Below are 72,089 nucleotides of genomic sequence, written 5' to 3'. Positions count from 1 at the left end.
TAGAAATTTTTATTCTACAATACAACTTTTTTCACATATCATGAGGTATATTGTGAAGTATATAAACAAATTTTTTCGGAATTTTTTGATGACATCTGTCGGAGAAATGGCTGGGTGAATGAGATGCGTTTTTTCACTGGCGGTCGCGATTTCTCATGTTTGGATCATCTGAAACTCAAAAACCCAATTTATTCTTAAAAAAATGGCTATCGTCTCTACTAGAATCATAAAAAAATGTTGATAAATAAAAAAGTAATTAACGTTTTTTTTTTAATTTTTCCCCATGTTTTTTTTTTTTTTAATTTTGTCATAACATTGTCAATAAACTACCAAAAATACTGGGACGGCAGCCAGGCGTTTTATGAACATTTAACAAAAAAATTAAGCAAATCGATTCAGTAGTTCGACCGTAATCATGTCCGCCAGTTTAAAAAAGGGTGTTTTAGCAAACGCGTTTAAAGTTTGAGGTGTGCACTCCGAGCGCTCCGAACGTCGAGCGGTATTATTATTTTTGGGCCTTTTTTGAAACCTTCCAATGGTAAAGTGAGTTTCTACATTAATTCTAAGGGTATACGGGAACAGAAAATGCGCAAAAAAAATAATTTTTGAAAAAAGATTACCCTACTGAGCCCTTAAATAAAGCTAATACTAGAATTCTAAAAAGTAGCATATGGATAACTGTAATAAAGTATTTAAAAAAGTATTTAAAAAAAGTGAAAATCTCACATTTTTTAAGAAGAATTGTTCATCTCCACCGCAAATATTTTTCTCTCTGTTTAAGATCACATTTTGAAAGTACTTCTAAGCAAGCTGAAAGTTAAAACATCTTATTTCTCCAAATTTTTTAAGGCAAACATTTGTTTCCAGGAAAAAATGTAAACAATTTTATAACTAATTTTTCCTATATAAAATTTTCCCGAATTTTCCAGCATTATCTCTCGCCATTATTATGAAAAAGACAAAATCAGAGTCGATTGAGATCAATGGTTAGAAGGACGAGTTTAGTAAGTACCCATCTCTTTTAACAGAGTAATTTATAAATATTTTTACAATATTATCATTAAATAAACTTCTAATAATTTAAATCAAATCGCAGATATTTAATTGGTCATTTCGCAGTTCGTTGCCACAATATATACACATTTTTTGTTGAAACTTCAAACCACATTGAATCTCTGATATGATTGTCTTGTTTGCCAATTTTTTATTATTCCTTGTGAATGAAAAAACAGCACACAATCAAGCCGTTCGAGGATAATCGCGGATAAGCTGAGCTCTCATTAAATAAATTCCACATACTCAGCATGTCCTTATCACTTTAATATCCTTGCGCTGCGCTCGAAAAATAAGACATTGGCATAAAAGTAACGAAAATACGAAGTAATCAATCGGTTTCACTATCGAGCGCTCAGTAGTTCTTCTTCTGCTTCTTCTTGCTCTTGGATTTCAACTGTTTTAGTTTTATCTAAATATGTACAATTTATTCCTCGAAATTCCTTTCCATTTGTTCTCCTCGTGCGTGTCCCTTTGCCGCCAAAATGTATTGCAAGCGCCTGCGAGCTCTGCTGCTGCCAGCAGATGCTTGTGGTGGATGAGTCGCGGACTCAAGATAGATTCGAGTAGTTAGTGGCAAGGCTGCACGGCGGTGGGGTGCCGCTACATGCTCGTTTAAAGGATAAGAATACACAAAATCGATTTACTTATCGGCAGTAATGAAGCTGGTAAATGTATAAAATTGTTTAGATTGCCTTACGGCTGAATGATTGCGGTTGGGCTGTGGTCTCCATGCCTGACTGTTGGTATGTGTGCTGAATGTTATGTGCAACTCGTATACTTGTATACATAAGTGTGTTTGTTTCGTTCGACAAGGCGAGTGCCTAAAGGATTTATTTGCGGCTGACGCCATCGATAGCACACACTTGCATCTTTTATTTTTATTATTGTCGATCCAAGAGTCGATATGTGACTATGTGTACACATGTGTGTGGTTGGCAATATATTTAAATGTTGCTGGCATTAGAACACCATGCGTGTCGGTTCGTTGTTGTTACGATAACGGCAAATGTGCTGGCTTAACTTTATGGTGCCTGATTTCTTGTGCAATTTTGCTTTATAAGTAATTTTTCTATCCTTCAAGGCGTAATGAAGTAATCGAAAGCAACAACAACTACAGCAGCAACTAAATGTAAGAATAAACAACTGACACTAACCAGCGCCGGGCATCTGCGTTTCTGTGTATGTAGACATGCTAGTGAGCCATGGTATATTGGTTTATACTGGGTTCTAAATCAAAGTGTATTGAGTCTTTGTTACACATCTTCAGTTAAGAACAGTCCAAGACTGGAACATTGAGATTAACCAATCTTTACTTTGGGGGCAAAATTGTTGTTTACTATTTTGCTTTATACTATGTACCGAAAAACCTATAATGATTCTGATAAATAGAGGTTCTACTAAGTCATCATAGTACTTCTGAATACCTCGATTTTAGTAATTTAAAATGTTTTCAAGTTCGTAACTCAGTCGGTGGAGTGTAACAGAGCTTAATATTGAGTAGTTCAATAAGTCTTTTCGTATTCTGTCAATACATGTCGTTGCAGTCGTATATCTCCAGTGCTACCAATCACATTGTGTCGTATCATATAGCATTTGAAGGGTGAGATTTTAAGCTTCATTTAATTAAAAAAAGTTAAATTCGGGGAAGTTACAGCTGTTCAAAAATGAGTGAAAATAATGAAGAAATTCGCTATATTTTGAAATTTTTGTATTAAAAAGGGAAGAATGCCACGCAAGCCACCAATGAAATTTGTGAAGTTTACGGAGACGATGCTGTATCAGGTCGGGTCAATGAAATTATGGAAAAGATTGACCAGGACCGTCGGATAAGCAGCCATGATATCGCTAAGGAACTTAACATTCATCACCAAACGGTTTTAAACCATTTAAAAAAGGCTGGCTACAAGATACAGCTCGATTTTTGGTTATCTCATGAATTATCTATGAAAAATTTAATGGACTGAATTAACGTCTGCGATTCTTTGCTGAAACGAAATGAAATCGAAACATTTCTGAATCGAATGGTAACAAGAGACGAAAAGTGGATCAAATACGACAAAAATGTGCGAAAAAGGTCATGGTCCAAGCGTGGTGAAGCTCAACAAATAGTCGCAAAGCCAGGATTGACGCCTTGAAAGGTTATGCTGAGTGTTTGGTGGGATTGAAAAGGAATCATCCACTATGAGCTGCTCCAGTCAACGATTGGTCAAACGATTGATTGTACATTTTACAGTCAGCAAGCAATGAAATTGAAGCAAGCAATCGAAAAAAACGACCACAACTCATCAACAGAAAGGGCTTCCGTCTTCCATCAGGACAACGCTAGACCACGCACATCTTTGATGACTCGACAAAAAGTGGGAGAGCTTGGCTGGAAAGTTTTGATGCATCCACCATATAGCCATGACCTTGCATCATCGGACTACAATTTGTTTCGGTCAATGCAGAACTACCTAAATGGCGTAAAGTTGGCGTCAAGAGAAGTATACGAAAATTACTTATCGCAGTTTTTCACCGAGAAACCAGAAAAAATGGCAAAAGTGGTCGACCAAAATGGTACCTATTTGTTTCAGCAAAGTTCATTATAAATATAAACAACAAGTAAGGAAGGGCTAAGTTCGGGTGTCACCGAACATTTTATACTCTCGCATGGTAAAGTGATAATCGAGATTTCATTATCCGTCATTTACATATTTTTCAAATACCATGTTTGTGTAAAGTTTTATTCCGCTATCATCATTGGTTCCTAATGTATATACGAGTATTATACAGAGAAGGCATCAGATGGAATTCAAAATAGCGTTATATTGGAAGAAGGCGTGGTTGTGAACCGATTTCACCCATATTTTGTACATGTCATCAAGGTGTTAAGAAAATATTATATACCGAATTTCATTGAAATCGGTCTAATAGTTTCTGAGATATGGTTTTTGGTCCATAAGTGGACGACGCCACGCCCATTTTCAATTTTGCAAAAAAGCCTGGGTGCAGCTTCCTTCTGCAATTTCTTCCGTAAAATTTAGTGCTTCTGACGTTTTTTGTTAGTCGGTTAACGCACTTTTAGTGATTTTCAACATAACCTTTGTATGGGAGGTGGGCATGGTTATTATCCGATTTCTTCCATTTTTGAACTGTATATGGAAATGCCTGAAGGAAACAACTCGGTAAAGTTCGGTTGACATAGCTATAGTAGTTTCCGAGATATGTACAAACAACTTAGTAGGGGGCGGGGCCACGCCCACTTTTCCAAAAAAATTGCGTCCAAATATGCCCTCCCTAATGCGATCCTTTGTGCCAAATTTAACTTTAATATCTTTATTTATGGCTTAGTTATGACACTTTATAGGTTTTCGGTTTCCGCCATTTTGTGGGCGTGGCAGTAGGCCGATTTTTCCCATCTTCGAACATAACCTTCTTATGGAGCCAAGGAATACGTATACCAGTTTCATCATGATATCTCAATTTTTACTCAAGTTAAAGCTTGCACGGACGGACGGACGGACAGACGGACGGGCGGACAGACGGACGGACGGACAGACAGACATCCGGATTTCGACTCTACTCGTCGCCCTGATCACTTTGGTATATATAACCCTATATCTGACTCTTTTAGTTTTAGGACTTACAAACAACCGTTATGTGAACAAAACTATAATACTCTCGTTAGCAACATTGTTGCGAGAGTATAAAAATAAGTTGAAGTTTGATTCGAAATACGACAAGACTACCCAACATAACTGTATCTGTGGATTTTGGAACTAAGCTATTAACTCTTACTTATTTTGAACTAGAGATATTATGCTTTTAAGTACGCTCTTGCGTTCAAACCTCGAAGATGGCAGTATAATTCGTCTTGGTAACTACTGCACTCTTCAAAATTTTTATAGGCGGTAATAAAATCTGCCTTACAAACATTGATTTTTTAAGACTTTCTACATCAGGAACTTTGCATAAATCAAATAAAGTCAGCAATGATAACAAGAAAGGAAACTCCGGCCGGATCTTGTATGGCAAATACTCTTTTATGCAAGTATCTAAGACTCTTATACTCATAAGTATATACATATGTGTATATATGTATATTTATTATTTATATATCTTACAGCTGGGCTTCTTGCCTGTTGGCTGATAATTTACTTTTAAGCGCTTTGCTGCTCTAGTTTGGCTCTCACCATTTTTGTGGCTTATCGAAAACTCATTAGGCAGGCATTTAATAGAGCCAACACACAACGGCAAACGAAAGTTGCTGTGTTATTTAATGACAGTAAATTGAAATTCCAACACACACGCACTGGTGAGTCATCAAATATTCATATTACAGTTATTGTGCTCATGTGTCTGCGTAATTACTTCGAAATTTCAATGAATATTTGCGCTTGTTGTTGTTGTTGGTTTATATGACTTAATGATTTCGGAATATCGGCCTAGCTGCTGCACAGCCGATGTCTATTTACGCCCGCTTATTGTTGGACCAAGTTCAACAAGTCCACCGCTATTAACAATCGAAGCTTAATAACGAAGCTATCAATATGAAAATCGCCTACTAATTTTGGGTGCGTCAGCTGTAAAGTGATAATTTAAGGTAAAAAAAAAATATTCAAAATGTTAGTAAAATAAAAAATTTTAATTCGATTAAAAGTTTGCAAGGTAAATGAAATATACACAGTACTGTATGCTTATCAATACCTCTTCTGAAAGAAAGATATTTTTTATTAGTTGAGAAATTTGAGAAAAATATAGAGCTTAAAAGTTTTATTTTCCAACATCACCAAGATTTTAATAAATTTCTCGAAACTATTTGTACGTAGCTAACTTAAGATACAAAGGGCCCAAAATTGAATTAATTTAACTTCTAGATAAAATTTCAAAACTCACACACGATTTTCAACCTATTACGACGTATTCCCTCTCAGTTCAATTTTAAAATAACGCTCAGTACAAGTCGATATGAAGCCATTTTGAATCGAACCAACTTAGGTTTTTTAAGAATAAACAAACATCTGAAAAGTTATCGGAAACAATAGATATTGCAATTCTCTTCTCCTGGGGTCTCTACATAACGGGTGATCCAAGTAGATGTACCTTTATCAATAGCCTTTTTTTGATCATGTCATGTCATGTTATTTTTGTTCAGTACCATATTGCTTGGCATTTCATTGTGGAAAGACTTTTGTCTGAACAACGGTTACAAATCGTTCAACTGTGCTACGAAAATTCACGTTCTGTAAAGAATGTTTTTCGAGGGCTTCGCTTATCTTATAGCCAACATAATCGGCCCATTAGGCGTACTATTGAGAAAAAACAACGGTTTGGCATGGCTTGTGGGCCGGTGAAATCATCGATTCATTTTTTTTCAGAAATGATGCCGGTAAGAATGTAACCTTCAATAGCGATCGTTATCGTGCCATGATAACCAACTATTTTAAACCTGAAATTGAAGCTGGTGATCTCGGAGCCATTTGGTTTCAGCACGATCGCCCCTCTCCCTATCGCATCAATCAATGGATTTAATGGATTTGGGCAGAAAACTTTATGTTTTGGGCTGGTCTATTGACCACCAAGATCGTGTGATATCCCACATTTAGACTTTTTCCTGTAAAGATATGTAAAGTCTAAAGAGCATGCGAACCATTCCGCTTCTATTAAGGCCTGGGAGCAAAACATCACGCTTATAATTCGCCACTTACCAGTCGAGATGCTGGAACAAGTCATCGAAAATTGGACTGCTGAATTAAACGTGGTAGTACAAGCCTTGAAGACGATCCACGTGAAGGACGTCCAAAAAGCACATCAACACCTGAAATCATAGCCAAAATTAAGGATATGGTTTTTGAAGATCGTCGATTGATTGAAAGAGATTTACCAGAGGCTCTACACATCTCATTAGTCAGTGTGAGTCATATTTTATGTGAAATTTGGGTTTTAGAAAGCTGTGTTCACAATGTGTGCCGCATTCGCTAACAATGGAACAAAAACACATTCGAATGCGACTTTCTCAGCAATATTTGGAGCATTTTAAAAATAATAAAGTGGATTTTGTGCATCGATTCATCACTGTGGATGAGACTTGGGTCTATCACCATGTTCCTGAATGAAAACATGAGGCTAAAGAGTGGTGTGGACTTGGTCGTTCGGCTTCAAAACGATTCGTGTCCGGAAATCGGCCAAAAAGGTTATGGTAACAGTTTTTTTGGGATGCGAGAGGAATTTTGTTTGTGGATTACTTGCAAACTTGTAAAACAATTAATTCTGAATATTATTGCAACCTTTTGGACCAGTTGAAAAGACCCGATTTGCACAAGAGCATTTTGACCATGGCTAAAATCCTTGAATTAAAGAGCGAATTGTTGGAGCATCCACCGTATTCAGCAGATTTGGCCCCCAGCGACTTCCATTTGTTTCCAGAACTCAAAACATTTATGCATGACAAGCGGTTTTATCAAATAAAGAGGTCACAACGGCTGTTGAAGCGTATTTTGCAGATCTTCCGGATTCTCACTTCAGGGATGGGATCCACAGATTGGAGGATCGTTGGAGCAAGTGTTTTAATGTTCAGGGAGATTATAATGAATATTGTGTTTATAATGAAAATTGTGTATTTCTTATTAAACGACAAAACTTATTGAACAACCTATATAGCTAAAAAATGTCCTCCAAGTATGTAGATACGAACAGAGAGCAACCAGTCCACAGGTCTGGGGTAGCACTACTGTAATACAATTCCTTTCATATTGCCCAAAGCTGGCCGTTTTTGGCAACGGCTTTCCTCAGACAGTGAAATTGTTGATAGTTTAGGTCCGAATCAAGAGTTTGTTGGTAAAAATGATTCCTGCCACTCCAATTTTTTGTCCTTCCAGAGCGTTGTGCATCGTTGACACTCGTCTGTTTGAGAAGTTTCTAACGCAGTGTAACCCGATTGCACTTATATAAGGAGAGATAAAGTCTATTAAAGCCTTATATAATAATGGTGTTGGACTTATTTTTAAATTATTCTCAATAGATCTATTCCCACTTTCTCTGCCAACTCACACCAGCTCTTAGAGACTTTCATTCACAGGGTACCCAAGGACATAAAACAACCAAAAACTCTATAGTTTTACCATTGCTGCGTTTAAACTCCTCAACTGTAGGGTTTAAACCGCTTATAGCAACAATGTTGTTATCGTCACAAATGTGCGTCACCCTAATGCGCATTTATAATGCATTTCCATTTGCAAGTGTAATCTCATCGAAATCGAACTTCCATAGAAAGTGTTGTGTGAATGGAATTCAATTGAATTATTATGATTAGCCGCATGGCATTGAATGGCGCACAGAGGCATACCAAAGCACATGCCACACATTTACATGCCGATAATTCATAACAGTAATTTGCAGCGCATGTGAGCTTACACACACACACACACCAACATATAGCAAGAGCATAATGCTGATGAGGGCCACTCAGACTTAAATGTGTTAATTAAAATGTCATTTCGACAATTTAGAAAACTTGCTGATACCATGCAAGTAGCATAAATCACCGATACACACCCACGCACACACTCATACGCACCCAAATGGTCTATTGAAATTGATAAGCTTTCGGTTATTATTTAAGTATTAGTAGAAATTGAATTCATTACTTAATTGCATTTTGATTACAGATATTTGCGGCATTGCACGCGTGTGTGCATTCAGCTGTCTGCCAACCAACCAACCATGTGACCACATATGAACATCTGATAGTGATATTATGGCTTTATGTGGGTGTAGAGTGCTCAATTATAGTCGGCTGAAGATTAGACAAAATGAAGTCAGAGTGAAAACAATTAGCTTTGCGAGAGTCAGCAAGCATTGACCTACAGTATCTCATTAGATGTAGTAATTCACGAGTGTAGTTTGGAAGTCAATTCATACGTAAAGTCATAACTTTATGAAGAAAGAGTTCGAAGTTTACTTATTTAGTATTCAAGGCTTTTTAAGACTTCTAATTGATTTTGTACAGCTTAATATGAGTCATTCATATGAAATGTCACACGTTTCTATAATATCTCACTTTCGACTTTATATAATCAAGAGTCCGAAAAGTTTAAGTTTTAAGATTATTTGATATATAATACATCCTGTGAGTAAGAATATAGCTTTCAATCCACAAATGACACCACGTGATGCGTAGGGTATATTTGCTTTTCAGATTACGAATTTATTTATTCTAATCTAGTTTGCTTTGTTTGGAATCTTCGCACCATTACGACACACCAAACACTCGTGAGGAATCACGCGCAATACAATGCACCCCCAGCGTAGCGTTGCCTCTTCCTCCAACCAGCTCATCAGCACAATCGAAAGCTAACAAACCACGAAAAGTCAGGAAATCGCCAAGTGCTTTGTTAACCAACTGTTTAATATGCAGATTTCGTCTGTTGTATTTTAAAACAATTTCGAAGCAGACAGCTCTCAATGACAGAGCGGCGCCAAAGACGCCCAATCCACTTGCCGCTGAGTCAGCGACACCCATTTTGGCATAAACCAGAAAACACGCTCTCATTTGAGCGCCGCATAATTCAATTTATTTGCGCTAACAACAGTGCGATTTTGACTGCGTGGAAAAAGTAAGGCGGAGGAGAGTAGGAATTTGGGGAAACGGAAAAAAATATCAAATGTGTGGCATGCGAATTAAAAAAAAAATGTAAAAACTTTTATGCCTCATTCAGTGCGTTAACTATATAAAGTATACATTAGATGTTGTAGTAGACCGTCAAGTTATGGACAGAGTACCGCGTGACTGATATAACAGAACTACACAAATCATACAATCGTCAGGTGGCTTTAAGATAATGTTCCCTTGATTCACTATACTTGCGAAATGGACCACAGCCACACCTTCCTCCCATATAATGCCACTTTGTACCTTATGAGCTTTTGGACTCTACAATTCACAGTCTAGGTATCAGCGAAGGTATTGAAGAAATATTCAGCATGTGTGCGGAAATATTACGGAAGCCCTTTTTTTTTGAATGCAAGAAATTTTAAGAGGCTCTCCACGATTGTTTTTTACACGAAAAACTTCTAATTTTTATAATTTTTGCGTCACAAAAAAGGAACCTTCTATTGATTTTGTTAATTCAAAGAAAATAATTTTATGAACTAATAGTTTTCGAAAATTATTTGATCGACATATACTCGTATATTCACGAATCAACTAGGAACATAAACGATATCCGAAAATCGAACCGAGTTTCTAACTCCTTACTCAAACTATTTCTCTAATGTGTAGACATTCTATTTTATTGCCAAAAAGAAATAAAAGTAAGGAAGAGCTAAGTTCAAGTATAACCGAACGTTTAATAATCTTGCAACTTGTAAGTACCAAAGCCGTCTAAATACCTACCGGTGTTGAAAAAACTTGGAATTGAACTTGAAAGTATTACCGAGAATTGATCTCTTTCTACATTTCATTAAGATTTCTTATACATATATTGACAGACAGGTGCGTATACAGAGAACTGAAAGTTCGAAAATATTTTTGTTACATATTTGGGGGCTAACAGAGGATTGACCCGATTGTACTCATTTTTGGCACAAGTTATATTCCGATTTCGACAATTTTTGGGCGTTATATTAGACGCCTTGAGGATACTTCTTGTGTTCTACTCCGGAAAGTAATAGGACTGATTTTCTTCGGCCGCGACTGTACCCCGGAGCGTACGCGCACCGGCGGGATTCGGTAGAGGGCGTTCATAGCTAACGAACGAGAACGAACTGGTCAGTTGTCTCTGAGCATCTGGCGAGTCAGGACAAACACTTTTTCGCTCGACGTGTTTCTGTGAGTGGTTCAAGCCGAAAATGGAGCGTTCGTTATAGCAGAGATACGCGATTAAATTCTGTGTGAAGCCCGGTAAATCGAGGCAGAGACGTTTGATATGAGCAAGCAGGTTTACGCAGATATTGCTTTAGCAAGAAGTGGTGTGTTTCCGTGGCACCAGACCTTTTGGAGTGCCGGGAAGAGGGCGCTAATGAAGACCGGAATAATGAGCAAATCCAAAGTGAAAACGATGCTCATTATTTTCTTTGACACCAAAGTCATCATCAACCATGAATTTATTCCTCCTGGACAAACCGTCAACGCCAAGTTTTTCGTGGAAATCCTCAAAAGACTCAAACGAAGGGTCAATCGGGTCCGACAAGACATCGCAGCTGAATGGAAGTTGCACCACGACAACGTCTCGCCTCACACCGTCTTTCTCGTGAACAGCTACCTAACCAATGCCGGCATCTCAACGCTTCCGCAGATGTGGCCGCCGGACTTTTTTTGTTTCTTGCCTGAAAAGGCCGATAAAAGGCAAGTATTTTGAGACGACAGAGGGGATTCAAGCAGCATGCATCTCGGCTCTCAAGACTATTCCGGAGAATGTCTTCCGTGAAGCTTTCAATGCCTGGGAATCGCGCTGGCAGCTGTGCATAGACTCAGAAGTAGCCTATTTTGAAAGTTTTTATAGAATTTTAACGATTGGTCCATTAACTTTTTTAAATCGACTCAGTCCTATTACCTTCCGGACAATCTCTGTATGCTGTACAGTGAAAGAATCAGATGAATTGTTGTTGTGGTAAACGATTTCGCCAATTTTCATAGCGCGCAATAGTAATAATTGGTTTACTTCATACATCAAATTTAGTTGAAATTGGTCAAATAGTTCCTGGGGTATAGAATTTTACCTAAAAATGGGCGGTGCCACGTCCGATGACTAATGATTATTCCGGCTGCCAGTTCTCTGCAATCCTGGTTGTAAAATTTATTGCAATGAATCATCGCACCTTTAGTAGTTTTCGACATAACTAACGGGCTTTTCAATAAGAGCGCTTCAAAAATAAAAACGGTTTGGGACATCAATGAAACGGACACGCTTGGACGCCGCTCCAGAAGTTGAACCCAATTTTCGACGGTTTTCAAGCATAAATCGGCCGATACTGTTCAATTTCACGTTCGATATTCGTGCGCGGCCAATTGACTGGGCCATTTGTGAGATAACATGTTCATCAAACTTGGTTTTCAATAAATCCATTGTGATCTGTTGGAACCACATATAATCCAATTCGGACCAAAAATATTCGGAAAATATCATTGAGCGGTAGCGATTCCCATTCACAGTAACGTGCCGGTCTTGATCATCACGGAAGGAGTACGGTCCAATGACGCCGCCGGTCCATAAACCGCACCAAACTGTAATTTTTTCGGGATGCAATGGTGATTCCTGGAGTATGTGTGTATTGCTGCCTGACCAATAATGCATATTTTGCTTATTGACGAAGCCATTTAGCCAGAAATAAGCCTCAACACTGAAGATGATTTATCGATGAAAATCCGGTTTATTTTCAAGTTGTTGCTCAACCCAATTCACGAACATACGACGTTTCTGTTGGTCAAAAGGCTTCGATTCTTGCGTGAATTTGATATTGCAAGGGTATAGGCCAAGATACATATTTTCGCAAAATTCGCCACAACGACGTCACAGACAACGCTTGAGAACGACGTGTGAGAGACTGATTTGCGTCTTCCTCAAGTGATGCGCTAGCATTGTTGGATCGTATATCTTTCCATGATGGAATGGCTGACTTAGCTCGTCACGCTGGTCATTTATGCATATACTTTTTTGACTTTCAAACGTTTCCTTCTGGGTAATATATACTTCGTGGCAAACTTAGGGGTATAATTATTTTATATACATACCTATATGTACAATAATAAATATTTATATATTATAAATATTGCCCACGTCTCTAATGAATTGCTTATTCGAAAACAGTCTTTGCGATTTCTCTTCATTTTTACTTCCATTAATATTTTAATCTCAACGCCTAACTAATCTGAAGCTTACAAACTTCGTCTTAATTTAGCAAACCGTTCGCTGAGGCAAAGTAAAAATACGCACACTCATCACTTGCCAGTTGGTTAATACTTTGACACTTGGCCATTTATAGCAACATGTCAGAAAGTTAATCCAACTGCCAAGCAAATGAGGAAATCCTCCGTGTGCGCTCGAGTACGCGGCCTCCACCACACACACACAAATGTATGTATGTAAACGCAGTCACCGACACAAACTAGGAACTTGATTACAGCCGCGACAGTCAGTCAGTTAGCACTCACTCTTAGCTTTTGTGTCCTTCACATACACAGGCACACACACACACTCGCTTGTCCGACGTCACTCAAATCGTAAGCTAATCCGCCCAGCCACTTGTGTAGCTTTTGCCAGCCAGAGCGTTCAGTTAGCGCGCAGCTTAGTTGCTAGTTACTTTGGTTGGTCAGTGGAAGTTTTTATGTTACTTCAACTCTTTGTTGTTGTTTTCATTATGCTAGCACGTAGCGGCAGTTGGATTTGACTGATTCGGACTTTGATTGAATAGTATGTTGAGACGCAAGCAAAGAGAGCCAGAAAGCCAAGAGAGAGGAAGAAAAAAAGGAAAAAAAATATTCGCCTTCCGAGTATGCCGTTGCGTGGGTGTATATATGTATATACCATAATATGTAGGAAATGTACGAATCACATATGTGAGATCCACATTACAGCTCTTTAAGGCTAATTTAAAACGAGCAAAAAATCTGAGAATCTGCTAAAATTTCAAGTTTACATCATATTTTGAGCACATCCACTTTGGTGGCTTCAAAAAGTTATATTCCTTGCAATGTGTTTAATACGGCAAGCTTAAAGGCTAACTTAACAAAATGCTGTTAGTTGCATCACAATTGAACTGCAAGTAGTTCGGAACGAGTGAGTTTTCTTACTGGGTTTTTCATATACTCGCGCTATATGTATATAGCTCAGAGTAAATTAACATGACCGCACATTTATATTACTCATAGCCTGCTTACTGGTCAGTGCTGAGCTAATTCGCTATTCATGAAACGCTTAAGCCAGATGTGACATGGCTGATAAACGGCTGACATTAGTGTAGCATATAAGCAGGCGCTTACAACGTCAAGGACAACGACATGGTTACAGCTGCGGCTAAATATATATGCTGCACTTATTATGGACCATTTTTAAGCACATTTGAAACAAATTTATTAGAATTAAATGTTCGTGGGCATTTCAAGACCTTTTGCTATTCATCAATGTTAACGGAATAATAAACAGTTGGATTTTTCAGGCCTCTTCCTTGCAACACGGACTCTAAAACTTTTTCTTGTTAAATCCAAGTTAAAAGTATTTATAACTGTATAAGATTAAATACCATACTTCCCTATCCCCTCTTCCACAATATATTTTGTAGTCGAAAAAGTCATTTCGCTTTTCTAATCAAATTTAAATAATTTTTTTTTTATATTTACAATGAACTTTAATAAACCAAATAGGTACCATTTCGGTCGACCATTTTTTGCCATTTTTCCGTTAGAGACATTATTCCATCAGTGTAAAACTTTTCTGGTTTCTAGGCGAAAAACTGCGACAAGAAATTTTCAAAGGCTTCTCCTGAACCCAACTTCACTCCATTAAGAGAGTTCTGCATTGACCGAGACAAATGGCAGTTCTATGGTACAAGGTCAGAGCTATATGGGCGATACATCAAAACTTCCCAACCAAGCTTTCCCAGTGTTTGCCGAGTCATCAAAGATGTGTGTGGTCTAGCGTTGTCCTTATCGAAGACGAAGCCCTTCCTGTTGATCAGTTCTGGCCGTTTTTTTCGATTACTTGCTTCAATCTCATCAGTTGTTGACAGTAAAATGTAGAATCAATCGTTCGATTAGGCTGGAGTAGCTTATAGTGGATGATTCCTTTCCAATCCCCTCAAACACTCTGCATAACCTTTCGAGGCGCCAATCCTGGTTTGGGACCAATTGTTGAGCTTCACTACGCTTGCACCATGATCTTTTTCGCACATTATTGTCGTATTTGATCCAGTTTTCGTCTCCTGTTACCATTCGCCTCAGAAATAGTTCGATTTCATTTCGTTTCAGCCCAGAATCGCAGATGTTAATTCGGTCCATTAAATTTTTCACAGACAATTCATGTGGCACCCAAACATTGAGCTTCTTTTTGTAGCCAGCCTTTTTTGAATGGTTCAAAACCGTTTGATGATGAATGTTACGTTCCCTAGCGATGTCATGGCTGCTTATGTGACGGACCTGGTCAATCTTTTCCATAATTTCATCGACTATTTTACTTTCACTTCGAAATTTCCAGAACGGAAGCGAGCGAACCATTGTTGTGCTACACGAACTAATACAGCATCGTCTCCGTAAACTTCACAAATTTCATTGGTGACGTGGCATTCTTCCCTTTTTTATACAAAGATATAAATATATAGGGAATTTCTTCATCATTTCCACTCATTTTTGAACAACTTTTTTTAATTTCCCCGAATTTAAATTTTTTTTTGGTTAAATAAAGCTTAACATCTCACATTTCCACTACTTTATGATATGACACAATGTGATTGGTAGCACTGGAGATATACCACTGCAACAACCTCTATTGACAAAATACGAAAAGACTTTTTCGACTACCCAAAATATGGAATTATTTACATATTTTATGGAGCTCTCATCTCCTATTCCTCTAGAACTAAGAAACTAAGAGCCAGCGAAAAATCATAATCCAATATTTCTAGCTTTAAATACTCTTACTTCACCAAATCGTTGATCCTTTGAACAAATCAATTAATTGAATATAATCACCACATTAATTGCACACACACATGCATAGTTGCGCAGTCCAGTCGTGAACCTGCCACAGATTTACAACTCTGTCAGCATGTGCGTACGCGCCGAGCAAGACTATCAAGCGGAAAGAGCCTGCACTGCTGACGAGCACAGGATATGCGTAGCTTGAGAATTTATGCCTATTTAAGGATTACGTTATTATTTATAAACAAGTAGTTAAGTTCATGCCTCGGCTCGGTCGGACATTAGCACGCTTTCCAGTGCACACTACATACCGTTACATATGCGCACACACACACATACACACTGTGGATGCCACCTTTGTAGTTTTGGCTGGTGGTAACCGAGTCGGGCTCAACATGGCGCACAGTTGGTTAGCCGGTCACTCACACACACACACACACGCACGCAGTTACTCACATGTGTAGTTAAGCCGGTGGCCATGTGGCTTCAGCGTCATCATCAACATCGTCATCACCGTAGCCAAAGTCCGCTGCGGGGTGCCAGTACCGGTCTAAGACATAACGCCCTGAGGTCATTGCGTAATTAATGTTAATGTGGCAATGTGGAACGAATTAATTTCACGCCTGATTAACATGTCAGTGTGCGCCAGTGTATGTGTGCCTGCTCAACTCTATATCTGGTATATGCAGGCGTGTGTGTGTGTGTGTGAATGTGGCTGCCTGTGTGACATAGTTGACTAGCTTAACGGCACAATTACATACGCACTCGCATGCTCACACATACATACATAAATCTGAGCGCAACTACTTATGCCTGCGTGTGTTTGTGTTTCTCATTGAACTTAGTTGCTCTGCCTCCGCCGTTTGCTCATTAAACTTCCCCTCTTGTAGTTCTTAATGTTTATGCGAACTCGTAATCCCTCTGACGACTGTCTTGCACCCGCAGCCACTTTCGTTCGCACGCCGCTTTGCAACCTTGTCTGTTCATTTCCTTTCATTGTGCCGTTATTAATGCCGTTATTTTTTATTGCATCATTATTTGTGCTGTTGTAATTAATGAGTTAATCTCAATAAAACAAAATCCATCCTAGCCAATCTCCTTTATGAAGTGGGTGCGGCGCATTTCCACTGTTGTTCCACGATTCGCATTCGTGTGTGTGTTCGCCAAGGCGTGTTTGCTCCTTCTTAACTAAGTTCCAAGGCTTTTGTTTTTGTATTTACTCGTTCATTCATTAATTTGCTTTTCGATTGATAGAAGTCGTTAAGTTTTATTTGTTTATTCGATGTGACTTTTCGCTTTTTGCTCGTGATTGATTTCTTAAAGAAATAAAGGGGCTACTGTAAGAGAGGAATGAGTAAATAGGGTTGACAAAGCTGTTATATACAACAATACTCGTATGGGAAATTCTGATACATAAGAATTATACTAGATTCAAGAAGTTGCTGCAAGTCACTTCTTTTCTAAAACTGCCTCTCACTGAATACTCTTATTGGCACAATGCTATGAGAACCAACAAAGTCATTATTTTATTTTTAATACTCAAGCGACATTGCTTCGCTCTATGGGCTCCTGAAAAGTTCCAAGAAGATCCGATGTTTTCGAGCCTAATTTTGTTCAGCGATGAGGCCAACAAGTATTTCTAGTCCAATGGGTATGTAACAAGTAAAATTGCCGCATTTAGAACGAAGAGATTCAAAAACTGCCATTGCACCCAGAAAAAAAACAACGGTTTGGTATGGTTTGTGGGCCGGGGAAATCAACGGTTCGTGTTTCTTCAAAAATGATGCCGGTGACCTTTATCGCGTTATGATAACTGACTATTTGATGTCTGAAATTGAGGTTGACATTTGGTTTCAACAAGACGGCGTCATTTCCCACACATCGCATCAATCAATGGTTTTATTAACTGAACACTTCGGTGAGCAGTTAATTTCACGTTTTGGCCGGACGATTGGCCACCAAGATCGTGTGATATCACATCGTTAGACTTTTGTGATATCACTTTGAGTATATGCAAAAGTCTAAAGTCAATAAGGTCAATCCAGCTTCGATTAAGACCTTAAAGCAAAGCATGACGCGTGTCATTCGCCAGTTACCAATCGAAATGCTCGAACGAGTCATCGAAAATTGGACTCAAAGGATGGCTCATCTGAGACGCAGCCTCGGCCAATATTTGGAAGAGATAATCTTTCAAAAGTGAGTGCCAAAGAATGCTCTTCCCAATAATAAGAAACATTCCCCATTAAATTTTAAGTTTCTCTGTTTTTCTTCAGAAAAGTAGGCAACCTTGAAATGGAATGTACGAAACAAAAACAAAAAAGTTAAACTTATACTTTTGACAAACATTTTCAGAATATTTTTTTTTATTTACAGTTAAATTTTTAGTTAAATTTACTCGATGTTTTCCATTTTTTAAATAGTTATAATGAGCGAAAAACCTTCGCTTAAGACCTTGTGTATAAATTGATCACATTCAAAGGCGCTGGCGGGGCCAAGCTTTTAATTTATATATAATGTTTATGGTGTAATGGTGTCTGCAACACTAACTTCAAGTAAAGTGCCTCCCTCACCACTAATTTTAGCGGCTTTCAACAACCCACTTTCAGCCAATGCATTGTCTTTACAAAGAGGGAGGGAGGCGTTGTTGATGCCACAACTGTTGGCACATGACTAATCTGTATTGCAATAATATTTCATAAGCACACACGCACACATAAACACATTTGTAAATGTAATAACATGGCCGTTCGAACCTTGAAAACAGTTTAGACCAAACTCCTCTACACTCCATGCGGAGTTGGTGCCGCCAAATAAATTTTGCATATTTCCTGAAACTCGTTGCAAGGCAAAAAGCATACACACGCATTTATTTGTCCGTGGAAAGATGAACCGTTATTAAATTATTATCTTTTTCATTTATTTACGTTAATGTGTCTCTGCCCCCAACTATAAGCTGCCGAAATTTCACAATCCGCTCGAAAATGTTGAAAATTTCATTAAGTAACGTGCAATGTACAACTTGCAGCATGCAACACGAGCTACCATTGCCCGCAACATTGTTTTTGTTCATATTTTCATTACAATCGGTTTGTTGTTGTTTTTGTAGGCGTGTATACACTGTCCAAGCGTCGGAGGTCGCACACAAATTTGAACTATTGTTTTTATTGTTTTGCTTTATGCTGCATCCGGGGCCCTTTAGCGGCTGCATGCCGCTGATCGTTATTGCTGTTCTTGTTGTTGGCTTTTGTGTCGTTATGGTTGCAAATTGTAAATTAAAATTTAATTTCGCACAGTTAGTTACTCGTGCAACGTGCGGGAATTCCCATTAGTTCACACCCACAGAGTGTCCGCAGAGTGAAGGTCACTTTTTGGTGTGAAAATTCCCGTTATTTCACCAAATGCGCCACACCAGGCACTGCCGAGGCGCAAGGAGGGGCAATAAGGAAGTGTTGTGGCATTGTAAATTGTTTTAAACGAGTTTGTGGTTAACTCGAAATACTAGCGTATTTGTGGTGATTCTGAAGTTCCAAAAAAAAGTTATTATTTTATTTTATTCTTTGTTATCGAATTCGAATAGAATCGTAAATAAATTTCAATATTTACAAAACATTGAATTTTCATCGGCAACGGAACAGACCGGGAAGGTTTAAACTTCAGTATAATTTTAATTACGACGGCATTAGAGCGCCAGTGAAACTAACGACTCTGCTGCAGAATAAACGAGATCCACAGGACGGTTGATATTAGGCATGATTCCGTAAAAAATGCCATAAAACTCGTTGCCAATTGACAAATTCATTAATAAGTCAGACCATTAAGGTGAAGAACCACAAAGCCCAACTTAGATGCTACGATTCAGCAGTGCATCTTGTTATAGGTAAGCAAGTAAAATGGTTGCTCGCGACGCATCTAGGCCTTTGGGAGGCCCATTGTAATACCACCGGGACTAAAATCTTCTCACTTTTCTGCCGCCTCTCTGAGCCTATCGTGCTTCTGATGAAGTCCATCTGCTTGAAAAGTTGTATCTGAGTAACCTCCGAGACGTTGCCAAGAAACCCTCAACCAATAGTTACAATTCTTTTCCTATATAGAGCTTAGAACATGTTTAATAGTCGCATCCTCTTCTTCCACCTGAAAGCTTCTACAATACTCGTAATAACGCGTTGCTAAGCTACTGACATGTCTGCTTAATAGTCAGTGATCCGTTAGTACTCCCAGCAGAATTCTTATGTCATTCCTTTTAACTTTTAATAGTCGGCTCATATTCCATTCAACCACTTTGTGTCATACCAAATAGTGTTGGAAAGGTGAGATTTTAAACTTCATTTAACCAAAAATAAATAAATTCGGGGAAGTTGAAAAAAGTTACAGCTGTAAAGTTTACGGAGACGATGCTCTATCAGTTCGTGTAGCACAACAATGGTTCGCTCGCTTCCGTTCTGGAAATTTCAATGTGAAAGATGCACCTCGCTCTGGTCGACCTATCGTTGTAAAAGTCGATGAAATTATGGAAAGGATTGACCAGAACCGTTACATAAACAGCCATGTCATCGCTAAGGAACTTAACATTCGTCATCAAACGGTTTTGAACCATTTAAAAAAGGCCGCTACAAAAAGAAGCTCCATGTTTGGGTACCACATGAATTGTCTGCGAAAATTTTAATGAACCGAATTAACATCTGCGATTCTGTGCTGAAACGAAATGAAATCGAACCATTTCCGGAGCGAATGGTAACAGGAGACGAAAAGTGGATAAAATACGACGTGGTGAAGCTCGACAAATGGTCGCAAAGCCAGGATTGACGCCTCAAAAGGTTATGTTGAGTGTTTGATTGGATTGGAAAAGAATCATCCACTACCAACTGCTCCAGCCTCCTTGAACGATTGATTCTAAATTTTACTGTCAACAACTGATGATTGAAGCAAGCAATTGAAAAAAATGGCCAGTACTGATCAACAGAAAGGGCATCGTCTTCCATCAGGACAACGATAGACCACGCACATCTTTGATGACTCGGCAAACACTGGGAGAGCTTAAATGGGAAGTTTTGATACATCCACCATTTGACCCGACCTTGCACCATCGGACTTCCGGTTGTTTCGGTCAATGCAGAAATCCCTTAATGGAGTAAAGTTGGCTTCAAGAGAAGCCTGTGAAAAATACTTATCGAAGTTTTTCGTCGAGAAACTAAAAGAGTTTTACACTGATGGAATAATGTTTCTAGAGGCAAAATGTTAAAAAGTGGTCTACCAAAATGATATATATTTGGTTCATTAAAGTTCAATATAAAAAAAAATAAGTTGATATTTGATTATAATACGAAAATACTTTTTCGACTACCCAATATTTATAAAGTAAAGTCAAGACAATCACCGAAAAGACACGAAATTCTCAACACCTGCTTTAAATTGCATTTCGATAAAAAGCATTCAGCTTATAAATCTCATTACGAAAAAGAAAGCAAAGTTCTCCATTTTTTAGTCGGCACACTCTTATTTTCCTCTGTAAACAATCAACAAGGCCACTCGAGGTTACCCTACTCAAGAGAAAGCGTAAACAAGCAGATAAATAACAACAAAGTGACAACACACTGGGGAAGTAATTCTGCAGCGAAAGGAGGAAGGACAAAAATGACAGCGACACGCCGGTAAAGTAAACAAATCTGTGTGGCAGCAACCGCAGCCGCTACAGACAGACACCCCAGAGACACGTCGAACATGAGCTGTGTGCGCCGCAGCGGGCGACAGCAGAGACGAAGGCGACACAGGTAAAGGCACTCACTTTGCCATCGCATTAATCTAATCCGACCAATTGAAATTCTTACGCAATCACTTGACAACGGCGAAAAGTGATTTCTAGCAAACGGAGAACGAAAGAAGTAAAACAAGTTGACACGAGGTGACGAAGAGCGTTGATTTAAAGTGGGCTAACGATCGGCGATAAGGGAAAGTGAGTGTTTGTGTAGAAAAATTTTGAAAAGTAGGGAATTTTCAAAGCTTAGTTAGTCGCAAATAAGAGCGTATAATTTGTTACGCAGTAAAATCCAAGTCCAGTGAAAATAAACTCCTTAAGTCAATGGTCCAATTAGCTCAGCGCTGCGGGGACACGCGTCGCCCTTAATTGCCGTCATTATTTATCATTTATAGCCAATTAAAGCGAAAGCGTTCGAAGCGCTCCCCTCAAATGTGTTTTAAATATTTTATTATATCCCAGCACTTGTGAAAACTCAGCCGTTTCAATGCCAACTTGTTGTTGGTCCACTTGTTGGAAGTGTCGCAGCTTGGTGCTGGCCCAAATTCTGCTGTAAATTGCATTGTGGCAAAACTTCATCCTCGCCGGCTGGCAGCTGCACACAGCGACACACTCCATCACGCCGTTAGAAAGTGACAGACACACACACTGCCGGCTGCTCGTAAACTTAGAGGCATTTAAACGCTTTCAACAGCCATAATCGCCTTTGCAAATTGGTCTTTATTTGCATCTTAAATAGTGCCGAAAACTTTCTTGGCAACATCTTGCAACAACTTGTTTTAAATGAGTGTGCGTATGTGTGTATGGTATGGTATATGGTGTCTATGTGTATTTAAAATTTGTCGCAAAAGTACTCTGAGAAGGTCTACGGGATAGCCGAGAGTGGGGGGATAAAACAATGAATTTGTATGGAAGTAAATATGAATTAAACTTGAATGTTACCATTCACGAAAATCCCAGGCGACAAGCGACTGCGGTCGGTAGCTTTTATTGACTTTACGCCTCTCACATTGAACAAAAAGTTGCATTTTCCCGAACCAAGTCAGAATCAACATTTTTCTTGTGGAAACCCCCCAGCTATGTGAGCAAAAGTTCCCTCGATGCTTAAGAAGTACATAACGCAATCTTCGCCGCGTTATTCTTTGATTAGCATTCTTTGAAAAGAGCTGAAAGGAGTGGATCTGGCATCAAGTTTTCTCCCGAAAAAGGTATTTCTCAAAAGTTGGTGTTTTTCGTCTTAATCTACGTCCGCCAATACTTCGAATAGGAAGGAAGAACGGATAACAGGAGGTATTTCGTTTTGCCCTCGTTCATTGCCAGACCCATTTGCTTCGCTTCCTTATCTAGCCTGGAGAAAACATAATTAACGGCGTGGTTGTTGAGGCCACTGATATCAATATCATCAGCATACGCCAGTAGCTGTACACTCTTATAGAATATTGTACCAACTCGATTAAGTTCTGCAGCTCGAATTATTTTATCTAGCAGCAGATTAAAGAAGTCATACGAAAGAGAGTCGCTTTGTCTGAAACCTCGTTTGGTATCGAACTGCTCGGTGAGGTTCTTCCCGATCCTGACGGAGCTTTTTATGTTGCTTAACGTCAGTTTACACAGCCGTATTAGTTTTGTGGAGATACCAAATTCAGACATCGCGGCATAAAGGCAACTCCTTTTCGTGCTGTCGAAAGCAGCTTTGAAATCGACGGAGAGGTGATGCGAGTCGATCCTCTTTTCACGGGTCTTTTCCCAGATTTGGCGCATGGTGAATATCTGGTCAGTTGTTGATTTTCCAGGTCTACAGCCACACTGTTAACGGTTCAATCAGTTTATTGACGGTGGGCTTTAATCTTTCACACAATACGCTCAATAGAACCTTATATGCGATGTTGAGGAGGCTTATTCCACGGTAGTCAGGGCAGATTGTGGTGTCTACCTTTTTGTGGATTGGGCAGAACACACTTAAATTCTAATCGTCTGCAGCTTATTATCAGTTCTTCGCCGCCGGGAGGATGGACTCATGAGTGTCCATAAACATTTCTTTTACATGTGGCGCAGGCAGCTCACGACTTCCGGTCTTAGACCAAGTATAATCTGGGTCGCCAAAGAACATTCTTTCGAAGGAGAGATAAAGTAAGAAGGCGAGCCACCCCTACTTAGGGTTGTGCGTTGGTTTTGGAACCCTAACGTCCCTAATGAAAACTAAACAACAACCTCGGACGAGAGACCCCCTCTGGCAGTGCATATATGTATGTTCTTGAAGTAATGGCAAGTAGGAGAGCAATGAAGATGCACTCATCAACAAATTCGTCTGAAGCCAAAGTCTTTTTGGGTGGGATAAGCTAGAATAGAGTAATTCTTAAAACACCATTAATTATTATCACATTCACTTCTTATCAAATCAGTCTTGTTATCCTACAACTTATTGCATAAGAAGGGGATTGCTGGACCAAATTTGGAACATTATTCGCCAAAATGACTCTGGTTAAAGAGTTATAGTTTGCATAAATAGTGAATAGTGAAGCCAAGTATACATTTTTTCAAACATTTATGCATATAAACATTGTTTACTCCACCAAAATGGCATTAGTGATTATAAACATAATTATAATAGCAACAAAGAAGTTGTAAGCCGGTGTAAATGAGAAAAAAGTCACTTCATGTGGCGCTCTAAGCCGCCAAAAGCTTACTTGCTACTTTTATGCTTTTAACTTTTGCCACCTGCCAGCCGCTAAAACACATTCACACCAAACACACACATCCGCATCAAATGAGTAAACATATTTGGAGCGACATGGCGTATACGCAACCACATTAAGCGTGCGTGTTTTGCCGTTGTTTCTGTATTACGCCTTCATTGTGCCAACTGCCAAACTGTAATGTGTTAATCCGATGTTTTAACAACTGTAACAACAAATGCGAAGAAGAAGAGCGCGAGAAACCGCATTAGACGCACATTAGCGGTGCTCGCAGGCTTTTATGAGCTTTTTCATGCGACATGAAATAACCGCCGCATTGTTATATTTTCGTGTGCCGCGACTAATGCCGTCATATTTGTGTTTCAGGCAAAGCCGACAGCTTCACCTGTCAAAATGTGAAAAACGTACGAAGTGTGAAGGTGAAACTGACGTATTAATTTGGGCATAATTAAATATTTCCTTAAATGGACTGCCATTTATGCTGCGCTTTTATGAAGCTTGAATGAATTTAACACCGTTGTTAAATGGCTAATTAATAATATCGCTCATAATTTAATTATGCAGCCCACATGTGTATAGAAAATGTGCTATAGAGACTAAATCTTGTTTATAATACTCATTTTTTGCTTTTGAGCATTAATAAACGACAGCGAACATTTCAACTTATAAATTTTCCGTAAGCTTACTTAATTAACAATGTATACGAAAATTCATATAATAATAAGGCATGATTTTAATTATCTAGTGAAAGCAAGTGAGATCGTTAGCTAAAGAGATGCCAGCCTTGAAACCGCCTTTTTATTTTGTTATGACTGTTATAAGTGCTGAAACAAAATCACTTAAATGACGCATCTAATGCAAGCAGTCTTAAAAGACGATTTTTGTGTGAAAAACTGTGATATCAGTTGTATTTAATTTCGAAGATATACATATTTACATGTGTTTGATGAATATATAAGAAGAATTTTTCAAGAAAAACATTAAATATTTTTCGAGTAACATGCGATCTCCGACGTCGATGTTATTCAAGTTCATAAACCATGGTTAACACATGTACAGTCAAAAAAAATATCCAAAATATACAAAATGCCGGCGTTTGTTTTTCAAGTTGAATTTCACCCAAAATGTCAGTCGTTTTCGGTAATGGAAGCGTAATGACTACTTTAGGTTAGGTTAGGTTAGGTTAGATGGCTGATCGACGATCGCACATGGACTGGTGTAATAAGTCCTTTGTGAAGCCATAGAACAGAAGCACGCCTGTATTTGGACTTATAAATTAGCAAAACGCTTAGCAGCCAATACAAATTTGCAAAGGCGTTTAATTTCAACGCCGGTCAACTCACTGGAAAGTTAGAAGTGCTTAATTCTTGACATCCCAAATGCGAGTCAGTCAAGAAGGAAGTGTTTCTATCTCATCATGCAAAGGGCATCTGGTAAGATTCCCAACTATACAGCATGGAGGCCAATATGGCAATAGCCTGTTAAAAGCCCAACAACTAGGGAGAGGCTAGCCTTACTGAGGGCAAAGAGATCACTAGATCTCTCGCGATCAATCTTGAGCTGAAAGGCTTTTGCGACAGCGCAAATAGAGGTGAAGCCCGGCGCTGGCCAAACTATCTAGTAGTAGAGCACAAGAGGAGACGGGAGCATCCACTCCCATTCTACCGATAGCGGCTCTAGGGTGCCTTTCCTTGCTAGCTCATCAGTATGACAATATCCTGCGATTCCGCTATGACCTGGCATCTAAACCAGTCTTATCACAAAGACACTTGATGCTATTAATAGTTAGGTTAGGCACTCCACGAACAACGATGGCTAAGAAGTACATACCATAATATTCTACGCGTTATTCTTTTATTATCATTCTTTGAAGAAAGTCGGAAGAAGTGGATCTGGTTTTCTCCCTTGAACGCACTGCAAATGAAGGCTAGTATCGCCGCTCTGCTAGCTGAGTGAATGGTCACTTCTCTGAAGGAGGCAGCACTCCGGAGCAGCAGATCAACAGCTACCTTAATAGCTGCAACCACGGCTTGGAAGACACGGCAATAGTCAGGAAGGCTGAAATGAAATTGATAGAGAGCTTGACAGTAAACTCCTCCACCAACTTTCCCTCCAGGCTTTGACCCATACGTGAGAAGTCCTCTCCTCCAGCGACTTCTTCCCATTCATGATTCTCTAGTCGGTATATGGGCAGGGAAGGAGTCGCCAGAGTTCGGTTTGGCGACTCCATGATTAGACCATCTTAGTCTAATGAATTGAGAGCTTTGGCATAAATTCAAAGATCGTGAGTTCTTTACTATTAAGAAGAAGACGTCATCTTTTCAAGATCATCCGTTTGTTGTCTAATATCAACAATACGCATTATTGGGAAAGCTTAGGTAGAACTAAAAAAGGACTGCGTGTTTTGATAGCGTAATATTAGACAAGCAAACTCCGTCCCATTTTCAATTTGTTTGTAGGCAAAGGGGATTTCTTTTTCTACACTTCAAAAAACCCAGGGTTTCCCTACTATCATTGTAAAACTTTGTATCTCTTAAAATTAGTAGTTGCATTATTACTCCCGGCCATTCCCACCATTTGGAACACACACCACTCTGCTGAACAGGAGAATAATCCTAAGAGCTAACACGCTATTTTGTCAAAATATACCACCTTGTTGTTAAGAGGGCTCTATCAGGAGGCAGACTATAGCTGCCTAATTTAGGATTTAACTCGATCTCAAACCATGCTTGAGCCTTTAGACTTTGTATTGGCCCCAAAATCAGAATTGTTCAGCAAACTAAAAGATATATGGAAATTTCATCGTAAATCCATGTATATGTGCTGATATTCAACGCTTAACGCTTACTAGCAAACGCTCGCTCATATTCACTTTTAACATTTCCATGGAGTAGGTCAACCGTAAATTACCATTCTGCTACATCGAAAAACAATAATACGCTACAATGGCTGCAATTGTAATGAAATTAAATGAAAATTTAATAGAAAGCACAATTTTCACCGACAACTGAAGGCAAACAAAAAACAAAAGTGGAAAAAGCAGAAGCCAACCACTGACACGGCTTGGTGTCCTTGCAACACAAAAGTGAAACCGGCGAGGAAGCTAGGCGAAACGACTGGAAATCAAGACGAAAGAAAGATCATAAGCTGTGGCAAGCTCATGCTTCAACGTCCTTCCCGTCTGACTCCGCCGCTTGCGTGGCTGCCGTTACGCTGCACTCTGCCAATGCGGCCACTTTCGCACGCAACAGTCTTTAGCGTTGCTCCACAGCACTCTGTGCACCGTTGCAATTAAATTAATTTGTTTATCACCAATTTTACACCCGCGCTGCCCGCTCGCTTTGCCCGCCGTTGGCGCCATAATTGTGAAATTATTACACCAACTTTTTCAATGTTGCCCAATACTGGTTAGTTGTTTGAGTAAACAAGCAAACAACTGCCGTTGGTTGTTTATGTTGTAGTTAGTGTTGCCTTAAGCAATTCATGTTCCGCTTGCTGTTTTATTTGCTTGTCCTTACCCGTTACTCGTTCCCCTTCTTCTTCTTCGTTTTGTGGCAACAACGCTTTTAGCCATTTTTCGTATCCTTTCGTACTTTTGTTGACTTTTGGCCTTTTGCACTCTTGGCAGCTGCTTGTGGTTGTTGCATTTACAAATACAATCATTGTGGCGCCGACCCTGGTACATGTGCGCCGAACTGTACATAAGTCAGCAAAGCCAGCGGCACAAACGTTTTTTCATAAAGCTGTTATGGGAAACGTTTTAAAATTTCGGAACTTAACATTCATCATCAAATGGTTTTGAACAATTTAAAATATGCTGACTACAAAAAGAAGCTCCATGTTTGGTTACCACATGAATTGTCTGTGAAAAATTTAATGAACCGAATTGACACCTGAGATTCTTTGCTGAAACGAAATGAAATTGAAACCTTTCTGAAGCGAATGATAACAGGAGACGAAAAGTGGATAAAATACGACAATAATGTGCGAAAAAGGTCTACGTGGTGAAGCTCAACAAATGATCGCAAAGCCAGGATTGACGCCTCAAAAGGTTATGTTGAGTGTTTGGTGGGATTGGAAAGGGATCATCCACTATGAGCTGCTCCAGCATGGTCAAACGATTGATTCTACATCTAACTGTCAGCAACCAATGAGATTGAAGCAAGCAATCGAAAAAAACGACCACAACTAATCAACAGAAAGGGCTTCGTCTTCCATCAGGACAACGCTAGACCACGCACATCTTTGATGACTCGGCAAAAAGTGGGAGAGCTTGGCTGGAAAGTTCTGATGCATCCACCACATAGCCCTGACCTTGCATCATCGGACTACCATTTGTTTCGGTCAATGCAGAACTCCCTAAATGGCGTAAAGTTGGCTGCAAGAGAAGCCTGTGAGAAGTTCTTGTAGCAGTTTTTCGCCGAGAAACCAGAAAAGTTTTACACTGATGGAATAATGTCTTTAACGGAAAAATAGCAAAAGGTGGTCGCCTAAAATGGTACATATTTGGTTCATTAAAGTTCATTACGGATATAATGTAAAACAGTAAGTTGAAGTTCGATTAGAAATACGAAAAGAATTTTTCGACTACCCAATACATTGAGTCTACAGATCCAAGATCCTTTATATATATTTTCATATTGTCTCCGTTTATCTTATCCAAGATTTTTTCTTTCATTTATTAAATAAGTTTCTTTGCTTCTACGTGCAAATCGATTGAAGTCTTGCGGTTTTCCTTTCTTACTTATGTAGTAAAAGACACTTTCACTTTAGTTCACACCGTTTATTAAACAATTTAAAGTATACAAGTATATATATATAGGTGCTTAGACACTAAATAGCTGCGGCGCAATAGTTTGACGACTTCTTGTGGCGCACGCCTTGGTGGATCTTACTCGACTGTGCTATACCTTTCCGTCTTTTCTACTTCGTCCTCTGTCTGTTCGTTTCACGTTCTGTCGTTCCTCCGTTCGCCTGCGTAGAGTTGCCACCTACCCCGATATCCCATTCCCACACTTATATTTCAAATTATGCTTCTGAGAAGCTCAGTATTACTTGAGAAGATAAAATTTTAGTTAAAGTAAATCTTAGTTATTGGAAAGATAAATCTAAAGCTATATCCTACCATCAAAGAGCCTTGAAATGTTAAAGAACCATTTTCTCTTAAATAATGGATCATCTTAATTAACTACTAGCACCTTGAATCACACTCCGAAAATCCCTTAGCTCTTTTTTTTACTTTGTTCGTATAAATTCTAATTTTCTCACACGGATTTATTGGTATCATATTCCATTTGCCATCGCACATCTTCACACTTGTAGCTCATGCCAAACGCCATTTAAATGGATCCAATTATGCGCTTAGCAAGCCCATAAAACCCAGTTGATGATCTAAATCACGTTCACTTTGTACGCAACAAATCACCGGCCAAAAGCAACAACAACTACAATCCGCAGCAAACAACGATAGCTAGTGTGGCAAGCCAGGAAAATCATGCAACACACGCCAACGCGCCACGAAGCAGGCAGCCGGCAGCCGGCAGCAAAGAGCCACAAGCCTCAGGGAGGACACACCTTGAAGTATCAATCAATGTGAAATAATCTGCTAACACTCCAACGACGGCATTATGACCTATCCATTTCACCTGCCTTTATTCAACAATAGCACCAACAACAAAGACATAATAATAATAACAACAAGAAAAAATAAAACAAAAACTAAGTGACTACGGTGAAGATATTTAGCAACAAAAGGCAAAGCAGTCACTAAGCCGGTGGCCGGACAGTGGCTGAAATATGTGCGACACCCGCACGCGTGCGTGTGTGTATGTGTGAGCGTGTTGTTGTGGCACAGCATAATAATAAAGGACAGCGAAGAACTTCCGCCTCAATACATAAGCTGCTATCAGTCATCCTTAAGTACACATAAAGAGCACCTTGCTGACTTTTAGCAGCACTTCAGCACACGCTTCCTGCAGCTGCCTGCACCACTTCACCGCTCCACTCACCTGTCGGCTGTTTGTCATGGCTGGCAAAAGTCAAGAAGAAGTTTATAACTGCACAAAACGCGCTCGAGTGTGGAATGTGTGGGTGTGGATGGGTGGCACCAGGAGCTGGGGCAGAGCTATGAGTGTGGAACTGCCGTTGGACACACGAAGTAATAAAGGAAGCCGACAATGGGAAAGCAAAATAAAATAACTCGAATAAAATATAAACAAGCGCAGGACAAAAGCCAGTCTGCATTGAGCACCTGCGGAGGAGGAGTGTGGGGGAGAAAAAAGGCTGCGAAGTGGCTAAAATTCCTCAGCTGGCACGCTTTTGGGTCGATAAAGCAGTTAAGCGGAACAGCAAACAATGCCCGACGGAATCCCAAGCATATTTGCGGGTAAGGGGCTGCCGGCTTTGTGGGTCGATGCTTTGTTGGTGTCCGGTCGACTTGAGCAGCTGACAAAAGGTGTGATAATGTGGCAGCAAATCTGGGCTTTAATGTGAGAACCACATCGACAAGGTACCCTGAAATAGGCGTTGCTGTTATGTGATAGGCTATTGTTAATGTTGTTGTGTGCCCATGCTGAAGGGAAGACAAATTAGTTAATGATTTACTAGCGATAGTGGTTTCATCCGATTAAGATAATAAGGTGATAATTTGAACGCAGCCGTTTGATTAACATTTGTCATGAACATATTTTGCCTGAGAAATAACGGTTGATACATGTAGATGTACTTCTTTTAATAACCTTCATTTGACAGATCTGCGTGAGTCGTGTCAAGCTGTCAAGTTATTTTTGTTCAGTATGGCACTTCATCATGGAAGACTTACGCCTAAACAATGTTTACAAATCGTTCAACTTTATTAAGAAAATCAACATTCTGTAAAGAAAGTGTTTTGGGCGCTGCGCTCAACTCGTGGTCAAGATAAAGCGTACTTTAGCATGTGCAAAAACTGAAGCCGCTCGACTTTCCCAAGCGACATCGCTTCGCTCTACGTGCTCTTGAAAAGTTCCAAAGAGATCCGACGTTTCCGAGCCGAAATTTGTTCAGCAATGAGGCTCATTCTGGCTCAATAAGTATGTAAACAAGCAAAATTACCGCATTTGGGACGAAGAGCAACCTGAAGAGATTCAATTTCATATTTTGGGCCGATCGAATGGACATCAAGATCACGTGCTATCACACCATTAGGCATTTTCCTGTGGGGATATGTAAAGTCTAAAGTGTATGCGAGCAATGCCGCTTCGATTCAGGCCTTGGAGCAAAACATCACGTGTGTCATCCGCCAGCTACCAGTCAAAATGTTCGAATGAGTCATCGAAAATAGGATTCAGAGGATGGACCATCTGAGGGGTGGCCGCGGCCAACATTTAAAAGATATAATCTTTAAAAAAGAAATGTTAAAAAATATTCTTTTGAATGGTAATAAACATACCCCATTAGAATTGAGATTTCCATGGTTTTTCTTTGAAAAAACAGGGAACCTGGAAATGGATAACCCTTTACTGTTTTTAACTGAAGCAACTTTTGTTATTTTGAAGAAATGAAGAACCTTTGAAGAGTAAAAATATTGAAGCAAAAACTTGGATTGGTTACGAGTTTCCCAAGGAAAAGGAACCATCAAGGATTGATATGCTAGGTTTAGACGTGGTGGTATGAGCCCCAAAACAGGTTATTACCGACGAAAACATCAAACAAGTTCACAAAATAATTTTAGACGACCGTAAAAGGCAGTTGTTCGACATAGCAGGTACTCTAAAGACATCAACTGAATGTGTACACCATATCCTTCACTAATATTTTTGTATAAAAAAGCTTTGTGTAAAGTGGGTGCCGAACGAGCTCATTTTTTACCAAAAAAACGACGAGTTGATGATGCGAAGCAGTGTTTGGAGATGTTCAAGCGTAATAAACCCGAGTTTTTACGTCCATACGTGACAATGGATGAAACATGACTCCATCATTTCACTCCAAAGTCCAATCGGCAGTCAGCCCGCTCCCAAGTGTGAAAAAACGCATCAGTCACCTCGAAAGGTTATGGCGTCTTTATTTTGTAATGCGCATTGAATAATTTTTACTACCTTAAGAAAGGAAAGACCATCTACAGAGACTGATACATAGGATTATTGGACCGTTTAAAGGACGAAATCGCCGAAAAATGGCCATATTTGTATAAAAAGAACGTGCTGTTTCACGAAGACAATGCACCGTGCCAAAAGTCAATGAAAATAATGACAAAAATCCATGAATTGGGCTTTGGATTGCTTCCACATATGCCATAATCTCCATTTCTGGCACCCAGCGACTATTCCTGTTCTAAGATCTCAAAAGAATGCATAAAAAAACGAATTTCCAGAAAAAATGTTTTTTACAATAACAAGCCGGAGACCTTTCAATTGACCTGTTGAAAGATAACGTTCCACAAAGCTTTCTGACAACAGAAAATGTATATAAATTAAGTAAGAAAATATTGGGTTGTATAAAGTTTACTGATTTTTTTTAGCATATGTGCGTGTCGCGTACTAGGTAAGGCTTTCGTAAATCTTCCATTTATGTAATATATGAAAGCGTTCTTTATATAATTTATTTTCATTTTTCAACTTCAATCATCTTCTGCGTATCAACTAAGTAAATAGCTGTATCTATAAAGAACCAAAAGAAGAATTATTTCAATATCTTACTGCTGTTATGCGAACGTTAATGGATTACGTTAAAATACAAAGTAGTTTATGTAAAATATATGGGCTTCTCAAATTCACCTATTAAATATTCCGACATTTCTTTCCGAGGTTCTTATCTCCAATATTCATAAATTGTGAAAAACCTGAAGATATGCAAATGTTTTACAAATTACGTCGGTCTCTGCGCCTTAAGCTATGCTACACTCTTTAATAACTTGCCACCAAGTGTTTATATCTGTAATATCTTACAACATAGTAACCGCGGTGGCGCTCTAGGGTTTTCTAAGTAATTGTTGGTCTTTAGAGATATTTTTATTGATATTTTTAAAAAAGTCATCTCGTTGTTCATTTTTGTTGTCATTGCTTTATGATTGTTTGTATTTTTAGGCTTTTGACCGCATTGTTTGCTTAGTACTACCACCTCAGTTGGATAGACGAGTAGGCAGCAAAGCAGTTGAACCGCACACATAAAATATAGGTTATGTTTGCTTCACTTATTTATTTATACCTTTTATAAATATCCATTGTCTTCTAATACATATCTTGTTCTTTTTATTGCCTTTTCTTGACTGCGCTCAGTGGGGCAGACAGCTTAGCCAATATCGCCATGAAAGTATTTTTTATGAAAGTTCATGTTAATAAAAGCAACGGAACATATGTGCAACCATATTATGGCTCGAACCTGTTCAATTTTTGTACATGCTCTTTTGATAAACCAAAATTTTGCAACTTCATCTTTGTTTTGTATGAAATTTCTTTACTTCCTTCAATGTTTATCACTTCTTCTTTTCATCCTGCTACGATTTTCTTCGTATTTGTTTAGTAGTTCAGGCTCAGACCATTCCTTCAATGGTTTTTTTTAGACTTTTTCGCTGTTTTACCTCTTCACTTTTTGGTCGCTGGCTTACGTTCGACCCACATACACCCCTTTTTGCCAGCGACTTCTGAACTTTAAAAGCCGCTTGAGGTTAATAGCATTTAGGCGAAGCTCTTTCACACTCACACCTGCGCAGGTGTCGGTGGCAAAGTCCAAAAGTCGCCATCAGTTGAGGATAAAGTGGACTTTCGGAAGTAGGATTGTGGTAATTGAGTAAGCGGAAGTGGCAGTTGCCAAGTTTCTGTTATTATACAAAATGATACAGCCAAAGGAAAGGGCAAAATGCAAAAAACCAAACAAGCGTCCTTGCTTTCCTTGCTTACTTTGTGGTTGCGTCATGAAAAAGCGGCTTTATCGATTTTGTTTTGTTGCACTCGATTGCAGCGGCAAAACTTCGAAAGTGCGCTACTATTTAAATAAAATAATATGTAAATTTATAAATAAAGTTGTACAATTTTATGTTTGTTTACTGTTATGCATGGTCGCAATATTTGTTAGAGAATGCGATTCTACTTCAACATTATTAGTTTGGGTCACTCTGTATTTAAAACCCAAGCTACTTAAAAGGAAATCCGTGCAAGCTGGAACTTGAGTAAAACTAAAGATATCTGGATGAAACTCGCTATACATGTTCCTAGAAACATAAAAAGTTCGATATTGTAAACTGGCGTAATCACTGCCAGAAGTACAAAACTTCAACAATCGAACCCCTATAATTTACCACAACTAAGCCGAAAATTAAGATATACTGGTAATCAAAACTGTAATTTGGTACAACAAATGCCAATAATGAGAGGTATATCTGCGATAAAATTCCCTAAAAAATGAGGTGTACATATCCTGATCATATAAGCTATATCAATCAAATATGCACAGGACAAACGCTTTTAACACCTTTAACGACTAAGTGAAAAGAAGTCAAATCGGGTAATAACCCCAATTTTACGCCTAAAATGGTACAAAACGCATAATAGAAGCCGATATCAAAATTGAACAAGGGGCATAGCACCACTCAAAATTAGATGAAAACCCATGTCTTCGGACCTACTCACCCAATTTCATCCAAACTCGTTGGCCATATTTTCCTGACATTCTTATGTCACTCTGTATAAATGGGCGAAATCGAACAAATATCACGCCAACTTTCTATAAAACACAACTTTAAAATCCATCTGATTCATTAATTCCCCGTATACAAACCAAGCACCCGAGAATATATCACAAAATGTCGGCAAAGGGGTAATTTACCTCGGAATAATGTAAACAAAGAAGTCCTTGACCCCACAAATTGTTAACAAAAGAGCTAGTGACCTGAAATGTAAACAAGGGTTGTTGACTTTACTAAATGTAAACAATTGTTGTGGACTCAGCTTAAAGTAAACACAGGTGTCATTGGCCTCGGAAAAATGCATACAATAAGGTCATTGACCTCATAATGTTTGATCCTACAAAATATAAACAGAAGGGCTGTCGACCCAAAATATAAATAAAGGTTGTCGGCTTGGCTAAATGTAAGCAAAGGTCGTGGACTCGGCTGAATGTTAACAAATGGGTCATTGACCGCATAATAGGTAAACAATGGGTGACTGACCTCAAATATAAGCAAAAGTAGATGATTTGGCTAAATGTAAACAAATATATGGTTGTAGACTCGACTAAAAAGTCATTGACCCCATTAAATGTAAACAAACGGGTTGATTCCTTCAAACATAAATAATTGTTGTTGACTTTGCTAACAGTGAACAATGGCTTTGGACCCAAATGTCGCAGAGATCACTAAATTCAATTTCAGGCATCAAATAGTCGGTTATCATGGCGCGAAACCGTTCTCACAGTCATAATTTTTGCATTTTTGAAGAAATATGGACCGATGATTCCACCGGCCCTCAAACCACACCAAACCGTTGTTTTTCTGGATGACATGGCGGTTCCTTAATCTTTTCAGGTTGCTATTCGTCCCAAATGCGCCAATTTTGCTTTCTTACATACCCAATAAGCCAGAAATGGGCCTCGTCGCTAAACAAAGTTTGACTCAAAAACGTCGGATCTTCTTGGAACTTTTTACGAGACCATAAAGTGAATCGATATCGCTTGTGGAGGTCGGGAGGCTCCAGTTCTTGTACTAACTATATTTTTTACGCTTTTAATTTAAGATCTCGACGTAAAATGCGACAAGTCGTTCCACACGTCAGCCCGAGTTGCTGCGAACGGCGCCAAATCGACTCTCCACGGTCTTCGTGTACAATCTCAGCTACGGCGGCTATATTTTCTTCACTGCGTGCTGGACGTGATCTATTCGGTCTAATATCATCCAATAATGAATGCTGGGTCTAAAGAGGACTGAATTTATAGCGAATAGAATGCTCATTAGGCCGATTATGTTGACCATACTACCTCATGGATCGGATGGTCTGTTGGCCAATCGAATTCTCAAATTTTAAACTTCCTAAAAAGCTTCAACAGCATCACGACAATAAACGTTAGCTCTCACACCGGAAAGTGTTTTAAGTACCAGTTAAAGCTACAAAAAGACTTCGAGGCAAAAGCTCAAAGGCACTGGCCTGAAATATTTGTGAGGGAAATTTCATAAATACCTATTTCGTGTATCCAGAGGGCTTTGTAAATCACAATTTATACATAGTTTCTTTGTGAACAACGCTAACTTTATTTATCTGGAAATACAGAAACTTCCCAGAGTTGATTCTGCCTGAAACCCTTTTACCCTAAAGGTGCCATATGTCCTTTGATAATGTATATACATATTTATTTATGTATAGTACTCGTCTACTGCTGAAATTCTTGCTAAGGCACATGCTGATACAATCCCGCTTTGGGGTTCGCGACGCAATGAATTATTGCTCCCACGGGATTCACATTTCTCTCTGGACATAAATATTATTACATCGAACTTTTATTATGACATTTATGCGCCAACGAAATCGAACTCCATCACAATTTCAGCACATCAAATTACACAGTTCAGTGAAAGGGAGAGTGCTTGGACGCAAACACGAGTATAACGGTATGCCATTAAGTTAATGGAAAAGTGAACGAAATTAATTGATTGACATGTTTCGTGTGGTTGAAACAATGGAAATGAAAAACGCAGAAAAACTACGAAAATGGAGACGACGTTATTGAAATAAAGAGTAAGGAAAATAAACGCTCGCATTACACAAGCAACATAAAGGAGCACAAAATTTGAAACAGAAAAAAGTATATTAATAAAAATAAAATTGTCTTTTACTCTCATTGTCCTTCCATTTTTGCTTTGTGCGACAAGTAAGAAGACACTTTCGGGTAATTGCCTACTTACCATCAACATACCGTTACACGTCTCACACCCACCGTGACATATCACTTTCCTTAAGTACACAAAGAATATATTGTTTTGCTTGGTCACTTCCGGCCGGACGACACAAATTGCTTTTTATAGGCGAGTATAGCTAAGTATGTCACACAAAGCTAACGGTATTGACAGGAATGAAAGCAAAAGTACAAAGTAACAACTTCAATTTTGTAAGAAGCCAAGAAAGAAGGACCAAAAACGCGCAACCGACTTGTAATAAAAAATCTAAAAGGTGAGAAGACATGTCTTCTAATGTTGCACATACATACATACACGCCAAAGCGAGTGTGTGCGTCTGTGTGCATTTAACTAAACAAACGGGCACAGCTGCCAAACACACTTGATGCCTTAAAAGCCACATTTAGCCGCAATTATGCGAGCGTTAGCTGTGAGTGACGAAATGGCGACACAACAACACATAAATAAAGCACTTAACGGCAACATAAACGCCGCCACATTCGGCGCACAAAACATAAGAAATCCAGGCGTGAGTCATATGCCGCGGCGCTTTCAATCTCACTCTGTCATTTTTCGTTTTTATTACGCTTTGTTTCAATTCGCTCGCCACCGCTTGCTCGACTTTGCTGCTGCCTTTGTTCTAAGCAGTTATTCTTGCCACATCGCATACTTGCACTCTGCTCTAGTCAGCCAGCCAGGCAGCCGTCACTGCCAGGTGTTGAATGCGACGACGTCTTCGGCGATAAGAATCATAATCGTTCACAAGCTGACTAAATGCCATGCAGACAAACCCCCCGAGAACGTGCAACATCGTGCGCGCTGCGGATGAGTCGGTGAGCGGATGTACTGTGCTACAGCGTCCGCGACGCCATCTCCCCCATTGTGAATAGCTCCGTTGACTTGCTACTTGCTAACTTCTGATGTGCTTACAAACTGCTGTAGCGCCACAGCCAACATCTCGAAGTAGCAGGAAGCCCGCCGAATCGCAGAGTGTAGCCGAGTGTGTGCCTGCAACAGCAGCAACGGCAGTAGCAGCCGTTATGCGTCAGCCCTAACATATTCCGCATCTCACCGGATGTTGCCGTTATGTACATGTTATGCGCTTCGGTAGCACAAAGCCCTCTCCCGCAACCTGCTGCCGTCAGTCACTTATGGGAACATGTCTTCAGTCTCCAACAGCTGCTGCTCCAACTTTCTTAACGCATACAAGCAGAGCTTGTATGCCTGTACCGAGGCACTCGTAACTGTCGCTTACCTACGCACAGTTATGTCGTTTACATCAACGGCTTGCCAGCAAATGGGAGTTCCTAAGTTTGTGCCACACTTCCGACCCCAGTGTACGCGTGTGTCGGACCGACTTGGGCTCACTTGTAAGTGTATAATGCGTATGACAGTTATGTACTGCTCGCGCGCCATGTCCTTGTCGTGTCGGTTTATTAAGTAATAAGCTCGCTGGCTGCTCTGGCTGTGAAGGGACTCTGACTTTGTTAGTGGCATAGACAATGAATGATTGTTGGACAAATTACTCGTGACATAGTAGCAGACTTGCTAAGTTTACTTAGTTTTGAGGTTAGGTAACTTGTGTGAGAAAGTGACTTGGCGCGGAATAAGATTGTTGCGACAAAGCCTTTCGGCGAGCTTTGTCGAGTTCAGTAGGGGGTAATACTTTGTAGTTTTGTTTTTAAGAAAACTGACTGTATTCGACTTACTCATTTCTATGACAGAAACCAAGTCAGCTGGTGATAAGTTTTCTACATTATGCTATAAAAAAAAATTCCTCTGCTTCCCCCGGCGGGTACTGAGTCAAATACTTTCAGAGCTGTTTGTGCTTTTTCATTGGGGGTGTTTTTTATGTGGCGGCTCCCAAACTTGCGTGAACTTCTGCATATGACCCCATAGACTCTCTTAGTATTTTCAAATGACGTTAGTATACTTGTAAGCAGTTGCAGCCACAAAGATCTGACAGAAAGGAATAGGCCGATGTGTTGACTGTAGGTTAGTTTAGCCTAGATTTAGTGGCTAATCAAGAGGTCGCACTTGTACTACTATATGCAGTTTTTTCTGAAGTCATAAAAATAGAAATCCTGTAACTCAAACTTATTTAGTAAACAACAATGCGGCCAATAAAATTTGCTAAGACGTTTAATTTCTATTCCTGCCAATTCCAACGTGATGTGAAGCGTGGGACAATCAAGAAGGAAGCTCTGAGATGTTGGATCCTCGTCTTCTTTCATACAATTTCTGAAGCCAGCATTCAGTAAGGCTCTCAACTCACTAACTGTTAAAATCCCCACAGCTTATTGAGGCCAAACAGTGAGCGTTTCTTAAGATGAATTTTATGCCAAAATATCTTGCGGCAGCGTGAATTTAGTGGGGACACAAGAGAAGAAGAGAGCATTCATTGTACTGATGTTTCAACCTCCTCGTCTCCCATACAGCTTCTGCAGGTAGTATCCAGTAAGATTCTTAACCTAACAGCATGATGGCGATAGAGCTATGGCCTGTAAGAATCCCCATAGTTAAGGACAGGCTAGCTTTATTGAGTCAAAACAGCTCAAGCTGTCAGCGGTTTAAGATCAATCATATGCCAAACAGACAAGAAAAGAGGGGAGCGCGGACTAGTTCCTATTCTACTGATAGCGGAGCCGATAGGAAAGGGTCCTGTTAGAACCCCCACCATTCGGGCCCAAAACGCTCTCCGAATCCATTATGATCAACCTTGGTCCAACAGAATCTTGCGACAGCACACTAATCGAAGCCTAGCTTTCCTAACCTTTCCGTGTATTCTAACGAGGAGAGGGAAGCACCGACTCCTTGGGCGATCAGCGTACTAATTTCAACCCCAGAGGATCACATATTGGTTTTTTTCTTAAATTCGTTTTATGACTTTAAGAAAATTCCCTGTAAATTGGGATATTCCTAATTTGTTGTACGGATCTTAGATCTTATTCTCCATTTTTTATGGGAGGCTTTTCGTTGTTAGATATGTAACTACAGGTTTAATATGGACTCTCGAAAACCAGTTGCCACCAGAAGAACTTTGCCATTAATTTTAAACTCATTCAAAGTTTGAACACACGACCATTCTGGAGGTGATCTTGCGGTCAACTCACAAGAGTAGCAACTTCATGACCTTTCATTAGCAAAGCTTTAAATTTTTTGAACTTTTTGGTGCCGTAAATTGAATTGGATTTTTGGATTTGATTATACATTAAAAAGCTTTGGAATAGCAGCTGGATAATAACAATATTTCAATATTTCAGCAGGCACTGCCTAACTTGCGGTTTTTTAAACCTCAGAGCTTTCACTAATTCCCAAATCAATTTTATTCCACTTATCTTAAGCCACCAAATAGTTTATGCGACAGTTGGCGCCTCATTTCGCCAGTTCTCATAAATAATTGAGTTGCAACTCAATTGAGTGGAATAAATACACTCGAAGTAGCAGCGCATCCGCACACAGCGCCACAGACATAACGGTTTGGAAGCGCATTATTTATATGCACACACACACACGCAAACACACATGTAGCTCGTTTCATATGTCATTTCCTCGCCGATAACTGTAATCGATTAAATCAAATGGAATAACGAAAATGGATTTATTTGTGTGGCAAGGCGATTTATTGCAATGCGACAAAGTGCGAACACACACACATACAAGTATGCACACACACGCGCAGATGCACGATGCAGCAATATTTCGATATTTTCCTATTAAGTCTGCTCTTTCGTGGATTATGAGGCTCCGCCCGGCCGCGAGGACCGTTGTTTTCTTGCCGGCAGTGCGCCTCCGTTGCTGCAATTTATTTTAGCCATTTATTGTACCGTAACGATACAAGACTTATATTGTGTTTAAAAAGAGATGTTGTCAGCTATTCATGGTAAGATAGCGGTGCTCAAACGAGCGCAACAACAAAATATTGTTAATAGAAAATCGCAAAAGCAAATTGTGGCAAGATACTCGCAGGTCGCTTGCTTTGTGTTGCATGCGCGAGATACCGCTACATATCCGCAATTTTAACGCTGCGCTTGCTGCTCGCGCCTGGTTACACAAAATCAATAGCAGCTAACAAATTACAACAACAACGACAATAACAAAGAATATTGCGAATCATCAATTGTAAGACTCCCGGGTGGTAACGGCAATAATACTGTGGCAATTTTCAGTTTGGTATATTCCTGTTGTTGTTGTTGTTTCTGCTAAAAATTTCCATATACGCTGCAGTTCGTTATAGCCTTTCGCCCGACCCGCTCGCCTTACAAATTTCGACTCTTCGGCCGCGGGCAGCCGCTCAGCTGCGCACAATTGCATTTCCGTTTCCGCTTTGAGCAATAAAAGCTGCAATATTTAGCTTCCTTAGCACTTGCGAAATCCCGTTAGAAATACGCTAACCGCCGCTGTTACCCGCCATCGCTAAACCATGTTGGCGGCTGCTTCTTTGGGCAGCGTTTGATGCTCCTACAATTGGCTGAATTCGCACTCAGCGCACCAATAAAATAGATAACGTACAGGCAACAACAACTACAGCAACAACAAAGTGAAGCATACATTAAAGTTATTATGGCTACTTTGAAAAGTTTTCCCATAATCAAAGTTTCGACATTTACGATGCCGAAGCCGTTAGGCGCACATGACTGCGGGTGAGTCGGTGTGTGTGTGTGTTTAAATGAGCCTGTGTATGGCGCAAATGCGTTGGTGTTTGTGCGCCTTCAAATTGATTCAATTGTGAAGTTCCTTCAATTGTCGCCCACCAAAGCTTTTGAAGCCCTCTTAAACCCCTTGGCTTCTGGCCCTGAAACTGGTCTCGAACTTTCGCAGAAACTTTGCTTTTATGTGTCTCCATTTCAGCGCGTCAAAAGAGACCAGAAAGCGACTCGCAAAATGTTTGCGATTATTACAACGCATTAACCGTTATTGGCTTTTATCATATTAGCTGTGTTATTTTCTTGAAAGTGTGTGTGAATTAATGGGTGTCGCTGAGTGTCACTAAAAGCCTAGTGACGCGGTAAGAGGGAAAAGCCAAAGAGCGACCGAGAAGAAGTTTGACAAAAAACTATAATTAAATCAGTGTACAGAATGCTGAATGCGATTTCATATATTTGTTTGCTGGCAATTATCGCTGGTAATGATTTACAACAACAAATGCCAATTCACTTTTTCAGCACTAAATTTCGCTAAGGCAAGTATAATGAACGAGTTGGGCGCACCGAAGTTTTGAAATAAATCAAATTTTTGAAAGAATTAGTTTAGCAAGTCTAATGAATCTCACTTTAGTGTAGAGATGTATATTGCAAAGGAATACATTGGTTGAATATGAGGCATTAACACATTTAAGGAAGTTTTTCATAGGAGAATATTATTGCAATAAATTCCATATGGATTAAAAAATTGAATGAAACAACTATATAGATCGTGGGAATTGCTTATAAACTCTTCTTGTCTCTCCCTCTCTCTTTATCTGTTTCTATCTCTCTCCTTCTCTCTGGCGCTACTTTCACTGAGTTTATTTACATCGAAACCAATCGTTTTTGCATTTTGCAATGCCAATATAAAAGTGAAGTGTTTCTAACAGAGAAAGCTTTATCTCATTATCCGATGAAGAAACTGGATATTTGTCTAGATGGAAGAAGGCATCTCCAAACCTACGTATTCGCTGAAAATGAAATCGTGGCGTTTTATTTCTCGTTAATATAGCTTTTTTGCTTCTTCACAATTTATTGGAACTCGAATGATAATATACTTATAATGACTCTTTTCTTGTTGATCTTTGGTATGGTGAAAATCTAGCCTGTCAAACGAAAATTCTCTGTACGAAACAAGTATACAATATTGACTTTATTATTCTATATAGTAAGTTTCGAGGGCGATACAACGATTATAGCGGTCAAAAAGTGTTTCAATACTACTTTTATAGTATGGTCTTAAGGGGGTGCTCTCATGTGAACGCATACATTTTACCACTTTTTAGGAAAATTTTTTTGTGCAACAACAAAATTCAATCATTTTAATTTTTTAATATATTTTTATTTGTATTTTGACAAAGTGTACATATTCAACAAAGTGAACTAAGTATTTGACTTACGCTTATTTGACAATAAAATAGTAAACAATTCATGTATTTGTTTATATTAACCCGTGTGTGTTTTTTTTTTATCTTGAACAATATTAAGCCACTTGCTTTACATACATATATATGATAAATATAAACGTAATAGAAATAGAGACAACCAATTTATTTGTTCTCAACGTTATAATGAATTCATATTTATTTTACAAACAATTACATACGTGTATAAATGCAACATTATTCACAAATTTTATTGTAACTATATATATGATACGGTTTTCAGCTCAGAAAGATATTAAGAACTAAGAAAAATCGTTATTGAATGCTTTATACTTTTCATGAACATACTATAATAAGTACCATGTTTTGTATGATCAATTAGTTGTTTAGAAGGTGAAAATATAACGCAAAACGTATGACATGTTGTAAGGGAGCTATTTGTTACTGTCATTATACTCTCGCAACAATGTTGCTAACGAGAGTATTATAGTTTTGTTCACATAACGGTTGTTTGTAAGTCCTAAAACTAAAAGAGTCAGATATAGGGTTATATATACCAAAGTGATCAGGGCGACGAGTAGAGTCGAAATCCGGATGTCTGTCTGTCCGTCCGTCCGTCTGTCCGTCCGTCCGTGCAAGCTGTAACTTGAGTAAAAATTGAGATATCATGATGAAACTTGGTACACGTATTCCTTGGCTCCATAAGAAGGTTAAGTTCGAAGATGGGCAAAATCGGCCACTGCCACGCCCACAAAATGGCGGAAACCGAAAACCTATAAAGTGTCATAACTAAGCCATAAATAAAGATATTAAAGTGAAATTTGGCACAAAGGATCGCATTAGGGAGGGGCATATGTGGACGTAATTGTTTTGGAAAAGTGGGCGTGGCCCCGCCCCCTGCTAAGTTTTTTATACATATCTCGGAAACTACTATAGCTATGTTAACCAAACTCTACACAGTCGTTTTCTTCAGGCATTTCCATATACAATTCAAATCGGATAATAACCACGCCCACCTCCCATACAAAGATTATGTTGAAAATCACTAAAAGTGCGGTAACCGACTAACAAAAAACGTCAGAAACACCAAATTTTACGGAAGAAATTGCAGAAGGAAGCTGCGCCCAGGCTTTTTTTTAAATTGAAAATGGGCGTGGCCTCGCTCACCTATGGACCAAATACCATATCTCAGGAACTACTAGACCGATTTCAATGAAATTCGGTATATAATATTTTCTTAACACCGTGATGATATGTACGAAATATGGGTGAAATCGGTTCATAACCACGCCTTCTTCCAATATAACGCTATTTTGAATTCCATCAGATGCCTTCTTTGTATAATACGAGTACATACATTAGGAACCAATGATGATAGCGGAATAAAACTTTACAAAAATACGGTATTTGAAAAATATGTAAATGACGTATTATGAAATCTCGATTATCACTTTACCATGCGAGAGTATAAAATGTTCGGTGACACCCGAACTTAGCCCTTCCTTACTTGTTTTAGTTAAAAATCGTTTAAAAAAATAAAAAAATATTTTCAAAAATAAACAATTCTGGTAGGGACGATAACTATAAATGAGTAGAAGAACATATGTAAATTTTAAAGCAATTGGTTGAATACTTTTTTTTAGAACCATGACAGTTTCAGAAAATGTTGATTCGAGAAAAATTCGTTTAAACACTTGTCATGGCGCCTGGTTGACAGTCGCTTACGACACGTCGGCGACTATGAGCTGTAACTTATGAAACACTATGAATTTCGGTCTGAATTTTTCACAGCATGTTTTCAATAGGTTTTACTGTCAAAATATAAACAAAATCGATTTTTCGAAGTGATTTCATGAGAATACCCCCTTACGCCTCAATATAAGTCTCAGGTTCTGCGATTACCTCTTCTTTGTTGCTGAATTTCTTCTTCACTTCCTTCTTCTTCAAAAACGGGCAGTTTTTCGCGATTTTGACCTTCAAACGAGGCCATACAATAAATAATAGTCGCTGTTGATGGCTTTTCTCTTTTGAAGATATTCAATGGATATTATTCCACGTACAACTTCAAAATACATACGCCATAACCTTGCCAGCCCACTGTTACGTTTTCAACGCATTTGAGCGAGTTCATCGTGTACACTCCACTCGGATGACTATCGGTTGGAGTTTGAAGTGAATTAATGGAACTATGTTTTATCCATGGTCATATATCGACACAATAGTTCTCATAATCCATAATTCGTTATTTCTTTGTTGGATTGTGAGCTTTCGAATACCCAAATATTAATTTACAATATATCCAATACGTTGGTGTATGCCAACGTGACATACACTATGGGTTTCCTAAGTTTCGTTCTTAGTGACAAACTTAAGCTGTGCAGGGTATAATGAAGGCTTACAATATTACTATAGCGCATTTGGAGATTAATTTCAAATTGTGTAGCCTATAAGGCCTTGAAATGGACACTTACATACACTCCAGCTTAAATTTCAATGAACCAACGCAGGTTTAAAAGCAAGTCAATCAAGTGCTAAGCTGGAACAAAACCTAAAGGGATAATTGGTCGCCGAGGTGCGACTGTCCTAAAGTTGAGGACCATACCAGACCAAATATCGCTCATAATACGCTAATATGCAGCAATTAATATAAAAGCAGAAACATTAAATCTGGACTCGGGAACTCAAAGGAAACCCGCATGTTTGCGAATTGTATTCGATTTCCTTCATATTTTTATTATTTGATATTTTTGCACACGAACAAAAGGTGTATACAAATATTTTTAACCACGCACGCTGCAACCGCAGGCATATGCCAGCATGCTTATGGCAAATTTACGCACAGACACGCGTACACTCATATATATATATGCATATAACGCATTCCCCTCTGCCATAAAAGTTCAATTCATTTGCACTGATTGACTTTCAATTGAGTTCAATTACAAAAACAACACCAATAAATGCAAAAATAACAGCAACATCGTCAATAATGCATGTTATGTGTATGTGTGTGTATGCGTATGTGCCTGCAACATAAACCAAATAAACAGAAAAGTCAAAGGCAAATAAATAAGCGCGCACATCTGCATACAAACACACATACATACATACGTACTCAACGCGAAAGTGTGAAAAGCCTGCGAAAGAAAGCAAGGCGCACGCCAAGCGCGGGCTTCACGGCAAGGCGGCAGCTGCTGTGTAAGGCTGTGAAAATCACGGGCTGAAGCAGCGCCAAAGTCGACTGATGGCAGCACTTCATTTTTTCTGCCTTCCTTTTTGCGTTCTTTATGGCGTTTTTCTGTCATTCTTCTTCTTATTTATGCCACATGCCGCACATCACGGCGCCGCCGCTCAACTGACATTCATGACACCATCATCCACATCGTCATCAGCATCGTCATCGCCGTCATTCACAGCGTACTTAGCACCGGCTACACTGTTGACAATAACAATGCCTACAGTAACAACAACAACACCTGTTATAAAGCGTTGTTGTTTCGGCTCTGCACGCTTCCCGCTTCCTGTTGTGGGGCGCCAGGCACTGCCTAGCCAGAGGACCCCAGCGCGCTCCGTCGAGTGATAAGTGTGTGTGTGAGTACGAAGTGTGCGTGTGTGTGTGGAATTCACACTTTTCATCAATACCAATCAAAAGCTATTGAATTTTATTTTTATTGAGGCATAAAAAGTTTTCTTCTCGCAGCGCCCGCGAGCACAGATTTATCTCTGATACATGGCAAGCGAAGAAGCAGAGAACACACGGTGTGAGAGTTCTTCACAGTAAGCAGTGTGACTCCCAAAGAGTGCAGTGTATTGTAGGTGCTTCATTGTTATTCTTTTATGATTATTTTATAAATTTTTATTACATTTTTCAGTTACGACATTTGCAGCCGCTCTTCCTCTGCACCCGTTGCTCCAGCCATTCTTAAATGTTTCATGCTGCAGTGGCATCATACGAGTATTTGTTGTTCGTGTATGGCCTTTATTGGCTTCACGTTGTGTATTGCGCCTAGAAATATGCTACGATTTTGCCATTCACACGCGCTGTCTGTCTGATGCTTATTTGTTGTTGCATTTGTATTACATTTTATTTCCAGCGGCGCTTTGAGTTCAATTGATTCAATTTAGTGCCATTAAAGGGTGCGGGAGTCTCAATCGGGACGGGCGTACGAGTCATGTGACATGACAGGGCAAGTAAATTAATCTGCCTCAGGTAGAAACTTCAAAGGCAGCAAGTTAAGGGAGCTTTTGCCATTCTCCAATATATTTTTACTTTAATTCAGTTTATTTTTCTTTTCATGTGAGGAAGACTAAGTGCTGTGCCTGGCATACCAGTCTGTGTGTTTGTATATAATTTCTAAACCATTCCAAGGTGCTACAGACCATATATGAAAATCGTATAGACCAGAAAGCGTCAGCCTCTAAAACGAATTGGAGTTCAAATAAGGACTCCAAATATAAAATCTTGCGCTCTTCCTATGACTATGGCTTCATATGTAAAAACTAAATAGCGTACGTTTTAGGCATTACTTCAAAAATGTTCCAGAGCTAACCTTAAAAAATCTACTTCAACAAAAATTTTTGGTGCTTGTGTTGCAAATACTAAGAGATGTAGACGTAAAAGACAAAATCAATCCATCAAGACAATCCGACTTTCTTTCCAACGGAATGGAGGTTTTCCTTTACCTCTGCTTCCCCCGGCAAGTACTGCGTCGAATACTTACACAGAGCTGGAGTGTTTTCGTCAATTCGGACGACATGAACTATGTCAATGTCGTCATACATCTCATAAAGCTCATCGTTCCATCGAATGCGATATTCGCCCTGGCCAACGCGCAAAGGACCATACATCTTCCGCAGAACCTTTCTCTCGATAAATCGTAACGTCGACTCATCACATGTTGTCATCGTCAATGCCTCTGCACCATATAGCAAGAAGCGAATAATGAGTGACTTATAGAGTTTGGTCTTTGTTCGTTGAGAGAGGAATTACAATTGCCTACTCAGTCTGAAGAAGCACCTGCTGCCAAGAGTTATTCTGCGTTGGATTTCGAGACTGACAAAATTATCTACAACTTCAAAGTTATGACTGTGAACAGTGCCGTGAGAGCCAAGTCGCTAGTGCAAAGACTGTTTGTTTGATGACAGAAGATATTTCGGCTTGCCCTCGTTCACAACCAGATTCATCTGTTTCACTTCCTTATCCAGTCTGGAAAAAGCAGAACTAACGGCGCGGATATTGAGGAAAATGATACCAATATCATCGGCGTACGCCAGCAGCTGTACACTATTATAGAAGGAGGTAGCTGCTTGATTAAGCTCTTCAGCTCGAATCACTTTACACAGCCAAATTAGTTTTGCGAGGATACCAAGTTCAGACATCGCGGCATTAAGGCAACTCCTTTTCATGCTGTTAAAAGAAACTATCATCGACGAAGGGGTGGTGTATGTCGATTCTCTTTTCACGGGTCTTTTCTAAGATTTGGCGCATGATGAATATCTGGTCGGTTGTTGATTTTCCAGGTCTAAAGCCACACTGCTAAGGTTCAATGAGTTTGTTGATGGTGGGCTCTAATCCTTCACACTATACGCTCGTAAGAACCTTATATGCGATGTTTAAGAGGCTTATTCCACGGCAGTTCACGCAGATTGTAGAGCCTCTCGTTTTGTGGATTGTGTAGAGCACATTTAAATTCCAATCCTTGGGCACGCTTTCGTCGGACCTTGTTATACAATAATGAATGCTCCTTGTCAATTCCTCGCCGCCGTGTTTGAATAGCTCGGATGACAATCCATCGGCCCCGCCGCTTTGTTGTTCTTCAGAAGGGTAATTGCTATTCGAACTTCTTCATGGTTGGGCAATGGAACATCTGCTCCATCGTTATCGATTGGGGATCGGGTTCGCCTTCTCGTGGCGTTATACTTTCACTCCCATTCAGTAGGCTGGAGAAGTGTTCCCTCCATAATTTTAGTATACTCTGGGATAATTTTAGTATACTTCTAGATCATCTTTGGAGGTTCTACAAGAGTATGCTCCCATCTTGAAACCTTCTGTTAGTGGCCCCATCTTTTCGTAGAATTAATACCCCTGTCGGCCAGCTTGTCAAGCTCTTCATTTTCACGGATTTCGGCCGCTCTCTTTTTTTGTCTACAAATGTGTCTTGCTTCCCTCTTCAACTCTCGGTATCTATCCCATTCCGCACATGTTGTGATCGATTGTAACGTTGCAAGGTAGGCAGGCTGCTTTCTCTCCGCTACCACACGGCCCTCCTCATCGTACCAGCTGTTCTCACGCATTTTCAGAAAACCAAAGGTTTCGGTTGCAGCTGTACGTAAGGAGCTTACAATGCCGTCCCACAGTTCCCTTATACCGAGTTGTTGACGAGTGTTCTCAGAAAGTAGGAGTGCAAGTCGAGTAGAAAAGCGTTCGGCTATCTGTTGTGATTGCAGCTTCTCTACAGGAACCTTCCTTGTGTTTGTTGACGTGTCTTCTTGGCTGCACAGAGGCGGTTGCGAATCTTGGCTGCAATAAGATAGTGGTCCGAGTCGATGTTAGAACCTTGGTGCGTACGCACGTCTAAAACACTGGAGACGTGTCTTCCGTCTATCAGAACATGATCTATCTGATTAATGGGTTTTCGATCATAGAAGGCATCTTTGGTCCCCATCCTTCTCTTCCGTCGAGGCTTGGCCGCAAATCAACGAAGAACTTTTGCTGAAGACTGCGGCTAGACGTTCATCCATCGGGGTGAATGCCAGGACTCGGCCACAAAGTCTCTCTCTCACCACGAATCCCACACCGAATTTGCGCTTCTTTATATGGCCACTGTAGTAAATGCCACGAGGACTTACTCGTTTCAGTCCTTGTCTCGTAAACCGCATTTCTTTGACTGCAGTGATGTCAGCCTTTGTTTGCACGAGGGCATCAACCAGCTGTGCAGCGGCACCTTCCCAATTAAGAGACCGGACAATTCAGGTACGTGCCCCTAAATCATTATCCTTTATGCGTTTACCATGGTTGTCCCAAACCCTAAAAACTAGAAAATATAGAGAAAATTCTTGCGATTTATAATTCGTTCTAGATAAGATAATAAGATCTCAATTTACAATAGAAAAATTGTTCCGATGCTTTTTTCCAGCCTAATACCAGCCTCTCACGACACTTAAAATATACAGCTCAGAGCAAATTGTTTCAATTTACATTCTGTCAAATAAGTACCCAGAAATTCCCATTGTAAATTTTCCCGCTGAGAATATTTCAAAAATGTTTTTTTCCCAGGTTGGCACAACTGTCAGCCACTATTCTGTCAATTTTTATTGCTATGTGTCGTTTAGTTTGTGTACGGCGTCATTAAGAACAAGTCAACCTTTTGTGTGCGTTACGATTTTTACTATGGATAAAAATATTGAACAAAGAGTTTGTGTGAAATTTTTTGTTTCAAACGAAATTTCTTGTGCCAAAATGTTGGAAATGGTGATGTTGAAAACATTTGGTAATTCAACGGCGAAAACTCCTGTTTACGATCGGTATAAATCGTTCAAAGAGGGGCCACTTTCAGGACGGCCTGCGACCTCTTCAACTGAAGAACACGTCGACAAAGTAAAGGAAATGGTGCTCGAAATTGTCATTATAGCTTGCGAGAGATAGCCCAAATAATGGACATGTCTCATGCGACCGCTCGTCATATTTTGGTTGATTTTTGGGTAAAGCGGAAAGTCGCAGTGTCGCAAAAGATCAGATTTGTGGCGGAACAACAGTTTGATTTTGCACCACGATAATGCACCAGCGCACAAAGCGATCATTGTGAACGATTTTTTAAACAAAAATTCAGCAAATATCACTGAACAACCACCGTACTCTCCAGATATGACCCCGTGTGACTTTTTCCTGTTTCCAAAACTCAAATTACCACTTCGTGGAACTCGTTTTGAGTGCATTGAAGACATCAAAACTAATTCGCTACGAGAACTGAAGGCCATCCCGGAATATAGCTTTTAAAAGTGTTTCGATGATTGGATTGTTCGTTGGAAGAAGTGTATTGCCTCAGAAGGGGCCTATTTAGATGATTGATAAGTTGTTTGTGTTTTATTTCAAACATCAAATTTACTTATTTGACAGAATGTATTCATCAAAATAACGTTTGTTTTTCCCACAGAAAACTTTATTTTGTTAACTGCATTACAAATAGCATGTCAAATTGAATTAACAGTTGTCAAAAAATCACAAGCAATCATTTCATCAAGCAGAAAATGCACAAAACCCAAACGATTTGAGTTATCTTTAAATGCTTTGTCAATAAAAGGTGCAAAATACTCAAAGAGTTCACAAAATTAAAATCAACAAATTAAACTTATCTGCAACTTGCAATCTCGCACACACACACACGCGCACCTCCTCACATCCAGCCACCCATACATAGAAACACTCACGGACGCAGAGCGATGAAAGCGCTTCAAAAGCTGCCATGGTGAATCGCCTTTAATTTGTAGATTTGCATTTCGCTTTGGCAATTTAAATTGCAAAATTCCCATTTAATTTGTGAATAAATATTTTTGTTTGCTACTAGCAATAAAAACAACAGCAACGCTGAACAAACCCAATTGAACTGCACAACAAGCGGAGTGGAAGTGGCGGGGGCGGCAGGGGGGTGGCAATGCAAATGCAATGAAAACGAAAATGAAATGAATGAAATAAAACAAATGGAAATGAAATAAAACGAAATGAAATGAAAATCAACACAAATGTCATGTGAAAATTGATGAAAAACTTTTCCAATTTCTAATCTACGAACGTTGTCTATGAAAATGCTACAAATGACAAATGCAAAAAGCAATTGTGCACAACAAAACAGCTGAGCAGAGGATCATAAGTACCCACACACCCACAAAGCAGCAGCAACAGCGCGGTGATGGCGGAGAGGGGCAACTGCTGATTGCGGTGAGCGCTTTTTGATCTGTTGCTGATTTTTGGGGCCACACAATTGGACGAGCATTGCGGAGGGCAGATGGAATTAGGCGGCGCATTGTGGTTATTGGGCCACTGGCTGCCTTATTCCGGAACTCGACTACTTTACACCGCCCAACTCCAGCTCTGGGCAACCAGCAGTGCTGCTTTATTTTGCTGTCTGCTCTGCATTAGGCAGCCGCTCGAACAACCCGCAAAGTATTTTAGATAAAAATATTTCAAATTCATTTCGAGCGGTGGGCGGGCGGCTGACGGTGGCACGAGTGGTGCGCTTGTATAAAATTTAGAAAGGATTAAGCCAGCTGTAGCTTGATAATAAAACCTAAATGAAAAGAGAAAAACTGTTTTGAGTGAAATAAACATACGAATTACAAGCGAATTGTGTACGCTAGAGAAATCAAAGCGGAGAGCGGCAAAATGCTAACGGAGAGTGGAGCTTTAATATTATTAGAAAGAGTAATTGTTGAAAGAAAGGCAAAATCAGTGATTAGTTGATATAAAAGTAATACTAATTTTAAAGAAATATAACATAATTGCCTTTCATAAAAAAGCAATACAAAAAAAAATATAAACCTTTAAAGCATCATCGTCCGTTCTAAAGTTAACAGCAACTGCACCGAAACTTCAAGATAAACATTTTTCATAGCACAACAAGAAATCATCATCAATTCAAAAAGATCCCATAAAAGAACTTGATTTTGATCTGTCAGCTTGTGTGGCAGCTGAGTAGTTTTGATCGATCAGGTTTTGTGGAAGCCAGAGGATGGAGCCATTTATAGAAGTTCACGCAAGTGAGTAAAGTTCTCTGCGCGCCCTTCACTTAGGAGTGACCAGAAACGATTCTTTTACATCTGGCTCAAACCGGTCTTAGACCAAGTATCCTCTGGGTAAAGTCCGTTTGAAGGCAAGCTAAAGTGAGAAGCCGAAACATCCCTCCCCAGAGTTGTGTGCTCTGTTTTGAAGACTGTACTCGTCCGATATCGGCAGTATCGACAAATGAAAAGCTGCTGGGGGAGAAAATTGCTTTCCTATAACCCAAAAACCGTATATATAGACAGACGAACAAGCGAACTTGGCTGTATAAACTCAGACCGTCACGCTGCTCATTTCTATGTTCAATTTATGAGGACGTTTCCAACTGGGACTACTAAAATGTAATAATCCAGCGTTCCTAAAGTCTCACAAATGCGATTATAATTATATAATATTTTTTTTTTTGCTTGTTGGTGTACGAAAAGTAACAAACATTGGGTAGTCGAAAAAATCTTTTCGTATTTTGTCAATAGATGTCGTTAATTAAATTTGGTTAAGTTGAAAAAAAGCTACAACTGACCAAAAATTAGTGAAAATAATGAAGAATTTCGCTATATTTTGAAATTTTTGTATAAAAAGGGAAGAATGCCACGCAAGACACCAATGAAATGTGTGTGAAGTTTACGGAGACGATGCTGTATCAGTTCGTGTAGCACAACAATGGTTCGCTCACTTCCGTTCTGGAAATTTCGATGTGAAAGATGCACCCATCGTTAAAATAAACCATGAAATTATGGAAAAGATTGACCAAGACCGTCATATAAGCAGCCATGGCATCGCTAAGGAACTTAACATTCGTCATCAAACGATTTTGAACCATTTAAAAAAGGCTGGCTGCAAAAAGAAGCTCGATGTTTGGGTACCACAAAAATTGTATGTGAAAAATTTAATGGACCGAATTAACATCCGCAATTCTTTGCTGAAACGAAATGAAATCGAAACATTTCTGAAGCGAATGGTAACAGAAGAGGAAAAATTACTCAAATATGACAATAATGTACGAAAAAGATCGTTGTCCAAGTGTGGTGAAAATCAACAACTGATTGCAAAGCCAGGATTGACGCCTCAAAAGATTATGTTGAGTGTTTGATGGAATTGGAAAGAGATCATCAACTATAAGCTGCTCCAGCCTCCTTGAACGATTGATTCCAAATTTTACTGTCAACACCTGATGCTTGAAGCAAGCAATTGAAAAAGCGGACAGAACTGATCAACAGAAGGAGCTTTGTCTTTCATCAGGACTACGTTGGACCACACACATCTTTGATGACTCGACAAAAACTGAGAGAGCTTGACTGGGAAATTTCGAGGCATCCACCATTTAGCCCTGACCTTGCAACAGCGGACTACCATTTGTTTCGGTCAATGCAGAACACTCTTAATGGAGTAAAGTTGGCTTCAAGAGAAGCCTGTGGAAATTACTTGTAGCAGTTTTTCGTCGAGAAACCAGAAAAGTTTTACACTGATGGAATTATCTCTCCAGCGGAAAAATGGGAAAAAGTGGTCGACCAAAATGGTACATATTTGGTTCATTGAAGTTCGATAAAAAGAATAAGTTGAAGTTTAAGCAATATTTAAGCACATGTCCAAAAATCAAGGTAACCTTTCACACACTAGTATACCGAACATTAACAATAACGCACCCTAATCCACAAATAGGAGCCTCGTGATAAAGTACACGAAAACGATGACCAAACTTTTCGCAGAAGAATGTACTTTAACGACTTTCGATTCAGCCGGAGCAGAAGTATTTCACAAATACTTTTGTAAGACAGTTAAGATCCTAGTTGAATTACGAGTACGAGGTCGTGGCGCTGGCAAAGCACAAAATAATTAGCAGCAGCAACGGCAATTAGCCGAGTTCGAATGGCCAGTTAGTTAGCAGCGCGGGAATGTGTGTGCAATAAAAGCGAAATACACAAAGAGTAAATAAATAAAAATACTTGTAAGAGTTTCTCGTTCTACTTCTACTACCACGAACACAACTAAAAGTATGTGCGTGCGTGTGTTGCGGCTTTGCTCTATTACCGGCTTCTGAGTGGTATTTTATATTATCTGCTGGCAATGTATTTAGCTGCTAGTTTATTGTTACTCTGCTGCACGAAATTGCTAGCGCTCGGAAGTAACGGTACTTTTTTATTTAGTTTTATTTCTTTGCTTGTTTCTTCATGCCCACGAAAGTATTTCCGCTCTTGTATTCCTTTTCTTTTTTTCGCAAACTTTAATTATCAAAGTTTGCGCCAAAGCAATGACAATCAGTCGCCACAACAACAACGACTCAGGTTTTTCGTAAGTGTGTGCGCGTCCAACAAGTTGGCAGACTTTTAATTTCCATTATTAGAAAGTTGTAATGGATTTCGGTTTTTCATGTCGCACAAATCGCCCTTTTGGCTTTCGATTGTTGCTATTTCTTGCCTATTTCTGTTACACGAGCATGTACTTACATGAATTTCTCTCTCAACCATGGTTTTCTCAAAAACAAAGACAGAAAGTAAAAAAGTTCAACTTTAAATTCACGTTTAATTTTAAAAAGTCAAGCAACTTGACACCTGTTCACTGAAATGTTACATGGCGTATACGTAACATTCAATATTGTGGCGAATTTTTCTTCTTTTGTCTCTCTTTCTCCCTCTCCCTCTCTCTGCCTCTTAATGCCATCATATTGGTTGTGTTCTATACTCATGATTCTATATATTCGATGTATGGTGTACTTAGATGAAGGAAGAAAGCACACAAGTGGACCGAAATTGTCAAGGCAAATTTTTTTTGAGATTCGATAGGTCCTGAATTACAAGATTTAACCAGAGTGCAATAAAATACCAGCTTGTTAGTTTTCATTATCAGTAATTCCAAAATATTTAGCTTCATAACAAAAGTCTCAGATATGACATATTACGGAAATATCAGATTTTTAGTTTAATATTTGCTTATACATCGTTCACTCCTTTCTAACTATAATCTCGGAAGATCTGGCAATTTTACCGGAAAAGCTGAATATAAGTCGTCCGCAAACAGGGTGATCTGAACTGAATATTTTTTAGACTGCTAGAATCGGTTTGAAAATGCTTCCATTCAAACACAATTCTTGGTTTAAAAGCGTTAGTTCAATAAATTCGGTGCAGCAATCGAATAAAGTTTTAAAGTTCTAACATTTCTTTTATTAAAACTATTATTAACTATGCGAAATGTTTGCTAAGTTGAAATTATTAAAGCCTTCAATATAAATCGCTTTAGTAAGATGAATGTATATCAAAGACATTTTTGAGAAAGGCTAAAGAAAGTAGGTATGTAAGTAGGTAAGAGTGCAGCCCTGTTATCTATCGGGCTCAATTAGCACTTGATGTGACGTTTTGATACACTATTTAGAACCTCCTGTATCTGCTATTACGTTTCACCTTCTCTCTCAAACCATTTTGAGGTTTCGATGAAACTGCTTATGTCTGATGTGTTTTTAGTGGAAATCCATTCAAGGTTTGGTGCTTGATGTATTCCAAGTGTTTTATGTCGGATCTGTGCTAGAGCTAGGCATTCGCAGAGAAAGTGGAAAATTTTTTGCTTGTTCGCTGCTACTCCGCAGCCTCGGCAGATGTCGTTGTAGGGCATACCCATTTTGGCCGCATGTTCCCCAAATGGCCAGTGCTCTGTTGTGGTAGCTGTTACCCTGTAGATACTTTTTCTTGATCTATTTAATAACTCGTTGGTTCTTTTCCTGTCATATGTTGGCTCTAATCGTTTTGTTTTGATGCATTTTGTAATGTTTTTCCATCTGTTATTTGCAACTTGTTGAAATTGTCCATTGATCTCTCTTTTGATCGATCTTAGCGGGCTTGGTATTAGCTCCGCCTCGGATTACTAAAGAAAGTAAGAACACACATATATTAAGATTTATTTTATATTGACCGATAAAGGTTGATTAGATAAGTAGGGGTCAGAGTCTGACTTCAAGAAAATATCTCTTCGAAATCTTTACTAAGTAAATCATAATACACACCTTATTCTGAGAGCAGTATGGACCTACTGACTGACCTTACTGTCTAAGTTCAGCTGTCAGCGGTCAACCAACCAACCATCGTAATCATACATACGCCTATATTTTCGATATATTGTATAGTATATGATTCTCCTTTCTGTTGTTCAAGTGTTGTTGCGAAGTTTTCTTCTATTTTCCATAAACGCTTGATTAGTGTATTGTAAAGTAAAAGAAGATGATTGGATTCAAAACAAAGTTCAATTAGTAATTGTAATCAATTATAAATCATAATAATAATGGTTAATATTGGGTCGTTTACTAAGTAGCTTACTGCAATCTACCCAGGTTTTTATACCCTGAACAGGGTATATTAAGTTTGTCACGAAGTTTGTAACACCCAGAAGGAATCGTCGGAGACCCTATAAAGTATATATATAAATGATTATATAAATGATCAGTATGTCGAGCTGAGTCGATTTAGCCATGTCCGTCAGTCTGTCTGTCCGTCTGTCTGTATATATACGAACTAGTCCCTCAGTTTTTAAGATATTGTTTTGAAATTTTGCAAACGTCATTTTCTCTACAAGAAGCTGCTCATTTGTCGGAACGGCCGATATCGGACCACTATAACATATAGCTGCCATACAAACTGAACGATCGGAATCAAATGCTTGTATGGAAAACTCTCACATTTGACAAGATATATTCACGAAATTTGGTATATGTTATTTTCTAAGGGAACAATGTAATCTCTAAAAACTTGTTTAGAACGGATTACTATAGCATATAGCTTCCATACAAACTGAACACATAGTTACTAACAGAAATGCACCTGTGAAGGGTATTTAGCTTCGGTGCAACCGAAGTTAACGTTTTTTCTTGTTTTATTGTGTAAAACATTTTATGAAATTTTATTCTTCATTTTGATCCAAACCTTTTGAGATCTTGCGGGAAAGATATTGATTCTACGCCTATATAATTGTTGATCCTTGCAGACAAAAACTGGTCGAAGTGGTAAGGCTCTCCTATCCAAAGAATTTTGCACAGACCGGAACAAGTAATAGTGCGAAGAAGCCAAATCTGGAGAATATAGTGGGTGTGGTAGCACATCCCATTCAATCTACAAACGTTTTTGGCGAGGCATCAAACTTGCATAAGGTCTCGCGTTGTCCTGGTGGAACACTACACCTTGTCAATTGATCAATTCTGGTCTCTTGAGTTTTAGTGCTCACTCATTTTGTGCAGCTGATCACAATACACTCCAGAATTAATCGTGGTGTTTTTGGGCACAAGCTCAAAACAAACGATCCCTTTGAAATACCACCAAAGAACAAATATAACCACTTTTCGTCGCTGGTAAAAATTCACTTCAAAAATAGATAATTTGTTTGATGTTTGGCATTCGGTGAACACGTCGTCGCTTTGCACATTACATAATTGAATCTGTTTTTTAAAATGTAAAACAAAACAAAATTGCCGAAAATCTTATTTTCGGTCTTCCATCTTCACCACTCAAAACTTGTAAGGAAGGCTAAGTTCGGGTGCAACCGAACATTTTATACTCTTGAACTTAAAGCCAGGGAAATACCTTAAGATGTAAAACTTCAAATCGAGGATCGAAATCTAAGAAGTTTTACATAAACAAATACTCTATATAACTCATACACTGGCCGATAAATTCGGCATACGATTTTTTAGAAAAACGAAAGTTATTATATGTAGTATATGGGAGTTGGCTTCATATCGACCCTGTTATCCATTAATTGTTATCATTAAGGTACCTCACATACAATCACCAATAATATGGAGCAAGGTCAACCGGATGTTCGAAAATCCTGGTAATGGTTATAAAGGGGCTAAGTCAAGTTTTCGCTCAAATTTGTCCATTGTTGGCACTGTCGTGATTAAAACACTCTCTCCGAATTTCATTGAGATAACTCACATATTGGCTAATATAACCAGCATAAAGTCAGCTAGAATTTCGAAAATCTTAGTATTAGGTATATGGTGGCTCAGGAAAGTATTGGCCCGATTCGAACAATTTTTAACATTCAGACATACCGTAGTTAGAAAAATTATACCTACTAAATTTAGTCGAAATCGAATGGTCGGGTCCCGAAATATGGGATTTCGCCAAAAAGTGAACGGCGTCACGCCCATTGCACAATTTTCACACAATTTTTAGTTCTCATAAAGCTCCTCATACTATCTCGGAGGTAAAATTTAATGTCTCTGGCGTAATTGGTTAGGAAATTCCGTTGTTGTAGCTTTAGTGGTTTAGGAGATATGTACATTAAACATATTAGAGGGCGTGGCAACACCCCCTTTTTCAAAGTTTTTACACACAAGTGCCCCTTGCTAGTGAAATTCCCTGTACCAAATTACACTTCCATATCTTAATTAGTTGCTTAGTTATGACCCAATTACGCCCATCTACGAACTCGTATTTTTTTTGTAGCAAGGAACCTGCACCCCAAGTTTCATCAAGATATCTCAATTCTTATTCAAGTTACACTTTGCACGGACGGACGGACGAACGGACAGACAGACAATCAACCGGATTTCAACTTTTCTCGTCACCCTGGCAATTTATATATAACCCCAATCAAAAATCCCTATGCCTAAAAATCCAATTTTGAATAGTTTTCCTAATTATTTTTGAAAATTTTTATTTCGCTATCAATAGGAGTTAACATAATAACTGAAATTTAAAAAAGTTAGTTTAATCGACAAAATACTTTAATGCTATTTCATTGAACTACCACCAAACATTAAACTAGTATTTTTTGATTTTTTTTTTATTCTGTCTGCACATTATTTCTAACTAAAGTTATTTATACTTTCTATTCGCTTAGCACTTTCTCCCTTATTTTTTTACGAAATTTAACGGAACTTTGCAGCATCTTAGCAATAAGCGACTTTATCAAAAATGTATTCTTCAACTCAATTTTCACTATGCAAATTTGACAATTTTCGTTCAATTTCACAAATTAAATTTCGGCCGACACATGTTGCCAGCAAACTTGTCAACAGTCAACAGCAAGGCTTAGAGCCCAGAACTTGCTCGGTGCCGAAGCAACAAATACAGACACTCGCTCGCAACTGCCGCCACGCTAACAAGACTGCAGCGCGGGGTTAGGGCGGTGTGAGTCCGATTGGGAGGACGGCAGTTTGGCTCTGCGTCCTTAACGATTTTAGCATTCAGTGCTCGGCTTGTTTAGCAAACAACTTTGAAACTCAAAATTACATCTTCTTCACTGCGACACACACACAAACACACACGGAGAGTGTGGCTGGCAGTGTGCAGCGTGAAATTGGAGGGGCAAATTCGGCGGCAGCAGCAACGCTGACGGCGGAAACGGAAGTTGTCGGTGTGTTGCACAATGCACCGTGCGGCATTTTCTTATCTAAACACACTGGCGACAAATAAAGCAACGGCAAAAAGTGGGAAAATTGCACGCGCGATCAGCTCGACTGTGACTGCGAGATATGGCCGGCCGAGTTGGCAAAGCGGCAACTTAGCTGCCACCAACTGAGAACGCGGCGCGGGAACGCAGGTGTGGTGTCACAGCAGTGCAAATAATCTGTATGTGTGCGGTGCAGAATCATGTGGAAACAACTGTATTTGTAAGTAAAACGGCGGAAATAGTTTTCCGACTGATTGAACAAAGTTTTTTCTCGCAGGCACTGAAGTTTTTTTCACCAGTATTTAAAATGGTGAACGGTATATCTGTACACACTAAGTGCGATTTTTTCCTTCAGGTGCAAATGGTTCAAAATGCAGTCACACAAGTCTCTTCGTTTCATATTCATTCGTTACATATTCATGAAAGATAGTCTTAAATTTTTTATATTTGTAAATTTATTCTCTAATATTTTTAAAATAAATTTTATCCAATTTACAGATTAAGTGGAGTCAAATTCTTTGGAGTACCTAAAATCTAAAAAACAATTAGTTCCAAACCCAACTGCGTACTTGTTTCGTATATCTCTCTCAGAAATGATAAGGGAATCTGAATAGAATTCACTAAAAGAGAAAAATATTGAAAACTGCGCCATCTATGGGGTTCTAGACTATCCTCTCATGCAAGTGAAAACCATCGAATCACAAACAATCGCAGAAAAATAAACTCAATCTTCAGGGACAAGTGTTTTGAAATTGTTAGCTTAAATTCACGAATACATGGAATCTCGTTTCAAGCTGAAAACTCTATAAATCAAGCATAAGTTAAAGCCCCCACGACTCTTTTGCAGGAACGAATTCGTTTAACCTAATTTTCGAGTATTTTTCTATAAATAAAGTAGTATGACTTCTAAAGTCGAGATACCAAGTGCTCCCAAGTCCTTCTACACCTGATCTCTCGGGGCTGAAGGGTTTTCATACATACGGACAACTTGACCCAGCCAGTGCAGCCGCTGCCTCTTAATTCGCTAAACTATGCCAATGTCATCGTATATCTCGTACACATCATCGTTCCATCGAATGCGATATTCGCCGTTTCCAAAGCGCATTGCCTATTCAGTCCGACGTAGCACCAGTTGACAAGAGTTATTCTGCGTTATATTTCGAGGTTGACATTGTTGGTGTTACTACTGGTTCGAAGTTAAGATGGCAGGAGATATTTCGTCTTGCCCACGCTCACTACCAGACCCATTTGCTTTGCTTCCTTATTCAGTCTGGAGGAATCAGAATTAACGGCGCGGTTGTTATGACCAATGATATCAATGTCATCGGTGTACCCCAGCAGCTGTACACTCTTACAAAGAATAGTGGATTCTCGGTTCAACTCTGCAGCTCGAATTATTTTCTTCAGCAGCAGATTGAAGAAGTCGCATGAAAGGGAATCGTCTTGTCTTAAACCTCGTTTGGTAACGAACTGCTCTGAGAGGTCCTTCCAGATTCTGACGGAGCTTTTGATGTTGCTCAATGTCAATTTGCATAGCCGTATTAGTTTTGCGGGGACACCCAAATTCAGACATAGCGGCTAGAGGCAGCTCATTTTCGCGCTGTCAAAAGCAGCTCTAAAATCGACGAAGAGATGGTGTGTGTCGCGAAGATGAAAGTTGGCGTTTGTTGCACCCAAAAATCACATTTTAACCATTAACCACTCCCCGTATTCACCTGATATGCCAACGTGCGACTTCTTCCTCTTCGCAAAAATGCATTTGTTCATGAAAGGAAAGCGTTACGAAGACGCCATTCAAAAGGCTTGCACCGGCCATACCGGCCACCGAGCTAAAACACTCGTTCGACATGCTTTTGGACCGTGAAAACATCTGTATTGAAGCAGAAGGAAACTATTTTGAATAAAATAAATTGATTTGCCGGAAAAAACCATTTGTTCCGTTTTTTTTTAAGTCCTGTTTACTTTGGAACACAACTTGTAAGTATGGACCCATGAATCCACCAGGCTAAAAACCACACTAAACAGTCAAATTATAATATATGTTCATGAATAATTTGCTTTTTCGCACTAGAATCGAAAGTGAGACGACCACAAAATGGCTAAAGCGCACTCAAAGCTGAAATTGGAGAACGATTATTTTGATAATAAAATTTAATTATTTCTTAACATTAATCTTGCGTATACCTTTCCATTATGTCATTTTGGAGGGTACTGAATACAATGAAAAAAATATAATATAACAGATCATATCATATTAAAAATGGCCGAAACGGCTCTTATCACATCATCCCTATTGGAAAACCTTGAATAAACATTGAAAGCTTTAAGGTACCCATAAATCCAAACATACCACTTTACTAAGCATTTCCATTTCATTACCTTCTACCTAAACTTATTTTATATTTTTTCACTTCATCAAATATTTTGTGGAACTTCCTGGTTTGCACTTTCTAATCCATCTTTTTAATAAATTTTCGCCTTTGTTTGTATCCAAGCACTTATTTTCACACAGTAATCTCTTCAAATTGGCTCAACGAAAACAAAACCAAACAAGCGACGCAGACAACGCTGTGAACTGTTGCGTTTGACAGTTTGACATTTTTATTAAATTATGTCACAAGTGATCGCACACACGCTCCCACTCACACCTTACCAAAACAAAATAAAGCAAACCCTCGCATTGCAGCCGAAACTCTTCACCGACCAACGCTCACATGGCCTCGTTGAATAGCGGAGTTGTCCAGTCCCGAGGGGTCAGTTGTTGTTGCGTGCATTTCTGTGTCCCTAAATGCTTACCAAACGTCACAAATAGCCAACAGCATCCCTGCATGACATTCACACCCACACACGAACATTCTAAGCGGATTCTCACACTCCAGTATACCGTTATTTACACACATACCGTTATATGTGTTACAGGCGAAGAGTATTTATATCGAAATGATGGACTCTAAGCCCGTAAGTAAGTTCGCATGCGTGTTTTTGTTGTCGTCACTCGTTTCCCCCTCCGAGTGCGTGTGCTGTGTTCAACACGGGCGTGCTCGAGCATTTTGTTCCAGTTTGCTGTGATTTTTATGAAGTGTCTACTCCCTCCCTGTAAGCCGTCTGTCAAGGACACTTTATTAGGGTTATTAATTTGAGTGCCACTGGACATTTGGCTGTGACACAGGAGGTGGCAAAAACAACAATGCTACACTGCGCAAAGGCGAGACAATATGAATTTGGTCCATTGAAGTCATTCACAGAAGTACGGCGAAAACGGCCCACGGCGACCAAAGAAGTCAGCGTAACTTTTTCCAAAATTCTAACTGTTATTTGCTTCTGCTTTAACGCGCTTAGACACGTACGAGTCAGTCATAATGTATCTATGTACAATAAAAAAAAAGTGTCAATAAAACATTGTGCGAAGTGGAGTGAGACCGACTGCGATGCACTCACAAAAATAGCAAATTTTGTGATAAATTGCCAGAAAGCACGGTCTCTCAAACTCAAGCGCACATATGTACATATGTATGTATATTACATGGATTATGCTCGTGGAGACGCAGACAGTTTGATTTTTCTTTTGATAACAGCAAAAGTCGGCCAAGCGGCCCAGTAAACTGAATGAATAACTGCTTTTAATGGAAGAAAGTTATCGATCCTGGTAAAAGGAAATCAATTTCGATTCTCAACGAAATAAATTCAAATGCACAAAACATGAGTGTTCAACAGTTTCAATTACATTAGATTCACGTGCTTAATATAAATCAGCTTTCACGTTTCACTTTCACTTTCCAATTATTTAATTCATCTACTAAGTACAATACAGTGTCGAGTGTTTTCACAGTACCTCGTCATGGTGACACACCGCTCCGAGGGCCACGTAGACGGCTCGTGGTTCCTCTCACTAACGGCTTGCTTGATACTTGCTCTACACTCTACGCCGAGTTAGCATCGAATTTATCGTGTACGCCATATTTCTAAAGTAATGACAGTCCGACTTCACACTCATATTTCACCGTTAACCAAAATGTCATCTCCAACAAATTCTTCCAATTTTATAGAAAAGAAACAATCTGGAGAGAAAAGATAAACTTTCAAAACTTTCAGCAAAATATTTTGTCGATTCGGCACCGTTCGCAGCAACTCGAACTGACATATAGAACAACTTGGAACATTTTAAGTCGAGATCTTCAATTGAATGCATATAAAATACAGCTTGTACAAGAACTGAAGTCTACCGACCTTTCCAAGCGACATCACTTCGCTCTATGAGCTCTTGAAAAATTCCAAAAAGATCTAACGTTTTCAAGCCAAACTTTGTTCAGCGATGTGCCCCATTTCTGGGTCAATGGGTATGCAAACAAGCAAAATTGCCGCATTTGGGAAGAAGAGCAAACATTTAAGAGCTTCCATTTCATCTAAAAAAAACTGCTGTTTGGTGTGGTTTATGAGCCGGTGGGATCATCGGTCCATTCATCTTCAAAAATGATGCCCGTGAGAACGTAACCGACAATGGTGATCGTTATCGCGCCATGATAACCGACTATTTCTTACCTAAAATTGAAGTTCGTGATCCCGGCGACTTTTGGTTTCAATAAAACAGCGCCACTTCCCACACATCGCGTCAATCAATAGATTTGTTTAGACAACACTTCGGCGAGCAGATAATTTCACAATTTGGGCCGGTTGAACTAAGATCGCGTGATATCACATCGTTAGACTTTTTCCTGTTTAAAGTCTATGCGGTCAATCCCACTTCGATTCAGGCATTGAAGCAAAACATCACATGTGTCATTCACCAGTTACTAGTCGAAGTGCTCAGACGAGACATCGGAAATTGGACTCAACGGATGGAACATCTGAGACGCAGCCGCGGCCAACATTTGAAAAAGATAATCTTCAAAAAATAAATTCCCAAGAATCGATCTTTCAAATGATAATGAACTTTCCCCATTAAATTTGAAGTTTCTGTCTTGTTTTTCTTTAAAAAATCGAAATTTTTTACCCTTTATTATGTAATTAAGCATTTTTGAACAATATTTGCTTTTGAAATGATAAGTAGTCCGCTGAGTCAATGTTTTCATATTTAATATAGGAAACTTTTGTCCGTATATATTACGTTGGGATCTACCGTAGCTATAAGGAAAATACTCGCAAACAATAGCTCGATGTTTTAGAATTGACTGCAAGAAACTTTCTTTCAATAACTATCTCTTGTAGTCTATAGTATCAAAGTAGATATTAATTGATTAAGGGTGTGTTTCTTTTTACCAAATGGATGAAATGGTCTGGGCACTTAAAAGGGACCAGAAAGAACCTTTCAACAACGATAATCCTTAGAAATATATAAGTAACTGAGCTATTGGGTCGAGGCTCGATTGCTTGATTGAAATTTAATAATCGCAAAGTAAACTTTTATATTAAATTTCAGCTCAAACTTAAAGTGTACGCATTCCATGCATTTAAGTATAGTTTTTACCACTAGAGTTGCTCGAATAAAAGCGATATTCATAAAAACCAATGCTAATTGCACATGACATGCCGTAGCACACCAAAACTTTCTGTTCGAATTATCAGTAAGAAAAATGTTTATATATATTGATGTATGTAGGTATATATGTATGTTAATTCGAGTGTGTTTGTGAGCAGAATATTTTCGGTAAACCTCAGTGACACATTTCAATTTCGATAATAACTCAATCAATTTACTTAACCAACTTTTGTCAACTGGAAAGCAAACCAGCACTCAGCGAACGAACAACCAGACAGACATGCAAACTATTTGAGACTCTGTAGGAAACATTAACGGCAAAATTCAATGCCAGTTTCTTGTTTTTATTATGTGCATAATGCTAGACCTAGTTCCATTTGTTTCCCTTAATATTGGTTATAACTTCTAAGAACACAATTAAGGTCCGTTTGTGTTGACATTCAATAAACCGTTGAATATTGGTTATTTTTGAAGTTTAAGGACTTACGTCATACAATTTAAACAGACTAAAATCCGTTTCAACAAGACTTTAGTGGCGTTTTTAATGATCGTAAATTTTATATTATCAGAATTAGAAGCTTGTTTGCATTTCCTGCAGACAATGCTCCCCTGAACCTGACCAAAAAACCAATTGTGCTGGGAGAAAAGTTTTAATTTAAGGTAATGACAAAAATATAGAGTCATTTCCAAATTCGCACATGCATTAATCCAATTATTTTATGAATACCTATAGTTTCCTCTGTTGTAATGGCATAGGTGAGAAAGCAGAAAACCACACAAAAACGACTATCTTAATTGGAAGTATCGAAGGGATAACAAGAAAACTTTTCTCTCACCTTTGTTTGGCAATTCAAGAAATAGTCATGTGTGAATAAGCATTTCAAATAACTGTACATTTGTAGGCATATGCACGCAAATATAAGCTCACACTTGCGGCAGAAGAATAAGAATAGAATTGTGCGAGTAATCACTGACCGATAAGTTTCGGCTTCAATAATTCCGTTAAAGTTATTAACACATTTGCATCGAAAGACAATCAGAACTTTTCGAAACTTTTGTTAATGCTGAGAACAAATCAATGTGGGAAAACTATCATTTTGACAACCGAAAAGTGTGGTTAAGTATGACGACGAAGTTAAGAATGCCATATGAAGTGTAAAAGTTTCGTTTGTTCGGTGAAATAATCAGAATATAATATAAGCTATAAGTTTTGGAGTCCAAGAATTTGAATATGTGATGCGCACTTCGCTTGAGGAGTTCCTTTGTACAGCAACAATGACTGTAAATCTCCTCAAGATGCGTGTGAATGACAAACCAGCTTCTTAAAGATAAGAAGGAGCTAATAAAGACTATACTTTGCCAAACACGTGCCCTCTACGAATAAAAATAAAAATAAAAAATCTCTACACACACACAAAGTAATACCAATCCTATGTAATTAAGGTATAACGGATTGTAGTTTTATAAGACTACTCTCAGTGCTTCTCTCTAATATGAAAAAATATAAATAAACCTTCCGAAATTTTATAAAGAGACTTAGAGTAGTTTTAGGATTGACTGCCTATAAAAACAAGCAGTTTCTCACTTAATTCAAATTGGTAGAAGTCTTCACTTACTTTAACTGCCTACCTCGCAACGCTACAAACGACCACAACACGTGCTGGTTGGAATAGATACCGAGAGTTGAAGAGGGAAACAAGACGCATTTGCAGACAAAACAAGAAAAAAAGTTAACTTCGACTTCACCGAAGAAGGATATACATATTCCTTTTTTTAGTAACTATGCGTTCAGTTTGTATGGAAGCTATATGCTATAGTAATCCGATCTGAAGAATGCTTTCGCAGATTACATGGTTGCCTTAGAAAATAATCTATACCAAATTTCGTGAAAATATCTTGTCAAATGCAAAAGTTTTCCATACAAGAACTTGATTCCGATCGTTCAGTTTGTATGGCAGCTATATGTTATAGAGGTCCGATATCGGCCGTTCCGACAAATGAGCAACTTCTTGAAGAGAAAATGACGTTTGCAAAATTTAAAAACGGTATCTTAAAAACTGAGGGACTAGTTCGTATATATACAGACAGACGGACAGACAGACGGACATGGCTAAATCTACTCAACTCAATATATTAATTATTTATATATATACTTTATAGGGTCTCCGACGCTTCCTTCTGGGCAAACTTAATATACGCTGTTCAGGGTATCCGAAATGCGTGAGTGTGATGAGCTTGAGAGGGGTAATACTCGAAAATTTTAGGAGAAGATGCGGTGACTAACAGAAGGCTTCAAGACCGGAGCATAATCTTGTAGAACCCCCAGAGGTGATCTAGTAACTGATGCCCAGAGCATAATAAAATTATGGAGGGAGCACTTCTTCAGCCTGCTGAATGGCAGGAAAGTATAACGCCAGGATGACGATGGAGCAGACGTTCCATTGCCCGACCACAAAGAAGTTCGAATAACAATTACCCGTCTGAAGAACAACAAATCGGATGGACTGCCGACCGAGCTGTTTAAACACGGCGGTGAAGAAGGAATTTAAGTGTGCTCTACCCAATACACAAAAAGAGAGAAACCATAATCTACGCCAACTACTGAGAGATAAACTTCTTCAACATCGCATATAAGATTCTATCGACCGTATTGTGCGAAAGATTAAAGCCCACCGTCAACAAACTGATTGGACATTATCATTAACCGACCAGATATTCACCATGCGCCAAATCTTGGAAAAGAACCGTGATAAGATTATCGACACGCACCACCTCTTCGCCGATTTCAAAGCTGCTTTTGACAGAACGAAAGAAGCTGCTTTTTTGCCGAGAAGTCTGAATTTGGTTTCTCCGCAAAACTAATACGGCTGTGTAAACTGACGTTGAGCAATACCAAAAGCTCCATCAGGATAGGGAAGGACCTCTCCGAGCCGTTCGACACAAAACGAGGTTTCAGACAAGGCGACATCCTTTCTTCAATCTGCTCTTGAAGAAAATAATTCAAGCTGCTGGCGTAAGCCGACGATATTGATATCATAGGCCTTAACAACCGCGCCCTTAAGAAGCAAAGCAAATGGGTCTCCTCTCTTGACGAAGAAAAACCAAACTCCCGCCCTGTCCTGCTATGGTATTATATATGTTGCAGAGGGATGGACGATAGCAATATCTGATGAGTCGACGTCACGAGTTTTCGAGAGAGAGATTCCGCCGAAGATTTATGGTCCTTTGATTCGCTTGGAAACTCCAAATGGCGCCAGATAGTAAAAATGAGAAACGACTGGCGCGCTGTTGTTAACTCGGCTATATGTCAACGTGAGTAAAGACAAAGAAAAAGTCTTCATCATTAACCCCAAACATTTAAAATGTAAGTGAAACTGTCAAACTGTCTTAGTTTCGGGTATAGTGACACCTTTTTCTCAATTGAACATTTAGAAAACCCTTGCAAATAGGGCCTTCCGGGACATTAAAACCACCTCGGTAGTAAAAAACGATTTCTAGTAAAAAGGTCATGCAATTTCAGTCACTTTTAACTCTTTCTCAAGCCTATATAAGAAGTTTCTCATTGAAGGCCTTCAAACTCGCAATATAGTTGATTGTCTATCCAAAGTAAATAATCTTGTCTTTGATCGCATTTCATTTATTTACCTTAGTTCGAGTACATTCGTTTCGCTCGCCGAGTATATTATATTTTTATTACATCCGACTCAATTTAATCAAACCTTGATTTTGTCTTCGAGCCTTCAAGTAGCTTATTGCGAACTAAATACACGCCAAAGGATGCGCTCACACACACACATATACATTTGCTATATGTTGCAGGTACTCGTATATATACTTCCTAGCCTCCTTCAGTGCTTCCTTCCGGCACTGTGGCACAACAATAACGCTAAGGCCCAATATTACGGTCATAAAACAATAAGCCAACTGAAGCAAATAAATAAACAATAGCCCAACGGAATGCCAGAACGCCAGAGAGCAAGAGCGACTGCTTGACTGAATGATTGAATGGCTGGACCATGGCCAAGACCAACTGCCGCATCGCAATTTTATGCCATTGAAGAGCGACAATGCGTCGTGGTTAGACAATCGGAGTGCTTGTGGTATACACTGGCAGGCAGCATTGTCGTCTGAAGTGGCATAGAAGACGCGGCTGCACCACTAATGCACTCGCACACGCACTAACAAGACGCTCGAGCGAGAAAATAATATTGAACCCTTACGGTGTATCGGTGTATGCGGCTATGTGGCAGGAACTCTGTGCCCTCTGTAGCATGAAATGCTTTTGTTTGCCAGCGTACGCAGTGCCCTATTGGACATTGAGGTTTTACTTAATTGAATTTTGAGGCTAAAATAAATTAAAGTGGTCTGGCCAATGGCGACAATAAGCATGGCACACAGTACAGCAGCCAGCGCCAGAGGTGAGAGCGGGAAGTTTGTAGTGCTACTGCACTATTCTGGAGTGCAATTTGGAGCCGAAGTACATTTAGTTGTAGATGATGAAGGAAACTGACCCAATGGTGTTGCTGAGGAGCTGAAATTGGTGGGGAAAGTGTTGTGTTTTGTTGTAGACGACAGCAGAAAACGAAACTTCACAATTTCTTCTTTATATGCGCTTTGAACTCATTTGAAAGTAATTAATGGCAACACCAAGAGTAACAACATATAGTCAAGCATTCCACCGCCGGTTGCAACTTCATTAAGCTCACTTCACTTGCACCAAAGAAGAGGAAAGTGCAAAGAAAAATACTGAAATGGACCTTTGAGCTGAAGAAAACAGAAACCTGTTTACGATTCTTGGCATGCTATTTGAGAGTTAGAAATAGATGTCGCTTTCAATGGTTTGCTCTGAAAACAAGGACGGCCTAAGTTTAATTCTAACGTTTAATCAAAGGTTGGTTAGGTTAAGGTTCTGATTGCTCATTGTGCGGTTGGTAGTCGTTGGAAGGACTAAAACTCCACCTTATCGAAGCTGTCTGAAAGCAGACGAAGTGGACTCCATCGAGCTCTTCCTTCTTTGCTATGGTAAATCTTGGCTCAGACTACTTTTCCCATCCGAGAAGATCATCTGACATTAAATCCAACCATATAGCAAATCGTATTACATTTCCCAGAACCATTCGGAAGCCGATATCTGTTCGCGTTCGAGCTAGCGTTCCAAACCGCTAGTAAACCTTGATTCCAGAATCCACTAACCTCCTCACTTTGCAAAGCTTAGAAAAATGCAAATGCACCCACCGTAGCCCACAACAACAATCATCTAGAACTATACCCAACTCTTATATAAACTTAATTGAACTTTTGTTTGCCTTTCTACTCCAACTCGCAGAGATTTGAATTATAAAACCACTCGCGATACCTGCGCTTGCCCCGCCTAATAGGGGTGACTACTTAAATTTACATACAAAGTATGTACAAACAAAAGTTTCACTTGCAACTATTATAAAGCAACAAAACCGGACGCTTAGCCACACTCCATCAACCAAAAACAAAAAATACAAAAATTAAGCAAAAACAACAAAAAATTTGCAAAATAGCATTTTTCATGCTGCAACTTCGATTTCGCCGCCTCAACATCCCTTTGCCCCACTACCACTACCACTTTCACACGCTCGCATTCAACTGTAATGCTGAATAACGGAAAAAATTGGCTGCACAACTGTTGCTAACCTCATTCGCCACGGTTGTTACACCTGCCCGAAGGCGCAGATGATTATGGCAAACTTTTGACAAAATTGAATCTCAGCAAATTTCGCTGCGTTGGCGCCAACGTTAGTGCAACTCACCGAAAAAGAATTGGTGAAGACTCAACAAAAGTGGTGAGCGGACTGGTGGATGCTGTAAGTTCGAGTGGTGCGAATCTTGGAGTATATTTTACTTATACCCAGCGTACGCATTGAAAAATAGTTAGTCTTTTTAACTGCATTCCGAAAACAAAGGAGATTAGATTTATAACCTTTAAACCTGGCATATATACTTAAAATATCATTTACATGAAGCCACAGTCATAAGGTCCGAATTAGAAATTAAACTGAAAATCTATATATCATCTCTGACAGAAATAAGATTTTTTAGACTTGATCTTTCTCAACCAGATGATCTTAAGCTTTCGAGAGTATATCATAAATGAATTAGTTCCGGAAGTGGTGTATTTCAGTGGTACCAGGACTTTTTGGAGGACAGGGAAGAGGTCGGTGATAAAGATCGTGCTGGAAGACCTGCGACTACGACAAACACCGACAATGTGACTCGTGTGTGCAAAGTTTTGAACTCAGACCATCGACTAAGTATTCCTTGAATTGCCGAGATGTTAAATATATCAGAATCTGTGGTTCATGACATTGAACGTGCGCGAAAATAGTGCCAAAAGTGCTCACTGACGACCAGAAATTGCGGCGAGTAGAAATGTGCCAAGAAAATTTT

This window comes from Bactrocera tryoni, chromosome 4 (genome assembly GCF_016617805.1).
Source record: "Bactrocera tryoni isolate S06 chromosome 4, CSIRO_BtryS06_freeze2, whole genome shotgun sequence".
Classification (NCBI taxonomy): domain Eukaryota; kingdom Metazoa; phylum Arthropoda; class Insecta; order Diptera; family Tephritidae; genus Bactrocera; species Bactrocera tryoni.
This window is presented reverse-complemented; position numbering follows the sequence as displayed.